The 72,089-nt window shown below is 41.3% G+C and overlaps 3 protein-coding genes and 1 pseudogene across 3 annotated transcripts; 2 read left to right on the forward strand and 2 right to left on the reverse strand.

The window, feature by feature from the left end:
• The first annotated feature begins 1,646 nt into the window (after positions 1-1,646).
• Positions 1,647-2,588, forward strand: LOC110139591 (olfactory receptor 2F1-like). Its single transcript, XM_020897563.2, has one exon. It carries the CDS (start codon positions 1,647-1,649, stop codon positions 2,586-2,588), a length of 942 nt encoding a protein of 313 aa, XP_020753222.2.
• Positions 2,589-12,587: 9,999 nt separating this feature from the next.
• On the forward strand, positions 12,588-13,278 carry LOC110139573 (olfactory receptor 2F1-like; annotated as a pseudogene).
• A 6,088-nt stretch (positions 13,279-19,366) lies between these two features.
• On the reverse strand, positions 19,367-25,452 carry TAS2R41 (taste 2 receptor member 41). Its single transcript, XM_020897537.2, is given in 4 exon segments — positions 19,367-20,099; positions 20,102-20,362; positions 20,365-20,586; positions 25,437-25,452. Coding segments are annotated over 4 exon segments (927 nt in total). The 3' UTR covers positions 19,367-19,671.
• Positions 25,453-42,743: 17,291 nt separating this feature from the next.
• Positions 42,744-47,852, reverse strand: TAS2R60 (taste 2 receptor member 60). The gene has a single exon (XM_020897538.2). The coding sequence runs from the start codon at positions 47,812-47,814 to the stop codon at positions 46,861-46,863; it is 954 nt and encodes a 317-aa protein (XP_020753197.2). The 5' UTR covers positions 47,815-47,852; the 3' UTR covers positions 42,744-46,860.
• Positions 47,853-72,089: the final 24,237 nt, after the last annotated feature.

Here is a 72,089-nt window from a genome sequence, read left to right on the forward strand (position 1 = left end):
GCCAACTACTGCACTCCGGACGCAGAACGGGGTTCCAATCCTAAGACCCTAAAGCCAGTTTCTACAGTGACACCTGCTGGCCGGGCAGGCCCAGGGCTGAACAGAAGGCAAGAGATGCCTGCTTCATCCAGGCTATTGGCTCTTGGCTCTCTCCTCCACCAGAGTCCAGGCCCTCTTCCCAGCCAGAAAGACTCTGAATTAGATTACTCTTCTCAGTTCTGTTATATTTGATTATGTGGCTCCACTCTGGTTTTCTTAACACTGATATATTGCCTTTGTCCTTTGTTACACTGTCTCATTTGATTCTTATAGACTTTACCAAGATCCAATTTTTAAGATTTCTTATTCGATTCTGTAGCACTGCTGATTTTCTAAAACAAACTCCTAACATAGAAAGGCAGTATTTCCCAGAGGTTTGTTGGCTGGTTGAAAGCATAGTGCCTCATATACTCAATAAATATTTTGAATTGAATTAATTAATTTACTAATTATTTTAAGAGCAAGAAATACACCTTATTGTTTCTATTAAGAAAAAACTGATGACATTTATTTATGTTTATAGAAGACTGGTCAATGTGCTGGAAGGAAAATAACCCAGTGCAATCTTAGCTGAGAAAGAATTCACTCACCCTAAAAAAATCAGTGGATGTCAGTCACTTCATACTCAGTACAAACATGTAAGTATCAATGGTTTATGAATGCTCTCATTACATTGTTTACCATTTATTTAGACACCTAAATAATGCCCACAACTTACTATATAAATTGCATATTATTGAGAAATAAGGCACAATTGCAGTCATAATTTAATTACAGCTGAAAATTTAATTAACTAGCTAGTAACCTTGTTCTTCTCCTTCCTGGCACTTAGCACAATTATACTTAATTAATTTTTGTAATTATTAATTTAGTCTGTGTCCATGATTAAATTATAAAAACCGAAGGAACAGAACTTGTGCTTTTGTATTTCTGTTTCAGACAGGTGTCTGATGTCTCGCACAGACCGTGGCACACAGCAGGGGCTTAGAGATACTGATTTAAACTTGACCCAGACTGTTGGGCACAAGAGCTACGTGAGAGGACTAGGCAGAGACCCAGATCTGAACCCCAGAGAAGACACAAGGAGCAAATGAGTTCAGACTTTTAGGCATCGACCCCTAGGCACTCCTCTTGGTCTCAAGTGTCTTCTTTGGCCACCCCACACTGGACACTTTCCTTTCTTCCTTGCTTTCCACTTGTCCTTCCCTCCTTTTTTGCTTTCCTACCTCCCTTACCTAGTTTTCCTTTCTCTTTTACTTCCTTTTTTCTTTCCTATCATCCTTCCTCCCTTCTCTCCACCACCTTTTCCTCTATCTTTCCTTTTACACTGATGGCTTACATCCTATGTAATTGTAACTGTGTTGGATCCTAGTAAAAGGACGACCAGCAGGGGACTTCATCCTTGAGTCCACCGTGAGAACTCAAATCTCCTTTTCCCTCTGGCCTCATGGCACTGTCCCCTCAGCACCTAGGTTAGGAACCTGAGGGGAGGTGCCCCACTCCCAGCTCCAGTCCTGGCCCATGGCTTAATCCCAGACTCCTAGAGAGACCTTTACGTGCCCTTCCCTGCCTCTGCTCCTGCCTTGGCAGCCTGACCCGCCTGCTCCATGGGGAGGGAAAACCTCACCTGGGTCAGTGAGTTTGTCCTACTGGGCCTCTCCGGGGACAGGCAGACCCAGGCTGGCCTGTTTGTCCTGTTTGGGGCCGCCTATCTGCTGACCTTGCTGGGCAACGGGCTCATCCTCGTCCTGATCCGGCTGGATCCCCGCCTCCAGCTGCCCATGTACTTCTTCCTCGGCAACCTCTCTGTAGTGGACATCTGCTACACCTCCAGCGGGGTTCCCCAGATGCTGGCGCACTTCCTCCTGGAGAAGAAGACCATCTCCTCCGCCCGATGTGGTACCCAGCACTTCTTCTCACTGGCCCTGGGGGGCACCGAGTTCTTGCTGCTGGCCGCCATGGCCTATGATCGCTATGTGGCCGTCTGCGATCCCCTGCGCTACGCGGCCGTCATGGGGCTGCAGCTCTGCGCAGGGCTGGCCGCCGTCTCCTGGCTCGTGGGCCTGGCGAATGCGGCGGTGGAGACCGCGGTCACCGTGCGTCTGCCCACCTGTGGGCGCCACGTGCTGAACCACGTGGCCTGTGAGACGCTGGCGCTCGTCAGGTTGGCCTGCGTGGACGTCACCCTCAACCAGGTGGTCATAGTGGCGTCCAGCGTGGTGGTGCTTTTGGCGCCCTGCTGCCTGGTTGCGCTGTCCTACGCCCGCATCGTGGCCGCCGTCCTGCGGATCCGCTCCAGCGGGGGGCGCCGCAAAGCCTTCGGGACCTGCGCCTCGCACCTCACCGTGGTCTCCATGTCTTACGGCATGGCCCTGGTTACCTACATGCAGCCCCGCTCCACCGCCTCCGCCGAGCAGGACAAGGTGGTGGTGCTCTTCTATGCGGTGGTGACCCCTATGTTGAATCCTCTCATCTACAGTCTGAGGAACAAGGAGATAAAGGCCGCTCTCACTCGGGTTCTGACGAGGAGCTCTCAATCAAAACGGTAGCCTGGGACCTTGTCATTCAAGGGCCTCGCTCTGAGTACGGTGGGCAGGGCAGCGTGCCCGCCACCTACTGTGTGCGCATGTACGTGTGTGGGCACGTGAGTGCATGTGTGTGTGTGTGTGTGTGTGTGTGTGTGTGTGTGTGCGGGAGCCGATGGGAGGGGCCACAATCCCGTACCATTGTTTGAAGTCACAGAGAAATGGAATTTTCTCTCTGGGCTCTGTTTTTGGTCCCTGACTTAGTCTTTTTAAAAATGTGAATTACAACCACTTACCTAAAGGAGATCAGTCCTGGGTGTTCATTGGAAGGACTGATGCTGAAGCTGAAACTCCAATACTTTGGCCACCTCATGCGAAGAGTTGACTCATTGGAAAAGATCCTGATGCTGGGAGGGACTGGGGGCAGGAGGAGAAGGGGACAACAGAGGATGAGATGGCTGAATGGCATCACAACTCAATGGACATGAGTTTGAGTAGACTCCGGGAGTTGGTGATGGACACTGGTGCTGCGATTCATGGGGTCACAAAGAGTCGGACACAACTGAGCAACTGAACTCAGAAATGCATACAGTTCACAGAAAATCATATGGGAAAAAAAGATATACTGGCATATACGAATTAGAAAGGAAGACTAAATCGAAATCTCGGGCAGTGCACAGAACTTTTGCCAAGAAAGTCTGTTTCCTAAATTCTACAGCCACAACTCTAAGCTTTTCTGAAATCAGTGGGAAAAAAAGAGAGGAAAAGCTGTGACTTACAAGATTCACCATGCCCATGGAATCAAACAGGCCTTGGGCCAGAGGTGAAAGGGTCATCATGTGGTCACCAGTGGTCCCGCTCAGCTCCGTAGGGTGGGGAGTTCACAAGGGGACCTGGAGCCAAAGTCCCAGTAATAATCCACACATCCATGAGGAGCAGGACTGGCTCTATATGAGTCAGTGGATATCACGCTGCTCATTTTCCTTTCAAACTTGCCATGGTGGCAAATGTCTGGCCAAAAAGTGAAAAGTTCATAACCGCAAACATCTTTCTACATAATCAGGTCTAAGGATATGCTCTTATGAAAACTGAAGGATGTATTCAGAACTCATGCTTGACTAAGAATCATGCCACATACCATCAGAGGTAAATCAGGCTACTTAAATAAGAAGGGATCACAGCTCCCTGTTAGTGATCCTTTTACTCTACTGACACAAAAATTAATGAGTGAGCTCTAAACATCCTAGAATATAAAGTGAGACCATGATATTTTATGGAGAAAAATGTTTAAAACTACTTTAAAAAATCAGAATGAAGCATCTCTGACCTAAATATTACAGCTCTCTGGTTTATCTTACCCACAAACAAACAAAATATAAATTGAGAATAATTCAAACTTAGTCTGTTAAGAAAATATCAAAAGAATGAGAAGGAGGAAATGAAGCACCTTTGAAAATTCCTAGTAAAACAATTTTTCAAAATTGAGGTAAAATTCACATCGCATACAATGCAAGATTTTGACCATTTAAAGTGTACAATTCAGTGGCATTTAGTATATTCACAATGTCATGGAACCTCATGCTTACACAGTTTCATAGCATCTTCATCACCCTCAAAAGACACCTCATACCCTTTAAGCAGGACATCATGGGAAATGCCGAACTGGATGAAGCACAAGCTGGAATCAGGGTTGCAGGGAGAAGTATCAATAACCTCAGATATGCAGATGACACCACCCTTATGGCAGAAAGTGAAGAAGAACTAAAGAGCCTTTTGATGAATAAGAAAGAGGAGAGTGAAAAAGCTGGCTTAAAATTCAACATTCTAAAAACTAAGATTGTGGCATCTGGTCCCATCACTTCCTGGCAAATAGATGGGGAAATAATGGAAACAGTGACAGACTTTATTTTGGGGGGCTACAAAATCACTGCAGATGGTGACTGCAGCCATGAAATTAAAAGACACTTGCTCCTTGGAAGAAAAACTGTGACCAACCTAGACAGCATATTAAAAAGCAGAGACATTACTTTGCCAACAAAGGTCTGTCTAGTCAAAGCTATGGTTTTTCCATTAGTCATGTATGGATGTGAGAGTTGGACCATAAAGAAGGCTGAGCGCCGAAGAATTGATGCTTTTGAACTGTGGTGTTGAAGACTCTTGAGAGTCCCCTGGACCGCAAGGAGATCAAACCAGTCAATCCTAACAGAAATCAGTCCTGAATATTCTTTGGAAGGACTGATGCTGAAGCTGAAGCTCCAACACTTTGGCCCCCTGATGAAGAACTGACTCACTGGAAAAGACCTTGATGCTGGGAAAGACTGAAGGCAAGAGGAGAAGGGGATGACAGAGGATGAGATGGTTGGATGGCATCACCAGCTCGATGGACATGGATTTGAGCAAGCTCCAGAAGTTTGTGATGGACAGGGAAGCCTGGCGTGCTGCAGTCCATGGGGTCGAAAAGAGTCAGACACAAATGAGCAACAACTGAGCGACTGAACTGAACTAACTCCTCCCTCCTCCCAGGCTCTTAAAGCCACAAATCTGTATTCGGTCTTTATGGATTTACCTGATCTGGACATTTCATATAAATGGAATCATATGATATGTGATCTTTTGTGTCTGGCTTCTTTCACTTAGCATATTATTTTTGAAACCTATCCATATTGTCAAATGTAGCAGGGCCTCATTCCTTTCCATGTCTGAATAATGTTCCCTTGTACGGAAATAGCCACATTTTTTTGACCTATCCATCAGTCGATGGACATTTGGGTTTTTTCTAACTTTGGGCTATTGTGAATAGTACTGCTGTAAACTTTCACGTGCAAGTTTTTGTTATTAATAGAAAAACCTGTTTTTAATTCTTTTGGGTACATACCCAGGAGTGGAACTGTTGGGTCATTTGGTAATCCTATATTTAACTTTCTGAGCAAATGCCAAACTGCTCTTCACCACAGCCGAACTGTTTTACATTCCCACCAGCAGTAAATGAGAGCTCCAATTTCTCTGCTTTCTTGGCAACGTTTATGTTCTGTTCGACTGTAGCCATCCCAGTGTCTGTGAGATGACATGTTATTGTGTTCTTAATTTGCATGTCCCTAATGACTAAAGATGCTGAACATCTTTTCATGTGTGTGTTGGCCATTTGTGTATCTTCTTTAGAGAAGTATCTAGCAAAACTTTCATTTTTAATTTTATTGAAGACCCCCCCTTCCCTTCTCTGCCTCTCACTCCTTGCCTTAGCCCCTCTCCACTGCCCTCTCCCCCTAAGACCATGACCACCAGCCTCTATCCTCCTCTTAATCCCCTCGCTGGTCCTTTCCCCTACCACATATGTGTGTGCTAAGTCACTTTTGTCATGTCCAACTCTTTGAGATCCTATGGATTGTAGCGCACCAGGCTCTTCTGTCCATGGGATTCTCCAGGCAAGAATACTGGAGTAGGTTGCCATGCCCTCCTCCAGAGGATCTTCCCAGCCCGGGGATTGAACCCATGCCTCCTGCTTTGGCAGGTGGGTTCTTTACCACTAATGCTAATGCCACCTAAGGAAGCCCCTTTCCCTACCACTCCTGCTCACATCTGAGGCACCCAGCCCTATCCCCTGGGGAAAATTTGTTCTCTTGTCTTCAGACTCTTCTCATTTTTATATTATCAATTTCTCCCCTCAGATCAACAGATTATCTTTTCCTTTCTCTATTCCTTCTCAGAGGTCTCTCCCCCAACCAAAGCCTTCACTCTTCGGCATCTGCCTGCCCTTCGCCTGCTGTCTGTGATTTCTACAGCAAGGAAACCTCAGGATTTTTTCCTCTTTAGTGATAGAGAACAAGCCGAAAGCACTTACACTTTGTTATATTTTCCTTTATCCTTATCACAGGTCTATGGAAGTAGCTTTGAGCAGTGTGATATTCTACTACACTTTCAAACATAACCTGCCTACAAAAATGCTCATCAAATAGTTGAATGAGCAAACTCTGTGGATGAGGTTTGATAAAAACCCATTAAGATCTGGAAAGGGTCAACTGATGTTGGTTCTATACTTGTTGAGCTGTAATTCTTCATCAAATTATGATATAGTTGGGACAATAATCTATTGATACCTTCTAATCCTAATAAGTAAAACATACCTTTTGTAAATAAAACTTAGTTTCTATTGTCCACAGTTGTAGTTCATTCATGTAGTTTGTCCAAAGAAGATACCAATTCATGAGCTTATAGGTTAGAAAAGCGGGGGAAAGTATACAAAATATTTTCCTATTTCCTGCTCCTATTCCATTATTTGAGCTTTAGGACTTTTTTTTCAGCCCTTTAAAGTCCTTTTGGCTCTTCTGAGTCTTTAAAGAGAAACTCAATGTCTTTAAAGGACACTTACTAACAGGAGGCAAAAACTCTATTATCCTTCAAGAGACCCTTCTGAGTAGAGTCATTCCTGAGCTGGATTCACAGAGTGAACGCCGTGAAAACATCAATAGTAAGGTTCTACACTGAGCTCCTAGATAAGACAATGAAATTTAAAGAAACCACTTCTCAATGAATAAGTGATGTTCAGTCAGTCCACCAGCTCTATACGCCAGTCTCCGTTCAAAGTGGAAAGGGCACAATAAAAAGAAGAAAATACTCTCTCTATCCTTTAAGCAGTTTGTTTGTTAGAAGTCAGAAAAGGAGAGTGAAAGAGCTGGGCTTAGTGGAGCCAGTTTTCCAATTCTCTCTCCTGGCTTCAGAGAAAGTTGAGAGTCCAGGTATGTGGGCACCATCCTGCTGTTTCACTCTGGAGTGGATGTTTCCCTTTTATAGATAAAATGGAAAGAGGTCAGTTGGTACTTGGCAAACTGGACCACCAGTCCACTGATCTGGGCAAACTACTCTTCAGTCTGCTTTCCTGCATTCAGTTCAGTCGTGTCCAACTCTTTGCGACCCCATGGACTGCAGCACGTCAGGCCTCCCTGTCCATTACAAACTCCCAGAGCTTGCTCAAACTCATGTCCATCGAGTCGGTGATGCCATCCAACCATCTTATCTTCTGTCATCCCCTTCTCCTACCTTCAATCTTTCCCAGGATCGGGGTCTTTTCCAAAGAGTCAGTTCTTCACATCAGGTAACCAAAGTATTGGAGCTTCAGCATCAGTCCATTCAATGAATATTCAGGACTGATTTCCTTTAGGGTGGACTGGTTTGATCTTGCTGCAGTCCAAGGGACTCTCAAGAGTCTTCTCTAACACCACAGTTCAAAAGCATCAATTCTTTGCCACTCAGCTTTCTTTATGGTCCAAGTCTCACATCCATACATGACTAATGGAAAAACCATAACCTTGATTAGATGGACCTTTGTTGACAAAGTAATGTCTCTGCTTTTTAATATGCTGTCTAGGTTGGTCATAGCTTTTCTTCCAAGGAGCAAGTGTCTTTTCATTTCATGGCTGCAGTCACCATCTGCAGTGATTTTGGAGCCCTTTATGGCGGTTCAGTTTCCATCTGACTCCTCAGGAGCAGCATCCAAACACCACATCTTTTCTGACACCCCCTTCCGTATAAATCAAACCTGTCCTACATTTCATTCTATGGTGATGCTGCTCCCCAGTAGTGGCTGTGATACACTCTTCATGCTCCAGATGGTGACATAATGTGATGTAACAGGAAGAACATGGGATTGTGGTCATCAGATTTCAGATTCAGTTCCAGTTTTGCTCCCAACTGGCAGAACAATCCTGAGCAAATCACTTCTGCTTTCTGAGCCTCAGCTTCCTCACTTGTAACCATCGAGGTTGAGATGGTGATCCTAAAATTTCCTCCCAGCTTTTATTTTTTTTTTTGTGACTCTCACTGTGCATTTTACTTTCTTCAGTGGTGAGAATTTCAGTTGCTGTTCTCGGCACTCATGAACCATATTTGGGGACCATAGCTTGGTTACTTATTGCACTGATGAAAGAAATAGGCTTTGTGGAAAGCCAGGGCTGGGTATTGTGCCAAAGACAGTTTCTATTTTTGGCATTTTCTACAATGACACCTTCCAGTCACAACAGGACTGAAAGAAGGAAGTGGGTAGGTTCCAACTTGATAGGAAAGACAGAGGATAGCATAAAGCTGCTCTGCCCTCTTCACCCCCATCCAGCCAGAGCCCTATCTTCAAACCCTGTTAGAAAGACTTGGGTTGAATTGTTTTCCTTTCCTTTTCATTAGATTCTATGGCCCATCTTGCATATCTTTAATACAAATCCTTTTTATTTAGATAATGCTCTGAACTTATGAGAATTATCTAAATGCTCCGGAGCACCACTGGAGCGAGGGTGAGGAGATACCCCATGTCTGCCACATGGCGCTGGAGAGGCACTTGTGCTGTGCCAGAGCAACTTGGCGGAGATATCCTAAGTCCAGAGGCAAAGGAGAAGTCCCAGCAAGATGGTAGGAGGGGCAAAACCGTATTTAGAATCAAAGCCCATACCCACCAGAGGTGCTCAGAGGGCTGAAACAAACCTGTGTGCACACCAGGACCCAGAGCCCCATAGAGACTGAGACAGAACTGTGTTTGGGTGTCTCCTGTGGCGGTACAGGTCAGAAGTGGACTGCCGCGGGGGCAGGGGCTCTGGATGCAGCAAACCTCAGTATGGCATAAGCCCTCTTGGAGGAGGTCGCCATTAACCCACCACAGAGCTGCCAGAACTTACACAGGACTGGGAAACAGACTCTGGGAAGGCACAAACAGAACCCTGTGTGCACCAGGACCCAGGAGAAAGGAGCAGTGACCCCACAAGAGACTGACCCAGACTAGCCCGTGAGTGTCCAGGAGTCTCTGGCAGAGGTGTGGGTCAGCGGTGGCCTGCTCAGGGCTGGAGGCACTGAATGCGGCAGTGCGTGCATGGATCTCTTGAGGGAGGTCGCCATTGTCTTCACCAGCTCCACCATAGTTTGGCCTCAGGCCAAATAACAGCGGATCACAATAAACTGGAAAATTCTCAAAGAGATGGGAATACCAGACCACCTGACCTGCCTCTTGAGAAACCTGTATGCAGGTCAGGAAGCAATAGTTAGAACTGGACATGGAACAACAGACTGGTTCCAAATAGGAAAAGGAGTACGTCAAGGCTGTATATTGTCACCCTGCTTATTTAACTTATATGCAGAGTACATTATGAGAAACGCTGGGCTGGAAGAAGCACAAGTTGGAATCAAGATTGCTGGGAGAAATATCAATAACCTCAGATATCCAGATGACACCACCCTTATGGCAGAAAGTGAAGAACAAAAGAGCCTCTTGATGAAAGTGAAAGAGGAGAGTGAAAAAGTTGGCTTAAAGTTCAACATTCAGAAAACAAAGATCATGGCATCCAGTCCCATCACCTCATGAGAAATAGATGGGGAAACAGTGGAAACAGTGGCTGACTTTATTTTGGGGGACTCCAAAATCACTGCAGATGGTGATTGCAGCCATCAAATTAAAAGACACTTATTCTTTGGGGAAAAAGTTATGACCAACCTAGAGAGCATATTAAAAAGCAGAGACATTATTTTGCCAACAAAGGTCTGCCTAGCCAAGGCTATGGTTTTTCCAGTAATCATGAGAGTTGGACTGTAAAGAAAGCTGAGCGTTGAAGAATTGATGCTTTTGAACTGTGGTGTTGGAGAAGACTCTTGAGAGTCCCTTGGACTGCAAGGAGATCAAACCAGCCCATCCTAAAGAAAATCAGTCCTCAATATTCATTGGAAGGATTTATGCTGAAGCTGAAGCTCCAATCAATACTTTGGCCACCTGATGTGAAGACCTGACTCCTTGGAAAAGACCCTGATGCTGGGAAAGATTGAAGGTGGGAGGAGAAGGGGATGACAGAGGATGAGATGTTGGATGGCATCTCTGACTCGATGGACATGAGTTTGAGTAAACTCTGGGAGTTGGTGATGGACGGGGAGGCATGGTGTGCTGCACTTCATAGAATCGCAAAGAGTTGGACACGGCTGAGCGACTGAACTGAACTGAAGTTATGAAGAGCTTTCTCACATATCATCTCATTTGACACTAACTAGTTCTTCCCTGGATCTAAGATATTCTAAAACATTTGTTTTGGGCCAGACTTTAGAAGGTTAAGGGCTTCCTGGTGCTCAGATAGTAAAGAATCCTCCTGCAATGCAAGAGATCCAGGTTCAATCCCTGTGTCAGGAAGATCCCCTGGGGAAGTGAATGGCTACCCACTCCAGTATTCTTGCCTGGAGAATCCCATGGACAGAGGAGTCCATGGGGTCACAAAGAGTCGGATATGACTGAGTAACACTTTCACTTTAGAAGGCTAAAGCTAAGGGGAGACCCAGCACACAAAAGGCAAGATATCCAGGATCACTTTTTTACTGATTCAGTGGGATTTGAGGCAAATCATTTTAACTTCCTTGGCCTCAACTTTTTCAAATAAAGAATGAGAAGTTTAGGTTAAAGATTTTTCGTCCTCAAAACCTCTTCTCGGTTTTTATCTCCAAAAACTACGTCTTGAGTTTTCAAAATAAGATTAAACGCTCCCACTAAAACAGTGGTTCTCAAACATGTCATTAAAGTTTTACACTTTAGCACCAGGAAGCAGTAAAGTTACTAACACATGAACGTCTGGGTTTCACCCTCCTGAGATTCTGTCTTAATTACTTCAGAGTGTGGTCTGGGCTTTTGGAGTTCTCAAAGCACCCCACTGATGCTAAGGTATAGTTGATGTGGAAAGCACTACTCTGGTTCCCACCATGGGTCCTGTGGGATTTTCATAGGCAAACCCTTTAATCTGGAGTTTTTTCTTTCCTTCTCAAACTTCCCCTGTTCAGTTCAGTCACTCAGTCATGTCCTACTCTTTGTGACCCCATGGACTGCAGCACACCAGGCCTCCCTGTCCATCACCAACATCCCAACTCCCAACTTACTCAAACTCATGTCCATCGAGTAGGTGATGCCATCCAACCATCTCACCCTCTGTTGTCCCCTTCTCCTCCCACCTTCAATCTTTCCCAGCATCAGGGTCTTTTCCAAGGAATCAGTTCTTCACATCAGGTGGCCAAAGTATTGGAGTTTCAGCTTCTGCATCAGTCCTTCCAATGAATATTCAGGACTTATTTTCTTTAGGATGGACTGGTTTGATCTCCTTGCAGTCCAAGGGACTCTCAAGAGTCTTCTCCAACACTACAGTCCAAAAGCATCAATTCCTTGGCACTAAGCTTTCTTTATAGTCCAGCTCTCACAACCATACATGACTACTGGAAAAACCATAGCTTTGACTAGACAGACCTTTGTCTTTTTAACTTTTTTGATAGAGGTTAAAGACCAGCAAATTAAACAGGGAGGTGTTCCAAGGGCAAACATGTCTTTGCTATGACAGAAGGATTTACACATAACAAAGCTCCAAGGGCTTTACAGGCACTCCCTTACTGACTTCATCAGTGGGCACCATCAGTTTCCAAATGTTGTTATTGCAAGTAAGTGGTGTGTACATTCATCTTTAATTAATCACTTAGTTTAACATTCAAATGAATGCCAGAGTTTCACCAAGGAAATAGCATAATCACAAAAAGTTGGGACATAATTATAGTTGGTATAATGTTCTACAGTGAGGCCTTGATCTTATCATCCTAGGACTAAGCCTGTTTAATCAGTACATTGAGAACCAAATGAGGTGTTTTTTTTTTTCTCTGTCACTGACCCAGCCTGGATTACAGGAGAAGCCGGAAAACCACCGGTTCCAGAATGAGTAATAAGGACAAGGGAGAGTTTCAGAACTCAAGTCTTGTGTTTTGGGATCAGATAGTAATCCTCAACACTAGAACCTGAAAACTGTTTCATTCACTTCCCCAACACAAAGTTTTTTATTGTGAAACATTCATTAGAAATCTTTGTATGCAAAGAAAAATCAGAAAATGTCCCTGACTTCAAGAAGCTTGGAGTCTAGTGGAGAAAAACATAACAAGTACTTGCAGTCTTACTTAAAGTCCTTTGTTCAGACTCAGACTGTGAATTCTGATTCTGAACTCTTTAACCCCCCACCTCATCAGGCAGCCTGACCCACCTGCTCCATGGGGAGGGACAACCTGACCTGGGTCAGTGAGTTTGTCCTACTGGGCCTCTCCGGGGACAGGCAGACCCAGGCTGGCCTGTTTGTCCTGTTTGGGGCCGCCTATCTGCTGACCTTGCTGGGCAACGGGCTCATCCTCGTCCTGATCCGGCTGGACCCCTGACTCCAGCTGCCCATGTACTTCTTCCTCAGCAACTTCTCCGTAGCGGACATCTGCTACACCTCCAGCAGGGTTCCCCAGATGCTGGCGCACTTCCTCCTGGAGAAGAAGACCATCTGCTCCACCCAATATGGTACCCAGCACTTCTTCTCCTTGGCCCTGGGGGTGGGGAGGGACTAAGTTCTCCCTGCTGACAGCAATGGTCTATGAACACTATGTGGTGACCCCCCTGCACTGAAGAGCAGCAATCAGTCCAAGGCTGACAGCAGTCTCTTGATTTGTGGGCATGGCTAATTTTGTAGTGGAGACGGCAGTCACCATGCACTTGCCCATCTGTGGGCACTGTGTGCTGAACCATGTGGCCTGTGTGGATGTCTCAGTGTTCCCTCCTAGTGTTGAGAACATCATGGGGCCCTGGACACCATGCAGGGCTCGGAAACAAATATCAATCAGTAAACAGATTTTTGTCAAGCTCCACTGTGTCCAGTACACCATGCCAGGTGCTGTAGGAGACACACCCAATCTAATATGAGGTCCTTCCCCATAACCTGGGGATTATATGAAAAGATAAGAGATAAATACTGAAAAGAAATTGCAACATAATCCAGTAATGGCAAAGTACAATTAGGCAATATTTGGTTAGCTGCCAAATATGAGATAGACATTAAAGCCCATGGAATTCACAAAATTCCCTTATGCAGGAAAAAAAAATCTAGGTGGTTTGCTAAAGAATTGATGGGGAAGGAAAAATTTAAATAGCCATAGAAAATGGTAGAACTTGGACAGATGAGAGAGTAGAGAGAGAGAGTTCATTCTTGGCTCACAGGGAAATGATGCAAGCCAGGTGAGGAGATAGAAAACACCGAGGTCTGTCTGGGAAAGAGTGAACAAACCAGTTTGGATAGAGCAAAGATTTCATTTTGAGGAGTCAGTGAAGAGGAGGTAAGGCTGGAAAGTGGGGGTGGTGTGCATAGTAGAGCTTTGAAAACCAGCCCATGGCATTTGCATTAGAGGCAATAGCAAGAGAGCACAGTTTTTGAAGTGGGAATAGCACACTTAATATATAATATTCTAAAAATTATCTTCTTCTCCACCAGGCCTGTTAGACTAATTGAGACAAACTATTTTCTTCTTTTAGTCCAGCAAACTCTCTATTTCATGCTTCACTAGTGGGAGTAAGTGAATCAACTGTTTATAATTCAACTTCCTCTATTTAGGGCAGACTATAACATAAGGTTGAAAGACCAAGAATTGAGAAGCTAGTGGACACAGACCAGAAGTTATTTACAATACGGAGAAATGTTAGAAATAAAAATGAATGATCAGGTCTTGAAGTTGATAATTGAACAGAAGTTATAATGACAGATAAAGCACCTTCTATTTTCCTTTTTTTAATGGAGAAGATACCATGCCATCTGAGTAACAGCTGAAGATCAAGCAAAAATAAACAGAGCTTACTTGGTGTTTTATTTAAGTGTTAACTCTGATGACAACCCTGTTTTTCTGTCTCGGTGTTAGACAACAACCCCCTGGTTAGGTAGGTCCTGCCCCAGTTTGGAGGGATTTGGAATTTGTTTTTCTAGTATCGGTTCACAAAATGAGTCTGACTTTCACCAAGGCACTAGCCCAGGAAAGCCTTCAATTTCTTTTTTCATGGAGAAATCATAAATGCATAAATCAGTGCATGAACCCCAGGAAAACAAAATTCAGGGTCCAAAATGGAAGCCAAATTAAGAGAGTATTTCTGGAATCACTTGGAGACAAAGCAGGGAGATAGTAAACAACTGTGACAACATAACATCTGTCTTAACCCACCTGGAAATTTCCAAGACAGAGGGTCCCCTGACTTCAGGACCTCTTGCTCCTTGGACACAAACCCAGTCTCTTCTACTCAGAACAAAATCTCCTCCATAGCATTCTCTGCTTTACACACTCGAGACCAGGAACACCACTAGAGAGCACGGCTTCTTAGTCTAGAACTCCTTGACAGGTTTGGGGGTCTATAAGCCCCCAGAATTGTGCACTAAAGTGGTATCTCATCCCATTTTTATCATTTCTTGAGGAAGTCCTGCTGGTACGTGCCTCTTCCCCACCCCCACCAGCTCTATGCCCGAGTCCTCCTGCTACACACACTCACAGGACACCATGGTTTCCCATCCTCACACTTGTCCCAATTTGTAATGACATGCTCACCTGAATGACTAGACACTATTCCCAACTCCCCACAGGACTGAAAATTCCATGGGGTAGAAGCTTAATCTATGATACTCACTACTTTATCCCCAGCTCAGGGCGTTGTCTACATGTAAGCACTCAAAAAATATTTGTTAACTGATACATTCTCAAAGAATCCGTGGCCACCACAAAAGGTTAACACACTCCGATTTATGTATTAGTGTTTAACATGCTTTTAAATTTTAGAAAATATGTTTCATAAAAGTTCTAGTAGTAAGCTGTGATATTTGCCACTGATTGATAAGATGGGGGTTTTAGACAAGCTTCCCTGACATTATAGAATTGGACTTGTGTGCATACTAAGTCACTTTAGTTGTGTCCAACTCTTTGCAACCCCATGCACTGTAGTCCACCAGGCACCTCTGTCCGTGGGATTCTCCAGGCAAGACTACTGGAGTGCGTTTCCATTACTTTCTCCAGGAGATCTTCCCTACCCAGGGATTGGACTCATGTCTCTTATGTCTCCTGCATTGGTAGGTGGGTTCTTAACCACTAGTGCCACCTGGGAAGCCCACAGAATCCAACTTACCATTAAAAAAAAAACATTACCCAAAAAGAGCATGTGATCAACGGTCCACCAGTCAATCTGATTTCCCATTGATCTAACATGATTTCTAACACTTTTTTGAGTCTTTTCAATTTTTAATATAATAGCGTAGCATAGCAACCTTACAAAATAAAATATAGAATAAAGTTTAGGGATAATAGCTATTGTATAGTAACACTCATTATTCCATTATAATTTCATCCTTTCTCCTCTATTTCTTCAAAGGAAAAAATAGAGAAAAAAATAACTTCTGGTTCTTTTCTTACTTCTTCAGCTAATGCCAAAATGCTACTTAAGTAAATTATTCTTAGTCACACCCTCTAGTGAACTTGCAGTGGCCTTCTTCAGCATCAGACTTCCTTCTCAGTGATTTCTTATCCACCAAAAGTGGTTTTTCTTTATCTCAGTCACACTTAGCATATTTGCACTGTTTGGCAATTAAAAAAATTTTTTTTAAAGCAAAAAGAAAACAAGAGTCAGAGAAAGAGAAAGAAAGACTGGTCTTTACTGGTGGCTAGAAAACTCCTTGCCACACTCTGTTTCCTCTATTATTTTCATACTGATGAAGATACAGAAAATAATTTTTTAAAATAACATTAACTATGCATTATTATAATACTACTAAAAAATTATGATGAGTACTGTTAACATGTCATACACATATATTACACATTAAATCTTCACAATTATTCTAAAATTAGTTGTTATTGCTCAGTCACTAAGTCATGTCCAATTCTTTGTGACCCCAGGTACTGCAGTACGCCAGGCCTCCCTGTCCATCACCAACTCCTGGAGTTTGCTCAAACTCATGTCCATTGAGTTGGTGATGCCATCCAACCATCTCATCCTCTGTTGTTCCCTTCTCCTGCCTTCAATCTTTTCCAGCATCAGGGTCTTTTCCAATGAGTGGGCTCTTCACATCAGGTAGCCAAAGTATTAGAACTTCAGTTTCAGCATCAGTCCTTCCAGTGAACATAGTATCACCTAATTTAACGTACAGGAAACTAAGGCATAAATGGTTAACTATACATAGGTATTCATATCACACAAAAAAATGCAGATCTATATTTTAAAAACTTAAAACACTACTGAAAATAATAAAAGAAATCTTGAACAAATGGAAAGGCAAACCATATTCTTGAACAAAAGACTCAATAACATGGATGTGTATGTCTTAAACATATACTTAACATATACTTGTGTTAAAGTATATGTTTAACAGGGTCAAGTTTAAACAATAAAAAAGAAATTTTGTTCGAGACCAGATACTACTATTTTAAAAATAATAACCAAGAAATTTCTGAAAAAGAATATTAGTGAAGAAAGACCAGTTTACTAGTTACTCGAACATAAATCTGAAGTAGTTGAAATGCCACGATAATGGCATATGATTACACCAAGGCAGTGAAACATAATAGAAAGTCTGGAAATAAACCAACATATACAGGAATTTATTAATGATAAAAAGTAGCATTTTAAATTAGTCAAGGAAAAGAGCAATAAATAGTGTTAGGGCAAAAAGCTAATAATTTGGAAAAAAGCAAATTTCACCTATACATGATAATGTCTATAAGAATAAATTCCATAGGGATCAAATATTTAAGTGTAAAAATAAAAGCATAAAAGTGCTAGAAGAACCCAAAAGGCAGTTATTTTTTATCAAATAATAGAGTTAATTTTGCTAAGATATAAAGAGTTCTTACAAACCAATAAGAAAAAAGCTAGGACTCCCCTGCTGGTCCTGTGGTTAACAGTCCACCTATAGTGCAGGGGACACGAGTTCAATCCCAGGTCTGGGAAGATTCCACATGCCATGGGGCAACTAAACCCATACAACTACTGAAGACTACATGCTCTAGAACCTGTGGTAAGCAACAAGAGAAGCCATTCCGATGAGAAGACCATACACAGCAATGAAATCCAGTCCAGCCAAAAAGAAAAAAGACGAAAAAAGCCAAAATCCAAATTCAAAATTAAGCAAAGATATAGGCTTTCCACAGAGAATAAAAACAAATGGCTCTACACATATAAAATAATGATAAACCTTATTCAAAATAAGTCTTGCAAATTACAACTATACTAATATGCCACCTTTCACTGATTGGCCAAAAAAATGAAAAGTGTAAAAATAAGCATGCTCATAAATTGCTAGTGAGAAAGCAAATAGATGTAAACCTATAGAGGGCAACACATCAAAATTAGAAATGCACATGCCACTCAACCCAGTAACTCCATTTCATGGACATTATCCTATAGTTAATTTGTACAGGTACAGGAGACATATGTACAAGAGACAGTCAACATTGCACCATTGCTATCAATATTAGCAAAAGACAGAAAGCAACTTTAACTGATCACAAACAGGTGACAAATTTTAAAATTGTGGTACATCTAAAAAAGTGAGGAAATGTATGTGTGTGCATATGTGTAGATCTCCAAGATTCATGTATTGTTAAACAAAAGCAGTAAGGTATAGAGAAGCATGAATCACGTACAACCATTTGTGTAAAGGCCACAGGTGACAGGTTAATAACTCAGTTGGCTAATTAGTTGCGAAGAGTTGGACATGATAGAGTGACTAAGCACAGAACCTGGAATACAGTAGTTTGTAAGTAACTTAGTTGAAAGGTTTGTTAGGTATTTGTGGCTTTCTGTCATAGAATAAAATATCTTTAGAAGGACAGACTTGAAACTGTTAAGAATATCTCAGAAGGGGAAAGTAGGAGAGAGATTTTTTTATATATACTCTTCAGTACTTTTTGAATTTTTAACAATGTAAACATATCACTTATTAAAAAATAGTTAAAGCTAAAGTGTAGAATAATTTTCCCAAAGATTTTAGTTTATGAGTGTATATCCACTCAGCAGCATATACCCTGATCAGTAAGGAAATTATTTTTACTCTCAGTGGAAATTAAAATTTCTATCAGGAATCCAGTTGCAGGTTAGTCTCTGAAATATGCACATTGATACTTTTAGCAAAAACTTTTTATATTTTGCCTTAGAGGCACCTAATGCTAATTAAAATTTTTTCCAAAATTATTTCTAAAAACTTCTGCACAGTAATTGGAACAAACTATTTTAAACAAATAGTTAAACATAAGATTTAATGCGGTAATTCTTAAAAAAATAAAGTTAAACAGTTTTGAACACAAACTTTTTTTTTTCAGAACAGAAAGTACATGTTTATTTAATTCACATGTGACTTTGAGACATCTGCTTTAGGAAAAAGTTTGAGATAATCCGAAAAAGAAGAAAAATCTTCCAAAGGAAGAATAAACATGGGACAAGTCTGGCTGCCACTTAGAGAAAATCAAAACCAGAACAACAGAAATATTAAGGAGAAAATGTGTTGTGAAGAAACCTAGTAGTTTTAATAAAATTAGAATCGAAGTATCCAAGTTTGGTAAGAGAAAAAGAATCTCCATGGAAAGAAGGACTATTAGATCTCATAGCCCAGGCCACTGTCCACCACAATTACTGTCCTTTGGGGCTCACATAGTGACCATTACATTATCCTCAGGAAGGTCACTGCTTCCCCAGCCACACACTAGCTCAGTAAGAGACACGATTTTTCTTAATTTCCCAGCAGACAACTGATGTAAGATAGTGCAGTTAAGGGGCTTCCCTGGTGGTAAAGAAGCCCAGTGGTAAGGGACTCAGTGGTAAAGAATCCACCTGCCAATGCAGGAGACACGGGTTTGGTTCCTGGTCCGGGAGGATCCCACATGAGAAGCCCACCTACTAGACTAGTGAAAAGCCCGTGCAGCAACAAAGATCCAGCACAGCCAAAAATACAGAAATAAATGAAATTACTTTTTTTAAAGATAGTGCAGTTAAGACTTTTTTAACCAAAGGCTTCCACATAACAGAGGGGATACAAAGAGAGAGAGAGTAACACAGAATTTTTATATTCTGTCCTTCTGGATGATGCTGGCTCTCTGGGACCTCTGGGGCCACATTTTAAAAGTGTGCCAGGAACAAATTATGCTCAAAGAGTTCCCAGATTTTACTCCCCTCCTCTCCTTCCCAAAGGAGAAAGCCCACAATATGATCCAACAGATATTGAGGACATTTTCATGTAAATGGACTGTGGCTCTGTCATCCTCACTTGAGCCTCTTCTGATGGAGTGGTTAAGGGGATCACACCACGTCGGCTGCCCAGAAGCCCCTGGCCAACAAAATCAGCTGCCCGAACACCCCCCGAAGCCTGAGGTTGCCAAGGATGAGGATAAAGGGATGGATGGATGTGCACGAGTAGATTAAAATTTGCCATGGCCGGTACCAGTCACTCTCTGAGGAGCAGAACCCTGCAGCATCGATGATCAGGGACATGAAAGACAGAGTATAAAGAACAAGGAAGGAGACTAGTGACTTCAGAGCTCTGGTGTGAGCCTGGCCGCTGGGATCCTGCAGGCTGTGAGCACTGTGCTGCATCCTCCATGTGCGTCTCCTCAGAGAGTCAATCAACAGAGCAATTGAGACCAGAAAAACAGAGCCAGGAATTGAAAGAGTGATCAGTTTCAGGGGCAGGAAATAGTACATTTTCAGAATCCTGCTCCACTGATGCAGGTCATGTTCCCAAAAGGTTTTCTAGTGAAGGACCCTTTATACAAAGTGCGGTTCCCCCCAAAAAGCAGTAGGGTGACAATGAAGGAGGGGAGGAGAGAGCCCAGCAGAAGCCAGGGCACCGACGTGGAGAACCTCCACTTTAGCCAGAGAAAGGAGGGGCGGGTGAAGTTAGCAATCTTCATGCAGAAGAGGAGGCTGAGCCAGGAGCCAAACCAGGAGGTGACGGAGTTGAGGAAGTCCCAGTGTAGACCGAAGAACTGCGGGCGGGACCGCTGCAGTAGTCGACCAGATGCAGGAAATAGTAGACGTTATTCCCCATTCCAACCCACTGCAGGCAGAAGCGGGAGAGTCCCAAGCTGAAGAGGATCAGGTCAGAGGGGGGCAGCCTCCCACGTCGCACCCATTCTCTGCTCAGCACCAGCACAATGAAGCCATTGGCCAGGAGGCCCAGGATACACAGCAGGACAAAGAGCAGCGTGAAGAGGACTGTGAATGCTGGCTGCGTCTTGGCCCGTCCTCCGGTCACCACCTGAGGCCTTGGTCCCTGGCCTCCTGCCTCCTCCATCCACAATCCCTGTTTCAGGGAATGTGAGAAGAGTCCCTCTTTTCTGGGGATGTGAGAAGAAAGCTCAGGCTCTGTATCTGAGCCAGAGCTCCCTCACAAGGACAATGCTCAGGCTGCAGAGGAAGGTGATCTCGGCTCAGTGAGGATGCAGATTTCTCCCAGGCTCAGTTACCATCAGGCCCAGTGACTGCCCCCCATTTGCCTTCTCTGGTTTTGCCTGCACGTGGCCGTGGTTAGTGTCAATGTGGAGGGCTGTTCAGGTGTCTGTGACTGAGTTCTGAAGGAGGGAATTTTCATGTACTGAGGTATGGGGGAGTCATTCTGGCTTATCCATGATTTGGCTTGAAATTTACACCACCTAGGACGGCCTATTGTAGGGCCTGTCAGACACGCATGGTACACCTACTTTAAGCATTGAAAAAAATAAAAGAGTGCATTTACCAGATCGTTTAGAACGTCCACTTTGAAGACAGGAATAAATGCCCTGCCCCCTTCCTAGGATGCCAATGTTAGTTACTTGTTAAAAAATGAGGGTCCCTTCCCAGGACAAAGGACATGCTGACTCGCTGTGAACGTGCTAATCTTCCTCTTCTGAAAGTTTGAAGGAATGTACACCTGTCATATTAGATGTTTGTTCTTTGTTCTGATGAGATAAAAAACTGTGTTTCAGGCATCTAAAATGGAGCTGGGTGGCCACCGTGGATGGGGTTTCAAACATGTTCTTGCTTTGCTGAGAACTTGAATTTTATGAACTATGTCAAATTCAAAGGACACCAACAATGGTTTTCTAAACAGTATCTGCTAACAACTGCCAACTGCAATCTTAACCGTCCCAAGGTTTCCCCTTGCAACCATTTCAGAGCCCAACCTATTTTTGCTTAACAAGCACTATTACTTGCCAGTTCCAATCTTAATTCTTGACAAACAATTTATGTAACTTAGTGGATTTTGCCTATATACAAGCCTCTCCCATATTCTAGTCCAGAGGAACACAATTCAAGTGCTTCTTGAATCTGTGTCTCCTGGGCTGTAGTCCTCAGTTTGGCTTGAATAAAATTCTTTTCAATTCCTATGATAGATTGTTTCTTGATTCTATTGACAACCCCATCCCTCTTATTCCACCTTTGGGACCCATAAACACACCTCTCCTCATCAGATCATTGTAAAGACGTTAAATATATGGGCAACAACTCGTATGGCCAAGACCTAGGAAAGTGGTGATGCTGGAGGAATATATCTCCAGTTGGGTTTTCCTGTTACAGGTCTATGCTCACCTATGAGCAGTCATCCCTTTCAAGGTCAGATTCTTTGATCCACCTTTCTACCAAACCTTTAATTAAATCCTTCATGGACCCTGAAGTGTTAATGACTGATAATGGTTTAAGTGGAGTTTATGTTTCCAATAAGAGAATTTCTTCCTTTGCTGTTGTGGAATTGAGGGTATCTGCTTCTTGCCGGGTGTCAGTTGAAGGCTGCCCTCAGATCCTGGTGGGCACCTTCAGTCTTTACCAAGTGAACTGTGTCAACATAGCAGTTCAAGCCAGCAAAGAGAGTCCCTAAGAGAAGAGCTGGCTAGAAAGATGTGGGTTAACTGCCATAACACAATCATGGAATGACATCCTATCACCTCTACCATATTCTGTTAGACAGAAGGAAGTTGCGGTCACCATGGACGCTCATAGGAGAGGGGTTCAACAAAGGTGCACTTTCCAGGGGTGAGAGTCCTGGGGGGCCAATTTAGAGCGTGTCCCCCACACTGAGATTCCTTAGCTTACTGGGCATATGTGAGTCCTGCCCTCCAGTACGAACCGTAAAGAGAGATGCCTGAGAGACCATGTTGAAAAATAAAAATATGTTATTGAGTAAAAATATATTCATCGATCTATAGTCAAATGTTTTTGGTTTAATATTTCAAATTGGTCCTTCCTCCATGTTTGTTTAAAACCTCCTTAATGTTTGTGTTTCCTTTTGTAATATGACATTTTCATGAAAGTGTCAACTAAAAAAGTTAGTCATACAAATAATGTGACCATTGTTACCACCACAGGATGAATGAGTAATTGTGTGAAAATAAAAACCCCACTGAAGTGGGATAAATGTGCATTTTTCTCACTCTTAGACCTATAATTTTTACTCATTCATTCACTCAAAAAATACTTAGTGAGCCCTTATATACACAGGGCACCTATTGTAGTCAGTGGGGGTATAGCAGTGAGCCAAAGAGAAAGGATTCCTGCTTTTATGGAACCAAGGGAAGACAACTGACAATAAGCAAACACCTGAACAAGATACTTTCACACCGTAGTCAGTGCTTGGAAGAAAAAAGAGGAGTAAAATCGCTGAAGAACAAGTGGAGAAAAAATGTTGCTCCTTTAAACCTATAGGCTGGGGAAGGCGTTCTCAGGGGATAATGTGAGGGATCAAACAAGGAGAGCCTTTGCCGTGTGGAGCTGGCTGTATCCATAATACTGTCACACCATAGTTTTAATCATTCTCTTCTACTATTTCTTCCAACTTTATTCAGCGAGGGAAACTTCTCCAGCCAGAAAGGAAGAACTCCAGCACTTCATATGAATTTACTTTTCACTCTTGTCTAACCAGTTGTCCCGAGATCGCTTCAAGTCACAAAACAGCCTCCAGTCAGAAATTGGACATTTCAGTGCAGTAGACGAAAACTAGATAACTATAGCTCGACCCCTCTGAGATTGGCTGATGCAGACGGAGACTGGCAAAGGTGCAGGAAGGGTCTTTTCTGGACTAGAACTTAGTAACCTGGCGCTGCGTTTCCCAGGCCTGGTGGAGGTCTAATGCCGACTCTCCCTCACGGGGACTTTCAGGACTCGAGGTTCCCTAGAGCCCTCTCTCTGCAGCTCCCTGCGCTGAGGCAAAAGCTCTCTATTTCGAGCGACCCCTCAGGACTCCTTCCTCAGTCCCTGGGCGTTCACCACCAAGAGCCGCAGCTGGAGCTTCCACACTCACTGGGCCCTCACACACCAGCTCTCTCTTGAGGCCCACAGCTGGCCATTAACCCTGCCCAGTCCTAGTGAAGCCATATTCTCCTGACTCTGTCCCCAAAATCACCCAGCTTTTTTCTCATTCTCTTAGTCCTACAGGCAGAAGCAAGACCCAGTCAGTTTCCCAAAAGAAGAAATAACCCAGTAAGTTTTGTGCATGGCCCCATGAAAGCTCTCGACCACCACCAGGTTTGAGGGGAGGAGGAGACATTCCTAGTCTTCCTTGGTAGAATATGGAGTTGGACTCATAGTGTAGGATTTTCTAAATATTTCTCACAAAATCTTCTCTCTTCTACTGTCTCTTTTATTTTATCAGAGTTTAAGACTTATGAAAGGTTTATGTCCATTTCCTTTGAACACCTGCATACTGTGAACTGGCAACTCGGTTTGAAATCTCCTTTCATTAAATTTTTGCACCTGGTAGAAATTTCAACCTTTAACATGCTGTTATTTAAAGGACAATATCAAGAAAGTCATGTGGGTAACAGTAAGAAATTTGGATATCATCCAAATGTAACTGAAACCATTAGAAGGTTTTCAACAGAGGAGCAGGATAACTTATGTTTTCAAACATCTTCTGGACTATTATGTAAACAATGGGGTTGAAAGAGGCTAGAATGGAAGACAGCAGTAAGAGGCTACTGTCTTAAACTGAGTACAAGCAGAGAGCTTGTCCTTAAGTGGAAGCTTTGGAGGTGGTAATCAGGCATAAGATGTTGGCATATTTGCAAGGCAGATCTGATAGGATTTGCTTGATATGGGGATGAAAAAAAAAAATCAGGGACAAATCCTAAACTTTTCATTTCAGCAACCAGGAGAATTTTATGTAGTCTTTTACCTAGAGAAGGAAATACAACCCACTCCAGCATTCTCGGGAAATTCCATGGACAGAGGAGGCTGGCAGGCTACAGTCCATGGGGTTACAAAAGAGTCAGACACAACTTAGCAACTAAACAGCAACAACAACAAGATGAGGAAGACTGAGAGAAGAAGTGAAGAAGCTCTTTTGTTTATGTTAAGTTTGAGATGCCTATTAGAGATCTGAGACGAGACGTGAAGAAGACAACTGAAATACAAGTCTGGATCTCAGTGAAGATTTACGGCTGGAATAACAAGTTTGGGAGTCATCACCACTTACGTGGTATTTAAAGCCATTAAACCAGATGAGATCATGTAGGTAAAGAATGTAGACAGAAATAGTTAAGGTGCTGGGAGTAAGCCTTGAACCCTTCAACTTTTAGAGGCTGAAAGCCAAAGGATCCAGCAGAGGAGGTTTGGCTGAAGCAAATATCAGGGAGGGATTGCATTCCCTGAGTTCATGCTCAGAGACAAGTGGAGGGCAAACAAACAAATGCGGAGGGCCATGTGGAAATGATAAATATGCCAGAGATTCTAGTTGTCACAGGCAATCTGCATCAAGGGGTTGTGTGCTATGCTCTCTGGGAAGATGCCCTAAGGCAGACACTGTTAGCATGTTCTAAGCTCGAGAAGCCCTCTGGTTAGGACCCACAATTCATAAAGAATGTGAGTGTTGAAACTAGCATCTGCCCTGTACTTTACCTACAGCCTCAGCAAAGGAGTCCTATCTATCATTTGTCCATTCAACAAAATCCATTTAGCATGTAGCATGTACTGTCTGTCAGGTGCTAAGCCAAGCCTGGAGGTACAAAGATTAAGGTAGTCTTGAGAGGGAAGGACGAGTAGACATATAATGATGATTTAGTATAATAAATGATAAAATAATAACCAGTATTTACTCAGTGCTGCTTGCATCCTATGTACTGTTCTAAGTGCTTTATAAAAATTAATTTTTTGAAACCCATTAAAACTTAGTGAGTTTCAAAAATGATGGTGGGACAACTAGGTTCCACATTGTTGCTGTTTAGTCACCAAGTCTTGTCTGACTCTTTTTCGACCCTGTGGACTGTAACCTGCCAGGCTCCTCCGTCCATGGGATTTCCCAGGCAAGAAAACTAAAGTGGGTTGCCATTTCCTTTTCTGGGGGGTCTTTCTGACCCAGGGATAGAATCCACATCTCCTGCATTAGCAGGTGGATTTTTTACCACTGAGCCAATGTAATATACAACATGATAAATATAAAGAACACTGCTACATTATATATGAAAGGCATTAAGAGAGTAACTTCTAAGAATTCTCATCACAAGGAAAAACTATTTTTTCCATTTAATTTTATATCTATATGAGATAATGGATATTTACTAAACTTATTATAGTCATCATTTCATGATGTATGTAAGTCAAATTGTTATGTGATACACCTTAAATGTATACAATGCTATATTCAACTATATTTAAATAAAACTGAAAGAAAAAAATGGATCAGGACTGAATAGTTATTTCCCCAAAGATAACATACTAACAATGGCATATGGCTAACAAGCACAAGAAAAGATGCTCAACATCACTAATCATTAGGAAAATGCAAATCAATACCACAAAGAAATGCCACCTCACACTCATTGAAATGGCTACTAGCAAAAAAAAAAAAAAAAAAAAAGGTAGAAAATAGAAAATAACAAGTTTGATGAGAATGGAGAGAAGTTAGAACCTGTAAGCTCTGCTGGGGAGAGTATAAAATGGTGCAACCACTAAGACAGTTCCTTAAAAAATTAAAAATAGAATTACCACATGATCCAACAATTCTACTTCTGAGCATACACTCAAAAGAATTGAAAGCAGGATCTCAAAAGATTTTTGTACTCCCTTGCTCATAGCAGCATCATTCATAAAAACTCAAAAGCAGAAATACCTAAGTATCAATGGACAGATTAATGGATTTAAAAAATGCTGCATTTACATACAATGAAATATTATTCAGCTTTTAAAAGGAAGAAAATTGTGACATAAAATGAAAGAACATTGAGAACAAGTTAAGTAAAATAAGCCCATCACAAGAAAACAAATAATGTGTAACTAACTTATATCAAGTACCTAAAGTAATTCAATTCATAAAGATAAAAAGTAGATGGTGGTTGCCAGGGGCTGGGGAATGGAAGTGCATGAAATGAGGATTTTTTTGTTCAGTGGTTATAGAGTTTCAATTTTGCAGAATGAAAGAGTTCTGGAGATTAGCTGCATGACAAGATCAAGATCAAGGATGAAGTGAAGTCACTCAGTTGGGTCCGATTCTTTGCGACCCCATGGACTGTAGCCTGCCAGGCTCTGTCTGTGGAATTTTCCAGGCAAGGATACTGGAGTGGGTTGCCATTTCCTTCTCCAGGAGATCTTCCCGACCCAGGGATCGAACCTGGGTCTTCCATACTGCAAGCAGACTCTTTACCCTCTGAGCCACCAGGGAAGGTTCAATGAAGCTGCATGACAACGTGAATATATTTGATACCACTTAACTGGACACTTAAAGATGGTTAAAATGACCAACTTGTTATGCATATCTTGCCAAAATTAATTTTTTTAAGTAAGTAAATTTTTAAAAAGAATTTACGTGACTACTTCAAGGTCACGAGAGGAAGATTTTCGAGTGAGATTTTCTCATTCTGAGTTCTATTCTCTATCCTCTTACACTGATCTCATCTACTCGGCACCTCTGCACATGCGGCTATGAGAGTGAAAGAGAGAGAACTAAGGTGACATCACCAAGATGACAGAAGAGGCTTCTGACTTTCCTTCCCCCCATGGGTATAACAAATATACAACTGTACTAGACCAATCCTTTGAAAGAAGCCCAGAAACTAGTTGAATGACTCCCATACATTGAGTGACTAAGAAGATAACTATGTGGAAATGGGTTCAAAAGGCTAAGACACTCTCTCACCAGAAACCCCATCCCTGGCATAGTGCCTTATAATAACAAGGGAGCCCGCAGCTACCAGCTTCCCCTGAAGGAACAGAGTTTGGAACACACATCTAGTGCTCCAACTTTTCAGGCTGTCCCCCGAGGCACAGGGCCCCCTCAAATCACCTCATTCTGAGGGCTAATGTGACTTGGGTTCACAAGTCCCACAGGACTGCAGCAAAGCGGTTGTTAAATGGTAACACAACCACTTCCCATAGCTATCTCTGGGCTCAGGGCAGAGGGAGCCTTCTCAATAAATTGTGCTATAAAAAACTGGATAGCTGCATGCAAACGAATTAAATTGGACCCCATCTTAAACCATAAAGAAAAGTCAACCCAAAATAGATTAAAACTTGAATGTAAGACCTGAAACCATAAAACTCCTAGAAGAAAGCTTTGGGAGTAAGCTGTTTGACACTAGTTACAGCAATAATTCTTTGGATTTGACAGCAAAAGCAACAAAAGCAAAAATGAACAAGTAGAACTACATTAAACTCAAAAGCTTCTGCACAGTAAAGAAACAGTCAACAAAATCAAAAGACAACCTATGGAATGGGAGAGAATATTTGTAAACCATATAACCCATAAGGGGTTTATCTAAAATATGCAAGGGACTCACACACCTCAGCAACATAAAAATAAATACTCCAACTTAAAAGTGGGTAAAACCCCCAAATAGACATTTTTTCCAAAGAAGACTTAAATGAAAAAGTACTCAATATCACTCGGCATCAGGGGGAAGTGCAAATCAAGTCTAAAGCAAGATATCACTTCATACCTATCAGTTAGTCGCTCAGTCATGTCTGATTCTGAGACCCCATGGACTGTAGCCTGCCAGGCTCCTCTGTCCATGGAATTCTCCAGGCAATAATACTAGAGTGGGTAGCTATTCACTTCTCCAGGGGATCGTCCTGACCCCGTGATCAAATCCAGGTCTCTTGCACTGTAGTCAGATTCTTTATTGTCTGAGCCACCTCAAAAAGTTAAGAGATAACAAATGCTGGCAAAGATATGGAGAAAAGGGAAACTTTGGACACTGTTGGTGAAAACTGATGTAGCCACTATGAAAAAAAGTATGTGGATTCCTCAAGAATATAAAAATAGCACTACCTTATGATCTGTCAATCCTATTTCTGGAATATATATCTGAAGTAAATTAAATCATTGACCTGAAGAGATAACTGTACTCTTACGTTCATTGCCAGCTATTCACAATATGGAATATAACTCCCATATGGAGTTATATGGAAAATAACCTGAGTGTCTGTTGATGAATGAATGAATTAAGAAAATATGATATGGATATAAAGATATATACATACATAAATATACAATGGAGTATTATTCCACCTTTTATTTAAAAAAAAAAAAGAAATCCTGCTATTTGCAACAACATGGATAAAACTGAAGGGCGTTTTCCTAGCTGAAATAAGCCAGAGAAAGACAAATACTGTGTGAACTCACTTGTGGAGTCTTTAAAAAAAAGTTGAATTTGCAGAAACAGAGAGTAGAATGGTAGTTTCCAAGGGTTGGGAGTGGGTTAAAAGCTAAAAGAGTACGAATTTTTCATTATAAGATTAATAAGATCTGAATGTATAATATATAGTCATATGGTGACTATAGTCAGTAATGCTGTATTGTATAATTGAAATTTGTTGACAATAGAACTTAAGTATTCTCAAGGGAAAAGGTAAATACATGAAGTGAGAGATGTGGTAATTAACTTGATTATGGAAATGCTTTCACAATGTTCGTTGCTGTTGTTCAGTCACCCTGTGGTGTCTGACTCTGTGATCCCATGGACTGCAGCACTCCAGGTCTCCCTGTCCCTCATCATCTCCCAGAGTTTGCCCAAATTCATGTCCACTGTATTGGTAATGTCCGTCCAGCCATCTCATCCTCTGATGCCCTCTTCTCTTTCTGTCCTCAATCTTTCCCAGCATCAGGGACTTTTCCAGTGAGTCATCTGTTCGTATCAGATGACCGAAATACCGGAGCTTCAGCTTCAGCTTCAGCATCAGTCCTTCCAGTGAATATTCAGGGTTGATCTCCCTTAAGATTGACTGGTTTGATCTCCTTGCTGTCCAAGGAACTTTCAGGAGTCTTCTCCAGCACCACAGTTTGAACACATCAGTTCTTTGGCATTCTGCCTTCTTTACGGTGCAGCTCTCACAGCTGTATGTGACCGCTGGGAAGATCATAGCCTTGACTATACAGGCCTTGGTCAGAAGAGTAATGTCTCTGTTTTTCAACACACTGTCTAGGTTTATCATTGTTTTCCTGCCAAGAAGCAATCTTCTTCTGATTTCACGGCTGCAGTCACCATCTGCAGTGATTTTGGAGCCCAAGAAGAGGAAATATGTCACTACTTCTACTTTCCCCCTTCTATTTGCCATGCAGTAGTGGGGGTGGATGCCATGATCTTAGTTTTTTTAGTATTTAGTCTTAAGCCTGCTCTTTCACTCTTCCCCCTCACCCTCATCAAGAGTCTTTTTAGTTCCTCTTCACTTTCTGCCATTAGAGTGGAATCATCCGCATATCTGAGGTTGTTGATGTTTCTCCCGCCTATCTTGGTTCCAGCTCGTAACTCATCCAGCCTGGCATTTCTCATGATGCGCTCAGCATACATGTTAAACAAACAGGATGACAGCAGACATCCCCGTCATACTCCTTTCTCCATCTTGAACCAGACAGTTGTTCCATACAGGATTCTAACTGTTGCTTCCTGACCGGCATACAGGTTTCTCAGGAGACAGGTAAGATGGTCTGGTATTCCCATCTCTCTTAAGAGCTTTCCACATGAGAGGCTTGTCATGATCCACATAGCCAAAGGCTTTAGTGTAGTCAATGAAATAGAGATAGATGTTTTTCTGAAATTCCCTTGCTTTCTCTATAATCCAGAGAATGTTGGCAATTTGATCTCTATTTCTTCTTTCTTTTCTAAACCCGTTTAGACATCTGGAAGTTCTTGGTTCATGTAATATCGAAGCCCAGAATCAAATCACCATGTTGTACACTATATATATAGTATAAATTTATTTTTTAATTATACCTCAGTAAAGCTGAAAAAAGACTGGAGCCAATCAAAAAATAATTAAATGTTAACTAAGAAGGGTAGAACAATATGATGTTTTTTAACTATTATATTACCATTTAAATATATGTGTCTATGACAGGATGAATAAAAACAAGGATAAATAAACACATAATTTGCAATTATAAGAAACAGAGAACCTATGATAACTTTTGATACAAAATAGAACAGTCATAATAAATATCCTCAAAGTGGTAAAGACAAAAAAAATGTGGTCTCTAGGACAGTCTTAGAGAATATAACATTGGTCTACAGTGGCTAAAAAGAGTAAATATTAAGTCAAGACACATGAAAGCATGCTCCTTTGACATAAAACTATAATATCAAAAAAACACGGGCTGAGATTCTAGGTAGGCCTGGCCCGTGATCCTCTCTTTGAAAGGAGGAAACAGAACATTTAAAATGACAGTCATCACAGTTTAGAGTGCAAAACAGCAAGCATAGATATAACAATATTTCCTGCAATAAAATACATAGAATCTGCCTTTTCAGAATGTTCTGCTGGGTGCTAGGAGGCGAGTACCACTGTGACTGAATAATTATGAAACAATATCATCAAGTTTATTGTGTCCTAGTTCCATTTAAAATCACTGTAAAAGATTTATAATAATAATAATTTATCTAATAGCTTGCTCATTCAGCTAAGTTTTTGAATAAAATATTTTTATTCCTAAGCTTTATGGTTTCTTCATATTCTAATATTCTAATTCTTCATATTTCCACAAAATATTTGTGTATCATAGAAAACTGCCATCTATGGAAAGAAATGATGATTCCTTATGAAAAATTAATGATTATTTTTCTCATTATTCATTATATTAATTCACTATATTTTGCATGCTTTTTCACTTATGAATTTCAAAGTCTCTTTCAATACTTATTTAAAGGCTATGTCTGTCATTATATAAAAGCAAAGTATTCATAATACACAAAAATATATAAATTTATTACCCAAATTTTACAAAAATTATTTAAATGTCTGAGATATTAGCATTACTTATATCTGTGGACACACACATATATAAATATAGCACCACATGAAAAAAAACTGTCTGAAAGGACACTGAGTGATATTTTTTTTAATTTAGGATTTTCTTTCAAGTGTCAGGTTTGAAGTCAAAGTACTTTTTTTATGTTTATTTGTTTATTTATTTATTTTTGGCTGTGCTGAGTCTTTGTTGCTGCACAGGCTTTTTTCTAGTTGCAGTGAGTAAGGGGTACTCTTCTGTTGCGGGTTTAGTTATCCTACAGTATGTGGGATCTTCCCAGATAAAGGATCAAAACTGTGTCTCCTGCATTAGCAGGCAGATTCTTTATCACTGAGCCACCTGGGAAGCCTAAGCGTGAGTGATTTTTAAACTTTTTTTGACTATAGTCTAGTTTCCTACAACAATCATATATTATCAAAAAAATACTAAAGTTTTAAAACTAATAAACCATTTGTAATATATTTAAGTAAAGGAGACTAAATAACTACTTTGTCTCCAACATTAACCTTGACCTGCAAAACCCTATGATTTAAAACTAGTAAGAGTTGACTGATCTGGCATAGTGTAGGACAAGGCAGGCTCAGTAGTATTCAAGGTATCACTATTATGCAGAGTTGTATATTAATCTAAAGACTAACTTCAAACCAGTCAGTCCTAAAGGAAATCAATCCTGAATATTCATTGGAAGGACTGCAGCTCCAATACTTTGGCCACCTGATGCAAAGAGCTGACTCACTGGAAAAGACCCTGATGCTGAGAAAGATCAAGGGCAAGAGGAGACAGGAGAGACAGAGGATGAGATGGATGGATGGCATCACTGACTCAATGGACATGGGCTGTAGCAAACTCTAGGAGCTAGGGAAGGACAGGGAAGCTAGGAGTGCTGCAGTTCACGGGGTTGAAAAGAGTCAGACATGGCTTAGTGACTGAACAACAAAGACTGACTTACAATAATTGCTATGTTCATAGAAGTATTATTCTTCTACAAACAATGGCCAAAAAGTAGAAACAACCCAAGTTTCCATCAACAAATAAATGGATAAACAAAATGTGATACATACAGACAATGGAATATTGCTCCACCATAATAAAGAACAAAATTCTGGGACTTCCCTGGTGGTTCAATGGCTAAAACTCGCCATTCCAAAAGCAGGTCAGAGAACTAGATCCCTGTGCCACAGCTAAGACCAAGTGCAGCCAAATAAATATATTTTTTAAAAAAAAGAATGAAAGAAAAGAAAATTCTGACACATGCTACAACATGGATAAACCTTATGACATTTGGCTAGGTGATATTAGCCAGTGACAAAAAGACTATATGACTCCACTTTTGGGAGGTTCCTAAAGTAGTCAGATTCATAGAAACAAAAGTTGAACAGTGTTGCCAGGGACTAGGAGAGAGAAGGAAATGGGAAGTTATTGTTTAATGCACACAGAGTTTCAGTTGGAGAGGGTGGGGAAACTTCTGGAAATGGGTGGTGACAGTGGCCGCATAACAATGTGAATGTACTTAATGCCACAGAACAGTAAACCTTTAAATGGCTGAAAGGGTAAATTCTATGTTATGTGTGTATTCTTATCACGGTAAAAATGTATTTCCTCAAAGAATATTTTCTGGACACAGCAAAGGTCTTAATCTTTTAAAAGCATGCTTGAATGTTAGACATTGCTTTTGGGCTAATAGGAAGTATGTTGTTCTTCTAAAGAACAAAGACAGTCATCTCCAACCCCCACATCTCCCACACAGTGGGCACTCAGGAAATAAATATTTGCTGAATGAGCTTGATTGCTTTTTCTTTTTAAAATAATCTTTGTGTCATCCTTGTACAAATTGCATTACTGGCATATTTGTTGTGTGCTTTAATATTTGGTTCTTTGAGGAGACTGAGTTAGCAAGATTTTATATAAATGCCATGATAATAGAAGTAGTAATGCTTATATCTAACTTAGAAATGCTGAGAAGAAACACATATGTTGTACAAACAAAAATGTTTTCAGCCTTACTTGTTAGAGCCCTGAAAGTCTGGTCTTGCTACTAAAGGTTGGTGATGATTTTTCCCCAAAATAACAGGTTAGTAAAAACTCAACTACAATAATACATGTAACATAAAATTGCAAACACAGATGAAGGAAAGTATACTGTTATTCACTCACATAAATACAGTCATTGGCTTTAACTTGAGAAATGCAGCTTTCGCCCCAGCTTCCTGGTGGATTTCTGTTACAGTACAAAGCAGTCAGAATGCAAATGCTTTCCAGTTCTAAATCTTTGAATATAGAATCTAAATCTCAAAGTCTAAATTTTCCTTCTCCATTTGAAACTGTCCAGCAATAAGATCAACAGTTTCCTTGAATCTGATCCCTATAGGATTGAATAGGTCCTACTTTCAGTGTTGACCCAAATCTCACTGCTCCCAATGAGTTTGTCAGCAGGGTAGGAAGCTGTCAACCTCAAAAAAGTAGTCCTAGTCCCTTATCTTATGAAAACTATAGTTCTCCCTGAAGGCAGAGTTTCCATGTTGCTTTCAAAATTTATTGCACTTTAGTTCTGATGTGATAGAATAATCTGATAACACAGGAGTATTTTCTCATTAAAAAAAACCATCTTGAGAAAAACAGAGAATGAATACGATTCTGTAAATAGTGTATCAAGTTCTTCTTTAAAACGGTTTAATTTTATTGAAAGGAAATTTTGTTTTTGTTGTTCAGTCACCAAGTCGCGTCCGACTCTTGGCAACCCCATGAACTGCCGCACATCAGGGCTCCCTGTCCTTCACTGTCTCCCTGAGTTTGCGCAAACTCATGTCCATTGAAAGGAAAATAAAAGTCCAGAAAAGGAAAAAAACTGCCAACCCCTCCCCCCCACCAAGCCTTGAGTTTTCATCACTATAGTCCAGGACAAGTATTATTTAAAGTTAAAAGATGTGTTAGTCAGCTTAGCCTACTAAAGTTCAAAATGCATTCAGCTGCCTGCTGCTAAAGCCCAGCTTCAAAAGCTTTTATCTGTTACCAAGGCCAGCCATCCAAACCACTGGAGCTTAGATTCATCACAAGCCTGTGACAGAGGCCAACCCCACGAAGCTACATCCTGGCTCACTCCCGCTTCACAACTCTCATCTGGTTTCACTGTTTCTCTCCCTTCACAACTCTCCTCCCACACGGGCCCTTGATCTTGTGACTATTTTTTTGGCTGTGCCATGGGTCATGTGGGATCTTAGTTCCCTGACTAGGGAGCGTATAAGGCCCCCTGCATTGGAAGTTTGGAGTCTTAACCATTGGGCCACCAGGGAAGCCCCATGATTTTTTTTAATATCAGGATTATTACCTTTCACCTGAGTGAATCACACAAGAGTGGCCAGTGATACAGGCTATAATTCTATAAAAATTCAGGAAAGGAGGCCATTGGTGATAGTAAGAAATGTCAAAATCAAACAGACTATTATCAAAGATAGATGGAAACTCCCCAATATCATGTAATCGAGACAAATAAAATTTGTGGCTAAACATTATAATGTTAGACAACTGTGTCTGATTAATTTCCATTTTAGAATTCTCTCTACTGAATACTCCCTCTCTCTTTACTATATGAATTACTAGTACTTGACAATGGTCATTTGAGTTCTCCAGTTCAGTTCAGTTCAGTCGCTCAATTGTGTCTGACTCTTTGCAACCCCATGGATTGCAGCACGCCAGGCCTCCCTGTCCATCACCAACTCCCGGAGTTTACTCAAACTCATGTCCATCGAGTCCGTGATACCATCCAGCCATCTCATCCTCTGTCATCCCCTTCTCCTCCTGCCCCCAATCTTTCCCAGCATCAGGGTCTCATCAAATGAGTCAGCTCTTCGCATCAAGTGGCCAAAGTATTGGAGTTTCAGCTTCAACATCAGTCCTTCCAATGAACATTCAGGACTGATCTCCTTTAGGATGGACTGGTTGGATCTCATTGCAGTCCAAGGGACTCTCAAAAGTCTTCTCCAACACCATAGTTCTTAACTGTTCTATATTCCTCTAACTGGTTTAGTATGTTACACAGTAGGTTTAAATCCTACTTTCATATCTCCATCTCGCTTAGCAGGGACATATGTACCTAGATCTACATGTCTAGATGGTCAATAAAATCTTGTTCAAATGTAAAAGAAATATGGCAGCAATTACCTCTAACGACTGTAGAAAAATGTGAAGACTAAATATTTCATTAGTGAACCAGCAAAAATCACTGAAGTGTCTGACTTTATAAGAGAATATCAGTTGGTGATCCAGTTTCTAGTAGCCATAGTTACTTCTATAGGCATAGAAATAATGAAATTTTACAATAGGGAAATCTAGGTAATTATGATAAAATAAGGCATTCGTGTGTTTGATAAATATTTATGGTTTACCATTTGCCAGTGGGAAAAAAAATAGATACAAATCCCTGTCCTTATGAAGTTCATGTTAGATTGAGGGAAAATAATGATTAAAACAAATACACAAAAAAGTAAAATAGATGATGATGACACTAAGGAGAGAAAGCAGAGCAGGGAATGGAGGATTGTAATTTGGACGACAATGACAATGCCAGAAAGAAGAGAGGGAGTGAACCATGCCAGTATCTGGGGAAGAGCATTCCAACCAGGGATCATCAAATACAGGGGCCATGGGGAGTCATAGGCCGAGCATACTCAAGAAGCATCAAAGGGAGACAAAGTGGCTAAAGCAGTGTGAGAGAAGAGCAGAATAGCAGGATATGACTTTAAAGGTATGAGGCAGAGGACAAAATCATAAAGGGCATGTTAGTTCATCGTGAAAACTTAGGCTTTTGCTCCAGGTTGAAAAGCAAGTGGAGAATTATGAAAGAGATGTGACATATTTTTAAAGGATCTTGTTAGCTGCTCTGTTGAAAATAGACCAAAAGCACACAAGAATAAAAGCTGCAAGACCCATTAGAAGGCTGTTGCAATAAAGCAAGCAAGAGATAATAGTGGCTTGCACTGGCTGGTAGCAACGAAGGCGATGGTAAATGGTACAAGTTCATTTGGAAAGTTGAATTAGGAACTCTAACCCTCAGTTTTTCAAACCCTTGTGTCAGGGTTGGCTTTCAACAGTATGCAGTGAAGGAGCTGCGTATTGCATGTGAACCCAACCCAAAAGCAGTTTATCTAAAAATGGTTTACCTCTAGGTTAAATGGCTTAGCATTAGAACTGCTGCATGACTGAAATGTAGAATGTTTTATCCAGAGCAGCTAGATGAATGGCCGCATCCTGAAACATGAAAAATAGTAACCAAAGCTCAAAGAGTGAGATACCAGAGTTCAGTTTTGCACATGTAAGTTTGATATACAAATGTAGATCAGAGAGATACAATCTGAAGATCAAACCACTTAGATCAAGCTCTCCAGAATCAGAGCCTGTAATGAAGGTCCCTGTGCAAGTGATTTTTAAGGAATTGCTTTTGGGAGAAACCTACAGAAAATTAAGAGATACAAGGTAGGGCAAGGGGAAGAAGCTAGATCCAAAAAAATACAGGGAGTTTGAAGGTTAATATCCTCTTTGTTGTTTGGTTGCTAAGTCATGTCCAACTCTTTGCAATCCCATGGACTCCAGCACACCAGGCTCCCCTGTTCTTCACTATCTCCTGGAGCTTGCTCAAACTCATGTCCACTGAGTCAGTGATGCCATCCAACCATCTCATCCTCTGTCACCCCCTTCTCCCTTCTTGCCCTCAATCTTTCCCAATATCAGGGTCTTTTCCAATGAGTCAGCTCTTTACAAGTTTCATCTTTGTCTGATACTTATAGGAAGATCTGGAGAGTAGTTTGCTAGAAACTTGAATCCCTAAATTCTGTCAAATCTTCTTTATCAATAGAGGCAACTCTTTCTCCCTAATCGGAGTAAGCTGGTCGCCCCGTCCCTGCAGAGCCCATCATGGATGCCTCTGTGGTAGTTCCTTGCAAGGTATTACTGAGTCTACTAGTAACACACTCTCTCTCCCCTCATTACCTTTAGAACTATAACCAGACTCAAGCCCCAGCATGCCCAAGAGGGTAAGACATTAATTGTGGTCCATGAGAAGGTAATATACACCAAAATCCTAAGGGGAGGTTGCCAATCAAAGGGTGCACACATAAGTAAATTTGGTTGTTCCTGTTTAGTCCCTAAGTCATGTCTAACTCTATGGACTGTAACCCACCAGGCTCCTCTGTCCATGGGATTTCCCAGGCAAGAATACGGGAGTGGGTTGCTATTTCCTTCTCCAGAGACCTTCCCAACCCAGGGGTTGAACTCATATATCCTGCATCTGCAGGCAGATTCTTTACCACTGAGCCACCAGGGAAGCCCAATACATTTGATAGATATTGCCAAATTGCCCTCCATAGAGATTTACTAATTTATATTTCCATCAGCAATGTGCAGAAAACATATTTCTCCAAAAACTTGACAAAAAGTACTTTCAAAGTTTAGGAGTTTTACCAAATGAATATTTAAAAATAGTATCTCAGTATAGTTTTAACTTGTGTGTCTCTTGTTACAAACTCACTTGACTACCTTTCCTGTTTTTAAGAACTATTTGTATTTCCTTCTCTGTAAATTATGTATTCATTATCACCTGGCTCTTCTCCTTTTCTTCTTCTTTTTAAAAAATATTTATTATTTATTTGATTACCTTGGGTCATAGCTGTGGCACGTGGGATCTTTGTTGCCTTGTGCAGGATCTTTCCTTGTGGCAGGTGAGCTCAAGACATGTGGGATTTTTCTCTGACTAGGGATTGAAGCCATGGCCCCAGCATTGCAGGGCAAAATCTTACCCATTCAGCTATCAGGGAAGTCCTGTTTTGGGATTGTTGATCTTTTTCCTATCATTTGTAAGAGCTCTTTATATATTAAAGAACCAAATTTTGGCTATGAATGCATATATTTTCAAAGATTTTTTTTTTTTTTTGCAAATCTCTAACAAATTTTTACCATGCAGAATTTAATTTTAATTAATCGATCTTTTAAGAGTTTAAAAGATATTTCACACCCTGAGGTTTTAAAAGAATCTTCATCCTCTCACTTTTTTCCAGCAACTTATTGTTTTTAACATTAAAATATTTGATCCACTTGTACTTTATCTTACTATATGGTAGTACCTTAATTTTTTTTCAGATGGCCATCCTGTTATCTCAGTATCAATTATTGAATAATCCATTTATTCCTGATCTGAAATATAATTTTTATCTACTGAATTTATACTAAATTCCTATATTATAAACATTTGCTTTCTGGACTATCTATTCTACTATTGTAGAGTCACACACCTGTTCTAAACTTTGAGGTTCATACGGCAAATTAAAGCATGCTTTTTAATGTACAATAGACCTTATCTACCCGTTTTTTGGTGGGGAGGGTTCTTCCAACTTCCATATTAACCTTAGAATGTTAGCACCTTCTTTTTTTTAGGTTTAGAAAGAGGGGGTAAAATTTGATTTTATAGTTCTTAAATTAAGAAAGTAATTTTAGAGTAGCTGACATCTTTACAGTGCTGATTCTTCTCATTCAAGCGCATGGTATTGTATTCCATTGATTCATATCTTTTTCCATGTCCTCTTGAGTAATTTGAAGTTTACATCTTACACATTTCTTGTAAAATTTATTTCTAAGTGTTTTACTTTTGTTGTTGTTGCAAACAGAATGTATTTTCTGAGTTTCGATTATTTGCTTGTATTAGAAATTTTTTTATTTCCATGCATTTGTTTTATACCCCACTATTCTTTGGCCACCTGATATGAAGAGTTGACTTATTGGAAAAGACCCTGATGCTGGGAAAGATTGAAGGCAGGAGGAGAAGGGGACAACAGAGGATGAGATGGTTGGATGGCATCACCGACTCAATGGACATGAGTTTGAGCAAGCTCTGGGAGATGGTGATGGATAGGGAAGCATGGCATGCTGCACTCCATGGGGTTGCAGAGAGTTGGACACGACTGGGCGACTGAACAGCTGCAACAATTTTACAAGATTCTTATTGTTCTATAGTAGCTTTTATTTTTGGATTTATGTTTGGATTTTTCAACTATGCAGACATATATTTTTACCTCCTATTTTCAGTGTCTATAACTAATTTCTCTTAATTATATTTGGTATTATAATGTTAAAATGAAAATAGTGGTGACAATATTCATTCTTTTAATATCTTGAATTTTGTAAGAATATCAAATACGCTGCAGGTTTGGGTTGACATAGATATATGTGTCATGTTATTGAATATATGTATTATTGAGTAGTTTATAAAAAATTTCTATTAAACTTTTTCAAGTGCCTTTTAACATTTTGGGAGTTGATTATATGAACTTTCCTTTAGATTTTTTAATGAGATAATTTATAGTAATGAATTTCCTAATAATGAATCATCCTTAAATTCTCAGGTTAAACTCTTATGTGCTTTGCTTTGTTTTTGGCCACACCAAGCAGCTTGCTGGATCTCAGTTCCCTGACCCAGGATTAAACCCGTGTCCTTGGCAGTGCAAGTGCAAAGTCCCAGCCCCTGGACAGCCAGGGAATTCCTGATTAAATTCTATTTGATAATGATTTAATGTACTGTTGGACATTGCTTTCTAATTTTTTTTTTTTAGGATTTTGTTTGCTTAAGTGAGATCATGTTGTAATTACTTTATGCAATTTTTGTTAGATTCATTTTCATGACTATTCCACTGGTATTTACAAAGAAGTTGTGTTTTCTGAATGTGTACAGTTTGACATTTATCAATAAAAGCTAACATTTGGTTATATTTTTTTCTATTTGACAAAGAATAAGTCTCTTAATAATTCTGCTTGTATTTCTTATAATTATGACTGTAGCCCGCCAGGTTCCTCTGTGCATGGAATTCTCCAGGCAAGAATACTGGAGGGAGTAGCCATTCCCTTCTCCAGGGGAATCTTCCTGACCCAGGGATCAAACCCAGGTCTCCATATTACAGGCAGATTCTTTACCGTCTGAGCCACGAAGGATGCCCCCATAAATAAGACTGCTAATGTTTATTGTCATATAGATATTTATACCATTTCTATCTTAATTTTGCATTTTACTTCTTAACATTAAAATTTTTTCTTGTTATCTCATTGATCATTTAGGTGTAAACTTCTTTTGCTGCCATTTACTTGACATATTATTTTTCATTCTTTTATTTTCAAACTTTCTCTTTTTCATGGATCTTAGAAATATCACAAAGTTGTGTTTTGCTCTTTAGATCATCCGAAGACCAGTGTTTTTAGATGTAAAGCACATTTTTATTTAATTATAGATTCAATATGTTTAGTCTTAGTTCTAGCACATTGTTTTATGTTTTATGTTCTGTTTTTGAAAGGGTTTTTTTTTAAGGATCTGTATTGTATTTATATTTATTGTATGTTTCTTCAGTTTTGTTTGTGGCTCTATTAGTTCTAAGTATGGCAGTGCTTACATTTATAAATATAATTTTATATAATTTTCTCTTCCTTATACTTTTTGACCAAATCTGTTGGTTATTACCTATGAACAATAATGAGAAAAATAATGAATTATGTTACAAAGTCTGTGACTTCCGTCTTGCTGGCACTCTCTCTCTTGCTGACACCTTCTGCCTTCCCATTTGCTCACTCTGGTCTAAGGAGAGGGTTTTGTGGCCAGGAACTTAAAGAGGCCTCCAGCCAACAGCTCATGAGGACCTTATGGCTCAGTCCGACAACTCATGAGTAACTGACTCCTGCCAACAGCTCTGTGAGTGAGTTGGAAAGTGGCTCCTTCCCAGTTGAACCTGAAGATGACTGTAGCCTGAGAGAGACCCAGAGCCAGAAAATACAGTTGAGATTCTCAACGGTATTATGATAGACCTGGATTTCTTATCTACAGGAGCCATGAGTTCGTAGTAAGGTTGTTTTAAACCAGTAACTGTTGGCGCAATTTGTTATGCATCAATAGATAGCTATCACATGAATACTAAGGGGCTTTTGCATTTCAAGTTGTCTCTTTTCTGAAGAGTGTGTTTTTGCTGGAATATCTCCTCTGTCCCGGCTGGGCCCTCTCATGTCTGTCTCTTCATACTTCTTTTCATTCTCTTTCTTGACTCTACCTGATCTCATCTGTGATACTGCATAATTTGAAATTTCTGGATTATCTGTCTGAAAATGTAGTTTTCAGAATCTTTTTCAACTTTTTTGTTGCTTTTATGTGCTTTCCAGGGAAAGGTGGGGGGAAAACATTGGCTTATGCAGTTGTGTTCATAGCAGAAGTCTTATTGTTTAGCTTGGTCTATAGTGATGATAAACTTCACATGTTTACTTGGCATTCTTTATCTATTTTTGTAATTTAATCAATATTCTATCAATTTGTCTGAGTTTTCTTACTGATTGGCAGAAGCTCTTTCTACACTAGAGATATTAGCTTTTATCTTTTTACTACTTGTCCTTTAAAACTGAAAATGATTTCAGTGATCCCTACATTTATAAAAATTTTTTATTAAAAGGTCTTAAATTTTTCTGTAGTCAAATTTACAATTATTTCCATTATGAGTCAGTATTTTGAGTCTGGCTTAAGAAGGCCTATGAAGACAGGGATTTTGAATTGTGGGAACTGAAGGATAATACATACATAGTCTACAATGACACCTAAAAAGGTAGGGAGAAAACAGTCAACATTTCTATAAAATATAAAGACAATGTTTATGGAGTAAAAATATTGGAAAATTAAATTATCCAAAATGGGGAGCTTTAAAAAAATTAAATAACATTTACATTAAAGATCATCTGTCTGGAATCTAAAATAAAATATTTGGTCTATATTTGCTGCCACACTATTAAATGACTATCTTTTCCCTCACTGATTTGAAATGCTTTACTTATTAAATATAACTTTTCATGTAACTATTATCAGGATTGTCTGCTGATGTACTTTCTTGTCCCTACACCAATATCACACTGGTTTACATATTACAGCACTAAAGTATCCCAATTCTTGGCTTCTCAGGTGGCTCAGACAATAAAGAATCTGCCTGAAATGCAGGAGACCCAGGTTCGTTCCCCGGGTTGGAACGATCTCCTGGAGAAGGGAATGGCTATCCACTGCAGTCTTTTTTGCCTGGGGAATTCCATGGACAGAGGAGCCGGGTAGGTACAGTCCATGAGGTCACAAAGAGTTGGACACAACTGAGTGACTAACACACATACACACACACACACACCCCAATTCTATTATATCACACAGTGACCAAGAGACCTCAGTGAATGCCTCTAAGCCTCAGCTTCTACTTGGCAGTGTTGTTTTAGGAATTCAATGTATAAAGCATATAAGTAAATAAATTTTCTGGCCCCATCACTCATACAAAATAAGCATTCATAAATGATTACCATTAATACCATCATAAAGCATAATGAAATTAGACTGTAGGTAAAAAATTAATGATAATACTATTACTCGGCATTTAAAAAATGCAACATACACTATCTCTCTTATATTTCCCTGTGTGTTCAAAGGACTGCTAGGGAGTTTGGGATGGACATACACACACGGCTATATTTAAAATGGATAACCAACAAGGACCTACTGTATAGCACATGGAACTCTGCTCTACGTTACGTGGCAGCCTGGATGGAAGAGGGGTTTGGGGGAGAATGGATACATGTATATGTAAGGCTGTGTCCCTTTGCTCTGCACCTGAAGCTATCTCAACATCGTTAGTCAGCTCTGGTGGTGGTTTAGTCGCCAAGTTGTGTCTGAATCTTGCAACCCCATGGTCAGTTAATGGCTAATGTGCTACACTCCAATGTAAAATAAAAAGTTAAAAGAAAAAGTTTCAAGGGAACTTCCTCCTGTAAGGAAGATCATTCTTCTCCTGTGGGGAGATCATTCAGACTGGGGTAGATACTTAATTCTCCTAGGCTGACAATACGAACAGTGGTAGGAACCAAGAGTAACGGATAGAGTGTGGTAGGAAAGGGTCCCTGGGTCAGTAACCAAGGGGAGCAATGGCACTTCATGCAAATTTCCAGAGGAAGGCAGTTCACAGTTGCTAGCAACATGTAAACACAGAAGAAAGAAGAGAAAGGCATCAAAAAAAATCAAGCAAATGTTACTCTCTCACCCATTTATTATTCCTACATTGTATATAACTCAAGAGAAACAGGATATATGTTTGATCTCCAAAAACAAGATAGCCAGACAGTGAAGTGCATACAGCTCAAATATAACCATAAAAATATAATTGGTAGTAGTAAGTAGCCCAGATTATATATATACAGACAAAACTGCATATGCTTACAGCGGGATTCCAGGTGCAACAGAACCATTCCATTCAATGCAGCAAGAATTTGTAAGCCTTCCAGGGACACATGGAAGAGAATGAGGCAGCCCACACCTCTAAGAACTTTAAAACCTGAGAATAAAATGGGCTTCTTCCATGACTCAGAGGGTAAAGAATCCACCTGCAATTCAGGAGACACAGGAGTTGCGGGTTCAATTCCTGGGTCAGGATGATTCTCTGGAGGAGGGCCTGGCAACACACTCCAGGATTCTTGTCCAGAGAATCCCATGGACAAAGGAGCCTGGTGGGCTACAGTCCAAAGGGTCACACAGAGTCGGACGCAACTGAGCAACTACACAGACACACAAACACACACAAACAAGGATAAAATGAATAAACAGATCATACTACAAGGCAGAATTCATGTCACAACTGAGCAACACCTCATTTACACCTCCAAGGTGAAAGAGATCAAAGTTTGAGGTGGGGGCACATTCAGAAAAGCTTCCCAGAAGAGAAGCCATTTGCATTAACCTTTAAAAATTAAACAGGGGAAAAATTAAATAGAATTTTGACAGGTAGATGTGGGATAAGAGACCACATTTAGTACATCATGGAGGAAACTCCAGGCATGTTCAGAATAATGATAACCCACATTTTGCTGCAAAATAGGGTTGGGTCTACTAGAATGGAAGCCGGGAGTTTTCTTAAATCTTAAGTATCATATACAGATGAATCTCTCCATGTCAAAGATAAAACTGTTGCCACGTTGTGGTGAGTGCCAATTTATGAACCTGTGTTTCAACTGATAGGCACTGGGCAGTGAAAAGGGTATGGTGAAATGGTCAAGAGATTAATCTGGTAATGGTACTTTTGACTTGGTGGTGGGTGGGGAGTCACTGTAATAAGGTAATTGGTGAAAAATAAATATAAGCAGTCCAGGTGGGAGAAGAGGACAGTCTAATCTAAGAAAGGATCTTCTAGAACAGGAAGACAGGAACAGATAATAGAGACAGTGACCAATTGTAGAGACCAATAGAGACCAATTGTAGACAAGTTGCTGATCAGATGGAAGGGTTCAGTGGAGAGTGAGGAGTGAAAACTAACTCAGAGTTGGTAAGTCTGACTTATTGGATATCAGTAATATAGAAAATAGATTCAACTCAGTAGTGGAGGGAAAGAAAGAGGAGGAGGAAAAAAAGGACAGCTGTTTCAAACTTGCTAAGTCTGAAGTGCTCATGGTACTATCACATAGAATGCTCAGCAAGCAGAAGAAAATATAGGCTTAGAGTCTTGGAGAAAGTCAAGACTTTGCTGATTATTCACACAAAAGTCATAAGTGAAGCTGTTGATAGGTAAATAGGTGTAAACATGAAGGAAAAGGGAGAAGATTCATGTCCAGGAAGGAAGAGAGCTGGCTAAGGAAGAAACCAAAGTCGGATGAATAGCAGATAGTGAAGAAGACATAAAAGGAGCCACAGAGCAGGGGACAAAACCTAGTGCCGCATCTCGGAGGCCAAGGAGAAAAAGATTTTTAGGAAGACGTGTGGGTGAGCAATTATGGGTGACATTGATTTTCCTGTTTTAAAACCTTCTTCCAAAATCAGGTGTTACCTTTTGTAAAATATTTTAATCAGATTTTTTGAAGAAATCTTTTTATTAAGAGGGGCAAATTTTACAGAAACATAAGAAAATGCGGGGGTGAGGATATCACATTTAGGGATCAGGAACTCATGGGTGTCCTTTAGAAACACATTTCAACAAAAAGAGCATCAGAAGATTGTGTCTGTGGAGGAGGGGTAGGGAGGAGCCAGGGGAGGGGACTCTTAGCAAGTGACTAATAAGCAGGTTGATCACTTGAGGCAATAAGAGCATGGAGGGGATTTACTTAATTTTTTTAGAGAAGAGAGTAAGGGGCACATTTAATGAAGAGGGGAGGAACAATAAAGAGGAAAAGGTTGAAGATGGGTAGAGTGGGAATTCTTGATTGAGCAGGAGATAGAAAGGAGGCTAGGAGAGTGTGAACATTAGCCTCGAAAAGTGAAAAACGGGGATATGTCTTCTCATACAGAGGGAAAAGGGAGGAGAAACAGGAAATGAGGCTGAGAGATTTTAAAGCAAACAGCGGGACATTGAGGGATCTCAGTCTGAATGGTTCAAGAGATCACTGATCTTAGGGGGAGTTTGAGAAGACCTGTGGAAAGCAGAAAAGCAGTCTACATGCTTCACCAAACCAAGCCAGGAGTTTCTTAAATCTGTATCAGATACAGATGAATCTCTCCACGTCAAAAGTTTTAGTAGGTCCCAAGAGCAACATAAAAGAAGTCACATCTGGCTCACGAGTCTTATCATTTATAGAGCAGCCTAACCGGTTGGACTATAGTAGAGAACATAAGCAATATATAAATAATAAACTCCTAACATTCAGGAGTCCTCAAAATGTAATCTGCAAATGCACAAATCCCAAGGAACACACACAGCTGCACACATGCACAAATTACACCACGCTCTGCAAAGGGAGTTCAGACACCAGGAACTCTTGCATGAAAGGAAAGAGAGCTTCATTGCAGTAGATGGTTGGAAATCAGTTAAGGTTGAAAAATGAAACGTGGTTTTACAGGATGAAGTCAGAGGAAAATTGACGTTCCAAAAATCTTCTCCAGTCTGATTTAACAGATAAAAAATGAATCATGTGTCAGGATCCTTGCATTCAGTTTCCAGGAGGATAATTTTACACACCAAGAGTTTAGTCACAGGGAAAGTTTCTTGCTTCTTTGTCCACATCAGGTCCCACAGGGAACATTAACTATATCAGCTACACCCTTGCTAGTGTTGATAGAAGTCAGCGATGCTGGGCCACTACTTCAGTACCTTCTATTTCATCTTTAATCCTACTTCACTGAAGTTATTCTTCTAATCATGAAACACAGCAAAGAGGGAAAGAATTAAATGTGATTAAACATGGCAAAGAAATGTAAAGAAGCAACATCCCATTCCATCCAGGCAGGCCTCCTGCAGTAGAATCTGAGGCTTTTCATCAATTGCAGTTCAAGATGCCCCATGTGCTGAGGAGCAGCCCCTCCCGAGCACAGCTCTCAGCCTGCGGTTACTCAAGAGAAGAATAATGGGGTGGATTGCTGTACCCAGATAAATCACAGTCTGCCACATCCAGTACCGGAATCCCCCAAAGGGAAACATCCCTGAGGCAGTGAGGACCAGTGACAGAAAAGAGGAAGTGAAGAGGATAGCAAAGGAGACAAGAGCCAGGAGAGCCTTGATGTGTGCCTGGGCACTGGAGCTGTGAAAGCCTGAAATGGAAAAGAAGACCTTCTTGGTGTGTCTCCCCAGAGATGTAATGAGCAAAACTGTGCCCACGATGAAGACAACAGTAGGAATGGTCCAGGTAACAATCCTCAAAGGGAAGAGGAAGAAACTCTTATACGTTCTCACAGCATTCCTAGTGACATTCCAAGATTGCAGACCCCTCTTTAAATAGTTTTGATACATTCTCTGGTTGCCTATGAAAAATAGAACGGAGGTAAAGGTAGAGAACCCCAGAGAGCTGAATAGCATCCAAGGAACCAACCCAGAGACATTCCGCTTTAGCCAGAGGAAACCGGGGTGGGTGAAGGTTGCGATCTTCACACAGTAGAAGACAGTGAGCCAGGTGGAGAAGCACAGCGTTGCAGAGTTCAAGAAGTCCCACTGAACGGCCAGGAGCTGGAACACGGGGTGGTACGGGAAGGCCGCTGGATTCAGGAAAATGTAAATGTTCCTACTAATCACCACCCACTGCAGACAGAAGCGAGAGGCCCCCAGGCTGACCAATAACTTATCGCAGGGCGACAGTGTTCTCCGCAGCAGCCACTCGCTGCCCAGTGCCGCAATGATCAAGCCATTACCTACCAATGCCACCAGGAACAAAAGGAATAAAATAATAATGAAGATGATGGCTGCCTTATCAACCAACTGAAGTCCTGGAACCACGTCCTCTCCACTCATCTCTCCTGCAGACTTCAAGGTCTCTTCCTGTAGGGCGGTTCGGGAAGGTCCTGGATAATATCGGTCCCTCCAGCTGCCCCAGTACAGAGGATAAAGTCGAGGATGTGGGCTATCTGAGGAGGGTGAGGAGGTATTTTCTTCTCAGAATAGATGCAAATATCATTAAGGCTCAGTTTCAGAAGTCCCCCTGCCTATCCATGAATTTGCCTGTCCTTCCTCTGCCTACTTTCTGCCCGTGTCAACACTGGTATGGATACTATATCAGGTCCTTGCATTTAGCATCCCTCATGTGGGAACTTATACCTCTCTAAGCTGACACCTAAGACATAATCACACACCTGCTGGCTGCTCCATGAGGAAATTTGGAGGGCACACCCCCATCAGACATCCAGAGCTCACATCCAAGATTGGTTGGTGTGTTCCGGGCACTGTTCTAAGTGATCTTTGTTGTCCTTAGTTCTCACAATGACTCTATGAAGCAGGTGACTTTAGAAAACTCCTTTGACAGGCATAAAACTGAGCAACACTTCTACTTAGGTTAACTCAAATCCTACTACTTGTGGGGACCATTATTATCAAATAGAGCACAAGAGACAACTATACATAATAAAGGATTTCCTAGGTGGTGCTAGTAGTATAGAATCTGCCTGCCAATGCAGGAGACACAAGAGATGCATGTTCAATTTCTGGGTCAGGAATATCCCCTGGAGTAGAAAACACACTCCAGTATTCTTGCTTGAAAAATTTCATGGACAGAGGACACTTGCAGGCTACAGTCCATGGGGTCACAAAGAGTCAGACATGACTGAGCACACAATGCACATGCAAGTGAATGCTTTAACTATATTTTACTAGTGATCTTTAAAGGGCATTTCTGGGCTTCCCTTGTGGCTCAGCTGGTAAAGAATTCTCCTGCAATGCAGGAGACCTGGCTTCAATCCCTGGGTTGGGAAGATCCCTTAGAGAAGGGAAAGATAACCCTCTCCAGTATTCTGGCCTAGAGAATTCCAGGGACTGTATAGTTCATGGGTTCGCAAAGAGTTGGACATGACTGAGCGACTTTCAATTTAGGAATTTCCTGGTGGCTCAGATGGTAAAAAGTCTAATTGCAAAGTGGGAGACCTGAGTTCAATCCCTGGGCTGGGAAGATGCCCTAGAGAAGGATATGGCAACCCACTCCAGTATTCTTGCCTGGAGAATCCCATGAACAGAGGAGCCTGGTGGGCTACAGTCCATAGGGTCACAAAGAATCGGACATGACTGAGCGACTTGACTTTCACTTTCAAAGGGCATTTCATGTAGGAAACCCTACTATGATAGCTGTAACACCAATGTGCTATGGCAAGAAGAACCCTGGGCTAGGAATCAAGGCAGGCGTCAGTCCTTGTTCCATCCATCACTGTGAGTTATTGGGTATGTCAGTAGGTCACACTGTGCCCCAGTTTCCTCATCTATAAATGTGAAAAGTATCATCTTTTCTAATTCACAGGGTAAGACTATATTCTAAAACTAGGACCTCAGTTTTCAGAGTGAAAGAAGAGATTAAATAATTTAATGATGAAATAAATGAAGCCTCAAGTTATAGATTAAAACTCTCTCCTAAAGTCACAGTTATATGGAGGAAAGACCAAGACCCAAGCTGATTCCAGGACCAGAAATCCTTGCATAGTTAGCAGAACATCTTGTACTCCTATCTTCTTCATCCCCAGATGAAGCCAGAAGACAAAGTTTTGAGTCTTGTCACAGTCACCATTTGGTGTAATTGTTCTGCAGTTTGTGAGTCGTCTGCTCGGTGGCTCTATTGGGGGGGGGGGGGGGGGGGGGGGTTAATGGCGACCTCCTCCAAGAGGGCTTATGCACAGGCTATGTGACCCAGGTCTGCTGCACCCAGAGCCCCTGCCCCTGTGGCAGGCCACTGTGCTACTGGAGAAGAGTGGAGAAATAACTCCAGAAAGAATGCAGAGGCACAGACAAAGCAAAAACAACACCCAGCTGTGGATGTAACTGGTGATGGAAGTAAAGTCCGACGCTGTAAAGAGCAATATTGCAAAGGAACAGGGAATGTTAGGTCCGTGAATCAGACAAATTGGAAGTGGTCAAACAGGAGAAGGCAAGAGTGAGCATCAACATTTTAGGAATCAGTGAACTAAAATGGACTTGAATGGGAGAATTTAATTCAGATGACCATTATATCTATTAATGTGGGCAAGAATCCCTTTTAAGAGATGGATGGAGTAGCCATTACAGTCAACAAAAGCCCAAAATGCCATACTTGGGTGCAATCTCAAAAATGATAGAATGATCTCTGTTCATTTCCAAGGCAAACCACTCAATATCACAGTAATCCAGTTCTATGCCCCGACCAATAACGCTGAAGAAGCTGAAGTTGAACGGTTCTATGAAAATCTACAAGACCTTCTAGAATTAACACCCAAAAAAGATGTCCTTCTCATCACAGGGGACTAGAATGCAAAAGTAGGAAGCCAAGAGATACCTGGAGTAACAGGCAAATTTGGCCTTGGAGTACAGAATGAAGCACAGCAAAGGCTAGCAGAGTTTTGCCAAGACAATGCACTGGTCATTGCAAAGACCTTCTTCCAACAACAAAGGAGAAGACTCTACACATGGACATCACCAGATGGTCAATACCACAATCAGGTTGATTATATTCTTTGCATCCAAAGATCAAGAAGCTCTATACAGTCAGTAAAAACAAGACCAGGAGCTAACTGTGGCTCAGATCATGAATTCCTTATTGCCAAATTCAGACTTAAATTGAAAAAAGTAGGGAAAAATCACTAGACCATTCAGGTATGACCTAAATCAAATCCCTTACTATTATACAGTGGAAGTGAGAAATAGATTCAAGAGATTAGATCTGATAGATAGAGTACCTGAAGAACTATGGATAGAGGTTCATGACATTGTACAGCAGGCAGTGATCAAGACCATCCTCAAAAAAAAGAAATGCAAGAAGACAAAATGGCTGTCTAAGGAGGCCTTACAAATAGCTGTGAAAAGAAGAGAAGCTCAAGGCAAAGGAGAAAAGGAAAGATATACCCATGTGAATGCAGAATTCCAAGGATAGCAAGGAGACATAAGAAAGCCTTCCTCAGTGATCAAAATGGAAAGAAATAGAGAAAAACAATAGAATGGGAAAGACTAGAGATCTCTTCAACAAAATTAAAGATACCAAGGGAACATTTCATGCAAAGATGAGCTCAATAAAGGACAGAAATGGTATGGACTTAACAGAAGCAGAAGATATTAAGAAGAGGTGGCAAGAATACACAGAAGAACTGTACAAAAAAGATCTTCATGACCCAGATAATCACAATGGTGTGATCACTCACCAAGAGCCAGATATCCTGGAATGTGAAGTCAAGTGGGCTTTAGGAAGTATCACTATGAACAAATCTAGTGGAGGTGATAGAATTCCAGCTGAGCTATTTCGAATCCTAAAAGATGATACTGTGAAAGTGCTTCACTCAATATGCCAGCAAATTTGGAAAACTTAACAGTGGTCACAGGACTGGAAAAAGTCAGCTTTCATTCCAATCCCAAAGAAAGGCAATGCCAAAGAATGCTCAAACTACCCCACAATTGCACTCCTCTCACACGCTAGCAAAGTAATGCTGAAAATTCTCCAAGCCAGGCCTCAACAGTACCTGAACCATGAACTTCCAGATGTTCAAGCTGGATTTAGAAAAGGCAGAGGAACCAGAGATCAAATTGCCAATATCCGCTGGATCATCAAAAAAGCAAGAGAGTTTCAGAAAAACATCTACTTCTGCTTTATTGACTACGCCAAAACCTTTGACTGTGTGGATCACAACAAACTGTGGGAGATTCTGAAAGAGATGGGAATACCAGGCACCTGACCTGTCTCCTGAGAAATCTGCATGCAGGTCAGGAAGCAACAGTTAGAACCGGATATGGAACAACAGACTGGTTCCAATTGGGAGTACGTCAAGCCTGTATATTGTCACCCTGCTTATTTAACTTATATGCAGAGTATATCATGAGAAATGCTGGGCTGGATGAAGCACAAGCTGGAATCAAGATTGCTGGGAGAAATATCAATAACCTCAGATATGCAGATGATACCACCCTTATGGCAGAAAGCAAAGAACTAAAGAACCTCTTGATGAAAGTGAAAGAGGAGAGTGAATAAGCTGTCTTAAAACTCAACATTCAAAAAACTAAGATCATCACACGTGGTCTTATCACTTCATGGCAAATAGATGGGGAAACAATGGAAATAGTAACAGACTTTATTTTCTTGGGCTCCAAAATCACTGCAGATGGTGACTGCAGCCATGAAATTAAAAGACGCTTGCTCCTTGGAAAAGCTATGACCAACCTAGACAGCATATAGAAAAGCAGAGATATTACTTTGTCAACAAAGGTCTGACTAGTCAAAGCTTTTTCCAGTAGTCATGTATGGATGTGAGAGTTGGACCATAAAGAAAGCTGAGCACCAAAGAATTGATGCTTTTGAACTGTGGTGTTGGAGAAGACTCTTGAGAGTCCCTTGGACTGCAAGGAGATCAAACCAGTCAATCCTAAAAGAAATCAGTCCTGAATATTCATTGGAATGACTGATGCTGAAGCTGAAACGCCAACACTTTGGCCACCTGATGCAAAGAACTGACTCCTTGGAAAAGACCCTGATGCTGGGAAAGATTGAAGGCAGGAGGAGAATGGGACAACAGAGGGTTAGATGGTTGGATGGCATCACCAACTCAATGGAAAAGGGTTTGAGCAAGCTCTGGGAGTTGTTGATGCACAGGGAAGCCTGGCATGCTGCAGTCCATGGAGTTGCAAAGAGTGGGATACGACTTAGGGACTGAACTGAGCTGAACTGAACAGTCACTATCTATGGATCTTAGGACTAGTCATTTAATCTCTCTGAACCCCTATTTCTTCACCTGTAAAATATGGATCACAAATAAACATGAATATATTATATGCACATATAGGGATGTGTATATGTAAACTATAAATCTCTACACATTCATAAGAAATAAGGTGATGATGACAATTGTTATTATAATGACCTCCATCCCGTGGTGTGACAAGTAGTCCTAGAAGAATTCAGGAAAGTATCAGGGACGCAATAGAGGTCAACGTACCAAATATTAGACGTCTACCTTAATTAGAGGAAGGTGGAGTAAGCAAAAGTCACATTTTCAATAAGAATGACATCCAAAGAATCACAAAAAAAAAAGCAAGCAGGTGAGCCCTTATGTACTCTGGTGAGTATAAGCAGGTTAATATGTCACAGGGAGTAAGGCGAGAAGAAATTCTTCTGGGTCAAACACAGCAATGGTGCAGGCTCAAGATCAAGTAACAGGAAAGAGAGAGGGGGTATTTGATAGTACACTCACCTCCTGACCAGCACCATATCCTACCAGTTCCAAGCACAGAACCCCACCAAGAGACAATAGACTGCAGATCACTAGCATCTCTTTCCGGTTCCCAGGTCACCTGGGACAAAGGTCCAGGTGAAATTGTTCTTCAAACACAGAATCCTTGCTGCAGTGAACATTGTCTTCCTGGGGAAAGCCAAGGTGAACTTAGGTAACTCATTCACTCTGCCTTTCTGAGAAGATGCAAAACTGCCTGGGATAGAGTTCCCAACTGCTCTCTACTCTGCCACCCACATTCATCTGGGTATTCGGCTGTTTCCTACTGAAACGTGGAGCAATAAAGCAAACTTTGAGCTTATGGCTCTGGAGTCTGACCAGCCACAAACCTCTCAATATGGAAAACTCATATATTTTCCCATCTGCTTCCTACATCTTTGATGGCTCATGTACTGAGAAACATGCACTGTTATTCTTCAATTCAACTAACAACAATTAGTAAGCATCTCCAATATATTGTAATGACCCTGTGAAAGGCACTAGGCTGTAACAATGAGCTATTAATAAATATCTGCCCTGAAAGTGTTTTCATACACTTATCATAAACCACAAACATTTACTAGGCATATATATACAAAGTGCAGGTTAAGTTAATCCAAAAGGGTGAATAATCATTTGCATTTTAATATACAGTTGTGTTTTATGGTGATTCTTCTATTGTTTGTGCTTTCCGTTTGTTACACTTTGCTTTCTCATATTCAGGCTTTCTTATCTGGTAGAAGTCAGGTCTGAGAGCATTGAAATTCTAACAGGCAGTCTTTATATGTATGATCATGAGGGTGGTAGAGGTAGGAATCCTGAGTAGATTCCCTGAGTGGGAAACAGCTCGGTTCTGTCTCTCAGAGGATAAAAAAGCAGGACACCCAGGCTGTGGTTCTAAATGTATGTGTCATCTTATTTCCATCCCAAGAATTCTGAGAGGGATTCAGTAGCGGCCACAGCCCCTTTGCTGTGGAAGAGCAAAGACGTGCCTTATATGTTGAAAGCTCAGAGAAATGACATCAGTGAAGGAGGCGGAAGTGTGAGTATGTCTAGCACAGAGATAAGTTTGGCTACAGCAGAGGATTTCCATAAGGGAACGGTGGCATATCAGGCTGAAAAGGTAGACTGGGGAGAGATCCCAGAAGGTCTTGAAAGTTAGGATGAGATATTAGCCAGTGTCTTTGGTCAAGATGGAGCCACCAAATGTTTATGGGCTCTTATGAGCTAGAACCTAGGAAAGGGAGGATAACAACATCAACCAATTAAAAACTCCTGAGATAAGCCCAGTAGACCTGGCATAACTCAAAAGACTGTGAAAATGCTGCAGAACATGGGAGTCACACGACCATCCCCTTTCCACCCAAGATATTTAAGTTCTGGAGCTCTGATCAAGGGAAAGCCAGTGTTCCAGGTGACATCGCTGATGCTTCTGTCTTCTGCCTCCACTCAGCCCTGTGTGGCTTAAGTTCCAAAGTTCAGTCCCTGCAATTTGTTATTGCTTTCCCAGCTCACTCATGTTGTTCCTTTTTTTAAAAAGGAAAAGATTTCTTGATGATAGTCCCAGCTTTCCAGTCTCCTGTGTCCGACTTTACCCTCTCTCTGGGAAACCCTTTCAGCTCCTCTCCTGCAATTTAGGGATCTTCTCTTTTAAAGTCTTAATCTTCTTTTAAGTGAAAACTCCTCACCCTCTTAACTCATCTCTGCTAGCTCCTCTTTCTCTCTCCTCTTGCCGTATTTCAGCCCCTAGCTAGTATTATAATGTCTTAAGGTCTCAGTTTCCCACGATTGTTGGGCAACTTACCATAAATGCAATGATTTCTGTTCTGTTATTATTCCTGTTTTGATTAGCTTGGACATATAAATCTGTTAACCATGTGGGGTGCTTTTCCCAATCTTTTCTTGTCTCTTGATCTCCAAACTTTTTTATAGGAAACTCCATCAGTTGAAAAAAACTATGAACATGAATTCCACCATATGTATATTTATTTATTTTAATTATATGCTTGTAATACTCTACTCATATGTTATGTATTAATACATCATAAAATATATATTAAAATTGCGATTAAAAAGATGAGAGTAAAAATATATTGAAGTTGTCACATTTTCCTTTCTCCATCCAGTGGATCATTTTGCACACACTCTGGGATGCAAACACCCTAATTGATAGACTACCGTCCTAGACATCAGCATCTGGGGCCAACGTCCTGGGTGAGTGGACAGTAAGAGTAAGATTCTCAAAATTAAGAACTATAGCAAATTCTCTTTGTTTTCCTTTTCTATCTTCTATTGGCCAAGACCTAAAGGCTTTGCCACATCAGACAATTTGCTTTAATTCAACATATAGCCAACACACAGAACCACAGGCAGGACCTATAGTGGCACAAAACTCATATATACCCTCAGACTTCAATGGTTCAAAAAAGTTCCATGGGCGGGACTGGTCTTAAGCAGGGCACAAAAGAAAGGAATGGCAAAGAGTGGCAGAGAAAGGAAAGAAGGAATTTCTAGATGGGCCAAGACCACAGGCTGCAGGGAAGAGCCTGTGGAGAGACAGAAAGAAGCTTCCTGGGCTGCAGTAGAGACACTGCGCTCTGACAGCAGAGAAAGGATGCAGAGGGCTGTTGATGTGTGTGGCACAACCTATGTCACCATTCAAGTGAAAGTGAAAGTCACTCAGTCGTGTCTGACTCTTTGCAACCCCATGGACTAGAGCCCACCAGGCTCCTCCATCCATGGAATTTTCCAGGCAAGAGTACTAGAGTGGGTTGTCATTTCCTTCGCCAGGGGATCTTCCTGACCCAGGGATCGAACCCAGGTCTTCCTCATTGCAGGCAGATGCTTTACAGTCTGAGCCACCAGGGAAGCCACCATTCAAAACAAAAACAAAACAAACCAACCCTTTAGGTTGACCACAGAGCAACTGACCACCATCACAGTTCTCTGTAAAGAGTACGGACTAGAGAATATAAGGGTTCTTTGCGTAGAGAGTGAGAGGTGCCTGTGTGGAAACGAGGCCACCATCCTAGTCCAAGGTGGTTCGGGACCCAGATGAGAGACGAGGAGCAGTGGAGGGAATGGTAGAAACAGAGAGGGATGCAAAAAGAATTAATGGGACATAGAAAGAGTGGGGAAGAAAGAGGAAAATTAAAAAAAGTGAAAGACCGCGCCCACCCTTATGCGTTCTTGCCACTCAGGGCTTGTTCGGTGATAGTAGCTATTGATACTGATAACTGGAGACAAACTGGCCCTTGTCCAGGGCTTGCCAAAGCCTCTTCTTCAGGGTCTTTCTCAGCGTGGGGCTGCTGTGCACCAAGATGCTGAGGGCAGACAGATGCCCGCGTAGGTCACCACCTCACAGGCCCGGCGCCAGTGTTTCCAGAGGGCTGGGCTGTACATAACGATAACCAGTGATGTACAAGGTGCAAAAGAGGAGGAGGAAGGCAAGTGACTTCAGGGCCACGGTGTGAGCCCGGGTACTGGGATCACGTGGGCTGGGTCTGCGGTCCCGCATCTGCCCGAGGTGCCGGCGCAGTGAGAACCAGAGCAAGATGGTGGGCACCAGGAACAGGAGGAATGGAACTGACCACACGAGAATTACATGAGGTAGAAAAAAGTGCAAATAGACAGCATGTATTCTACCAGCCAGGGTGTCATTTCCACGGGAACTCTGGGCAGCAGTCATCTGGGCATGAATTGTATCCCCAACAGCTGAGGAGATGACGGTCAGACCAGACAAGATCAGGGAAGCCAGCAGCAGCCGGGGAACTGACTGAAAAATCCTCCACTTCATGCAGAAGAAGACAGAGAGAAGAGGGAGATCTCGGCGCAGTAGGAGACATCAAGCCACGCAGTCAGCCAGAAACTGAGGGAGCTGATGAAACCCCAGGGGATGCTGAACCAGTAGATATTGGAACAAAAGCCAGAGGAGACCATGAGGTGTTCAGGAGGGCCATCCCGTGCAGACAGAACCGGGAGGCAGCCAGGCAGGCCACAATCATGTCACCAGTGGGCAGCGTCCAGCTTGGCGCCCGCTCCCCACTCAACACGGTAACTATGAAGCCATTCTCTAGCATGGCAGCCAATGACTCCGGGAAAAAGATGACCTTGAAGATCAACGTAGGCAAGGTGGGCATCTTCTCCAGGTAGACTCTGCTCAGACTCAGCTTCTACTTCAGGTACATCCACAGGAAAGCACAGTTTCTCTGGCCAAGCCACTCTGTTGAGATTAAATTCAGAGGCTCTCTCCTTGGATTCAGGCAAAAGCAGAGCTACCAGCAAACATCATCACCCCACCCCCCCCCCTCCTCCCATATACCCATCACACACCCATCTGTCCTCCAGGATTTGAAAAGAGGTTCCCTGCGATTGGCATGCAAATCACTCCTAGTTCAGTGACATCCTGTCTGTTTGCATAACCTGTATTTGCCTGTTTTTTATCACAGCCAGATGTAGGGAAATGGTAACAGAATAGAGGCTCCAAGGGTGATTCAGAATATTCATATTTTGTGCTTTATTTCTATCTATTTCTTTCCTAACTTTTCCTTAAAAGATGTCCTTATGCTTGTTTCCTTCCCATAACCACAAAACTTCCCTGACCCTCCCAAGACCCATCTATATGCACAAGTCTTGGAACACCAAGAAGAGGCTCTGCCTCCCCTCCAGTGACTGCTCTTGCGGCCTAGAATTTCAGTGGCAGGCTCCACATTGGAGTTCAAGAAGTCTCGACTCAAAACCTGTTCCCCTGATGTGTTAACATCAAATCTGTTAGCCATTAACACTTTAGCTTCAATGTGTTTGGAAAACCAAAATCAATCATTTCCTACGAAGCCTCTGAGGATATGTGAGGGAGTAGACACATCATAATGAGAAGAAGGGAAAGACAGAGGGGGTCAACAGGGAGATGAGATCCAGAGTGGACACCACAGTAAGAGCAGGGGATCAAGAGCTGGAAGGATGGTCAGGGGAGTTGAGAACAATGCTCAGAATGAGCCCTCAGGGAGAGACTGCTGTCTGTAGGATGAACCACATGCGATAACAATGCTGAAGATAATAACAACAAACTTGTTAGAACATCACCTTGCCATTTTTAAAGTGACTTCACACATGTTACATTTTGCCACCGCCAGCCACACAAAGGGACATTGGTTCAGATCAGCCAATCCAAGCTCATGTAGCCATTTAAAAAGATCCAGCTAAAGTGGGTTGTAAAAGGCAAGAATGCCTATGAACATGAAAAACAGACAAACAAAAAGGGTGGGGGGGGGATGAAAACAGAGAGGAGGGTACAGGAAAGCAGAGGTACAGGTGGAGAAGCAGGGAAGATTCTGGAGTCAGGGTCCTTCCCTGCCTCCCCGCCCCACCCTGAGACAACTCAATAGCCTTGCTTCCCACTTTACATAGTCTCACTCAAGATTCCACAGAGGAGTGATCTATGTGTAAAAGATTTAAAGTAAATAAAACCATGGTTAACTATTTACAGTGGAGACTTCAGGGGAAAAAAAGAGATTATGGCACTTGCTTGAAAAGCTGTTTCATTTTTCTCAGAAGCTAATCAAAGAGCAGATTGTCCAATGTGATCAATGGTTTTGCAGCACAGCTTCAGTGACTTGATTTAGTTCTTTGACAGTTTTTCTCAAAGACAGCAGCAATTAGTGGCTTCTGCATGTTTCACAACATTTTGGCTCTTCTCTGAGTCCTTTGGTGAAAGGCCAGCTTCATGATGTCATCAAGAAGCAAGTTGAGGCCATGGCACACACACCCTGTTGCGGTCACATGTAACCAAGTGTTCCCTGTGCTTTCTTTCACAGGCAACCTTCATGTGACTTGCACAGTCATCAAAGCTTATGCTTTGTCAAAAACAGTCCTTCCCAAGACGTCTCCTTTTCTACATTAAAGACTCTACATAAAGTGAATGTTTTCTCCCATCTTGATACTCTTCTATAAGAAGGTTGAAAGGATACCATTCTTCAGGGTCCTACTCATCCATCTCTCAATGTTCCACCAGACATGTCTTAGAGAGATCCCATGTTCCCATTAAATGGAATATTGCCTACCACATCAGTGAAAAAAGAATGTCACTGTCATCCACGATTACAGCCACCAACCAATAATGAGCTGGCGAGCCCTGAGAAACTCAGAAAGGAAAAGAATACCTGCCATCTAGCAGTAATCAGACTGCAGCCACTACCTAGAAGGAGTCCTGAGGAAACTTAGGGTATGAAAAACACAAAAGAGTGGCCCTAGACGGCTGAGATGCATATCAAAGGAATGATTTCAGTGAGCCCAGACTCTAGTATTTTCCCGTGTATAGAAAAGCGTTAAATTCCTTAGCTTGAGATATTTTATTTTCTTTAACAATAACCTTTCAGTGTTCAAACTACCTGCCCTTTGTTGCAAAACTCCTGCATATCCTGCCCCCACCCCTCTCCTCACAGCAGTTCTCTCAGGGTACTTGAGATGCTGCCTCCCACGCTTGAAGTCCTAAAAACTCCCACCTAATAAAGCCTAACTCTCAACTTTTAGGTTGCTGTTGTTGTTCAGTCACTCAGTTGTGTCCAACTCTTTGCGACCCCACGGACTGCAGCATGCCAGGCTTCCCTGTCCCTCACTAGGTTATGAATAATTTTGAACCGACATCCCATTCATGGTCTGCCTCCAAAAGAGGCCACAGGTAAAGCAACCCTTTAAGTTGTTTTTGAGAACCCTTCCAATACACAAAAGTAATCAAAATACCAAGTGCTTCTCACAAGTTTTGGTCATGTTTCTCCCTTCTGAAAGTGTCTCATGCTTGCAAATGAAACTTAAAAATCCTTTCTTGTAGCCCAGCTGTCAATACTTTTTTTAAGATGATGCCTGAGTCTTCTTGTGAAATGATGGTAGTGTCAAACCAGTAACATTGAAAGGTCAGATTCCAAATGGGTGATTCTGTAAAGATCTATTTGCACTTCTTTCATTTTGGTGGTGTACACTTGCAAAGGAGTTTTTCTGATTTCTGCTCATTAGCTTATATATTTTTATTTTTTCTTATTACATTCAAACAGTCACTGAGTCATCTTAGAGACATGGGAAAATACACATTTTATTTGGCAAGTTCTGTAAATCCTGGTGTCCTTTCCCCACTGGATCTTTGAATGACTCAGTGTGCAAAAACTCCCATATTCTTCCATAGTTTCATCAGGTAATTGATGGTCTATGCCACAGAAGGGTGGAAAAGGAAGGAAATAGCAGTGCTTTTAATGATGAGAATGCACATAAATATGAAGCTAAATCACACATGGTTTCAATGCTGTTCATACACAATAAGCTCTAATTTTCTGACCCTACAGCCTTCCTTTTACTCTTCTATTTAGGAAAATAATTTTGGATAAAACATTGGATCTGATAGCAATCCAGTATGAAATAGCACTTTAGCTCTCTGAATGTAATTTGGGGATTTCCAACATCCTTAGTTAACAAAAGGTATAAACAAATTGGGCTTTCCTGATAGCTCAGTTGGTAAAGAATCCACCTGCAATGCAGAAGATCCCGGTTCGATTCCTGGGTCAGGAAGATCCACTGGAGAAGGGACAGGCTACTCACTCCAGTATTCTTGGCCTTCCCTGGTGGCTCAGCTGGTAAAGAATCTGCCCGCAATGCGGGAGACCTGGGTTCAATTCCTAGATTGGAAAGATTGCCCTGGAAAAGGGAAAGGCTACCCACTCAAGTATTCTGGCCTGGAGAATTCCATGGACTGTATAGTCCATGGGGTCCCAAAGAGTTGGACATGAACTGAGGGACTTTCAATTTCACATTCATAAGCAAATTAAACATTGCTTAATATTTAGATAAATTTACACAGTTTCCTTTAAAATAAAAATAACATTTTAAAGTTGTTTTTATGATGATGAGTTTAGCTCACAAGGAAGTGCAGAGTCCAATTTTATTCCACGTCAAAAATTTTTGAATATTTCTTTCTGTCTTTCACCATTTGAACAAACTGGAATCAATACAACTAATCTCTTACGGAATAAATCAATGCTCCTTCCATACTGCCATAAACTTCACTCAAATGTCTACTGGAGAGAGAAATCAAGTTCAACAGCTTCTAATCTGTGGTTTACAAGCCATGCCTCCCATGGGCTCCAGATAGCAGTGAAAGGGGAAAGGAGAAGTGAGAAAGTAGAGGCACAGTTTCTCATTTTGGAGACAGAACTCCACTGGAAAAAACAAATTGGAAACTACAGTTCTAGATCAGAAGTTACTGAAAGGAAAAAGGCAGATGGAGTCAACACATCATCTTTCACTCCCTTCCAAAACTCTTCTAAATTGACTGTAAGAGAATTGTTAAAACAATTATTTTCAAGGCACCAACGCATAATGACAGCACAGACATTCGAGAGGCTGAAAAGAGTGTAGATGGAAGAGCGGTGACGCAGGGCAGAGCTGAGGAGACTGCGCTCTGTGTAGGCAGAGGGAAAAGTCCAGAAATAATCTTTCACTCAGGATGTTTAGTACCAGGAACGATCAAAGACAAGTGGCAAAAATTAGCAAAAAAAATCAATTTAAGATTCAGATTCTAAGATCACTTCTCCCCTTTGGTGTAATTGAGCAACCGCTCCTGCCTATCCCAGGAAAACACTGGAGGCATATTCTCTGGGGAGAGTAAAACAGGAGCTCTGAGCTGGGTGTATACCAAATACATACAAGGCAAAGGTATATCAAAAGTTGGAAAATTTGGTAGACAAATACTACTCACTTTACAGTGAAAATCAGCAAGTCCCATTCATGAGCTTGGTTCCCAACCAACCTCTCCATCCCTTACTCAACAGAGCAGACAATGAGGAGTTTGGGACATCTGGGAAAAGATGGAAGATAAAACCAAAACAAAGAAATAAAAGCTACTTGGAGGAAAAAAACAAAGTAAGATAACCCTCCCTCCACTCCCCAATATCAATATTCCCAGAGAATTAAAAAACAATGACAAAACCATATAAAATAATGCAATGTTGTTTAAAAGAACACAAAATTTTCAGAAATAGAGCTCTTTTTAATTAAAAGCACATCTGAAATTTAACTCAGTAGAAGAGTTGGAAAATAAAACCTATGAAGTATCTCAGAAAGAACAGCCAAAAAAATATGTAGCTGAAAAACAAGAGAACACCAGTCCGCAATATCCAATGCCCAAGTAATAGGAATTCTGAAAAAACAAGAGAGAGAGAGAGAGAAATAATCAATGGAGGGCAGAAAACCATCAACAAAATAAGTGAAGAGAAATTCCCAGAACTAAAGAATATGGATCTTCGTATTAAAGGATCCGCCAAGTATCTAGCATATCATGATAAAATTTCAGAACACTGAGACGATCCCACATGCTTCAGAGAGGGAGGAGAACACCAAATCCAGAATATTCGAAATTGAGCGATTTTAGTCTTCTTGAAAGGAATTTTTTCAGATAGAAAGCAATGTAAGAATTGTTTCTAACCTAGGTTCTCTATCTAGATATTCAAGTGAAAGGGCAAAATAAAGACTTTTCTGACAGGCCAAGCCCCAATAAAAATTTACTTTCTCTTGGAACTCCTCTTCCAGGGCAAGTGAGCACACTATGGTAAAAGACGACACGGGATACAGATAATACAAGACCTGAAATAAGAGACACATAAGGGAGTCACTAGGATGAATGAAGACAGATCTCAAAATGAATAGAGGCGCACCAGGCATGGGGACACATCCATTTAGAAGCAGGACATGAGGCTCCAGGAGAGACTTTCTCAGAGAAAAAAATTCTTGGAATATCTGATGAGTCCAAAATTGTTGAGAAGATTTAAACCACTGATAAAGAGTTTGGGAGCAAAAGTAAGCAAAGAAAGGCAATTACTAGCTGAACAGGAAGCCAGAGGAAAAAATATTGTTTAATACATGGTTCCATCATGAATAACATTTACATAAACATTAAAAGAAAACATGTTTCTCCACTCACCACACTTCTGACGTCAAATTGAGGCAGTGGGCTGGTGAGAGAGGGTCTCATACCAACCAGTTTTCCAGTCTCCAGTCATCATCTGGAGATTTCACAGTTGAATTCTGACAGGGACTACCTGAAGATAGTGCAGATCCACAGGTTGAATTTAGTCCCACAAGACTGCTCCTCCTCACTTGTCGTCCGTACTTCTGACCAACCAGCTATAAAGTAGGGGCTCCCACACCACCACTTTAGGTTTAATGTATGCTCAGTCACTCAATCGTGTCCAACTCTTTGTAACCCCATGGACTGTAGCCCACTAGACTCCCCTGTTCATGGAATTTTCCCAGCAAGAACACTGGAGTAGGTTGCCATTTCATCCTCCAGAGCATCTTTCCAACTGAGGGATTGAACCCACAACTCCTGCACTGCAGGTGTATTCTATACAGCTGAGCCACCAAGAAAGTTGCTTTAACAGCTCACAGAACTTAAGGGAACAGTTAACTTACATTTATGGGTTCATTATAAAGGATTTAGATGAACAGCTGGGTGAAAAGCTACACAGCTTTAAAAAAAAAAAACAAAATTCATCAGAGTAAAACTTAAGATCTAATTAAATAATTTTAAAGTTCTTTGGAAAAACTCAAAAAATCGAATTTTTTAATGAACAATGAATCAGACAGCATGCCATCTATTCCAGCAGTAGAAAAAAGTTCCACCCAGCTATAAAAAAGTAAAGGTTTCTAAAAGAGGAGAGGAGGAGGAAAAAAAGAAAAATTATTAACAAAAAGAATGCATTGTTTCAGGCAAAGGTGCCCTCCTAAAGGAAACACAAGTGTCCCATCCAGTATTATTGTTGACCAGGTGATTCCAGGTTGATTGGTTAGAGGTTACATTTCTGGGAGAGGTCGTAACTGTGGTTAGGTTAGGTATTTAAATCTTGGTTTGCTGATATAGGGCCTTAACACAGTGACTCCATTCGAGACCTGTTTCTTCTTAACAAGGCAAGATACAGACAGCTTCTGAGTGTAGTTCCCCATTGTTCCAGCACACGGATGTGTTCACCAACCAGGTAACCTCCAAATCCCCATTTAGGGTTTTTATGGAGGTTCTGTTATATGGGTTTATGTCCGACTCTGCAACCTCATGGACTGTAGCCCACCAGGCTCCTCTGTCCATGGAATTTTCCAGGCAAGAACACTGGAATGGGTTGCCATTTCCTTCTCCAGAGGATCTTCCCAACTCAGGGATCAAACCCTCGTCTCTTGCATCTCCTGCATTGGCAGATGGATTCTTTACCCTTCCTTGTGTCACCTCAGAGTGCTTTTATGTGGGCATGATGGATTAAATCCTTGACCACTGGTGTTTAACTCAATCTTCAGTCCCTCTCCCCTCCCCGAGGTTGGAGATGGAGCTGAAAAGTCCAGTCTTCTAATCAAGCCTGGGTCTTTCTGGTGACCACTCCCATCCTGAAGCTGGTGCACCTGGTCATTCTCATTAGCATACAGAGTCACTCTTATCACTCCAGAGATGCCAAGGATCTTAGAAACTCCTTTGTCAGGAATTGGGATCAAAGAGCATATATGAGAACAAAAGATGCTTCTAGCACCCTTAACACTCAGGAAATTACAAGGTTTAAGAACCTTGTACATGGTTTAGGAATCCTGTGTCAGGAACTGCAGGCAGGAACCAAATATGTATTTCTTATCATGTCACAGTCATAATATTTCAAACACTGAAAACTGATCTAGGCAACATCACAAATTATATTGAAAAGTGGGATGAAAGGGTCTACCAAGGAAATGAAGAAAAGAAGGCATTCCATAGTGGCATGAATGCCTGAGACTGAAAAATCAAAAGTGGCAATGCAAACATTTAGTTTAGAGACAAGGACAGAAACACACACATAAACACATATATGCACACATGTGAAAGGAAGTGAAAGTAGTTGCCTTGGGAAAGGGGGAAGGCAAGAAGATGGGAGCAATAACCACTATTTTTCAAAACAAATAGGTAGAAATCTGGCTCTTTAAATGAGACACACTATTTTGGTGAAATTTTAAGGAAAAGTGAGAAAGGCAATAAGTATAAGGCTATAATCTAAAACAGCCAGTGATTCTTCCTTGGTTTTTGTAAATGGCAGTGCCTCTTAGAAGCACAGATTCATTTTCCTTTTGCAATTAAGTATTGGACTGCTGTCCTCCATAAACAGGAATTAAAATGATCTAATATTACTCATAATTTTATTAAAATCTTCCAAGTATGTGTTTTTCATAATCTTTTGGAGGCAGAAAGGGTAGAAGTCAATATGAGTCATGTTTCTAAAATGGCTTAATTGTTTTGCCTGAAAAAAAAAATCTAAGATTTCCATTTTTCAAACGGTGATTTTTCTCCTATTTTTTTTCTTTCCAACCCCCTTCCATCTTGTGCCTCCTCATATCCTTGAACACCCCCACCTCCACCATTCAGCACCATTCAAATTCCTGGAGGTGTAGGGTGAAGGCAGTGTTGGTGGCAGAGACCATGAAACACTTCCTGGGATGAGGCCAAAATGTGCTGACCTATATACCACCATTAGTAGGAATTTGGGGATAAAATAAAGAGGCAAGAACACACTGTGTTCTTCCAATGTGCTCCTACATGATATGGAAGCTCACATATTCCCTCTTAAATTTAATGGAGAAGAGAAAGAGTTTTTTTAAAAACACAGTCAAGATATGGAAGCAACCAAAGTGCCCATCAAAAGAAAAATGTGATATACCTGGTGGAATATTATTTAGTCATTAAAAATAATGTTGCAGACTTCCCTGCTAGTTCAGTGGTTAAGAATCCATCTGCCAATGCAGGGGACATGGGTTCAATCCCTGGTCGGGGAAGATTCCACATGCCATGGGGCAGCTAAGCCTGTGAGCTCTAGAGCTCATGGTCTACAAGAGAAGCTACCACAGTGAGAAGCCCAAATACCGCAATGAAGACTAGCCCCACCTTGCCACAACTAGAGAAAGCTCAAGCAGAACAACAAAGATCCAGTGCAGCCAAAAATAAAAGAGAATGTCGCCATTTGTGACAACATGGATGGGCCTAGACAGTAATATGCTAAGTGAACTAACTCAGAGAAAGACAAATATTATATGATTTCACTTGTGCACAGAATCTAAAAAACCGAAACAAACAAACATAGCAAAGTGGAAACAAAAGTCATAAGTACAGAGAACAAACCTGTGACTGTTGGTGGAGATAGGGAAATAGGTGAGGGAGGTTAATAGGTATAAACTTCAATTACAAAATAAATGATTCACAGCTATGAAAAGTACAGTGTGGGGAATAAAGTCAATAATTATATAATATCTTTGTGTAGCGACACATGGTAACTGGACTTGTCATGGTGATCATTTTGAAATGTACAGAAATATTGAATCACTATGTTGTGTATCAGGAACTAACCTAGTGTCGTAAGTCAATTATACTTCAAAAACAAACTCATAGAAGAAGAGATCAGAAGTAGTTACCAGAAGTGGTTGAAAGCTACAGACTTCCAGTGATAAGCTAAATAAATGCTAGGGATATAAAGTACAACATAATAAATACAATTAACACCATAGTATGTTATATATGAAAGTTAGAGTAAATCTTAAGAGTTCTCACCACAAGGAAAAAAGTTTCTCTATTTCTTTAATTTTGTATCTATATGAGATGATGGATGGTCACTAAACTTAATGTGATAACGACTTCATGATGTTTGTATGTCAAAAAATTATGCTGTATTCCTTAAACAAATATTAATACACGGCTGTGCACAAATTATATCTCAATAAAACTGGAAGATAAAAGGCATTCCCAATTTTCCAGCTCCTCCTGACAATCCCCACAAAAAATTCCCATCACTTTGTCTGCATCTGCAGAAATGAAGGAAAACAAGGGATTTCAGCCGGCAGCTGTGATAGCTTCCAACTGGGTAAACACAGGGAAGGACTGCAGAATGGTGGCAGGAAGACTGGGTGAGTGCAGAACCAGCAGGGAATGGGCACTGGCCTCCCAGGCAGGTAGGTTACCGGATTGGATAGTTTTTCCCCATCAGACCAGTAATACAAGTAAGAGGAGAGGGAATTCCTTAGTGGTCCAGTAGTTAGACTCTGCTTTCACTGCCAAGGGCGAGGTTTCAGAACTAAGATCCTGCAAGCTGTGAGGCCAAAAAAAAAAAAAGAGAGAGAGAAATATTTTTCCAAATCACAGATTATTAAGTAGGGAGTTCTAGGAAAGCAATATAACCTCAGATTGAACCAACATTCATTGAAAACCTAATTTGTGGTGGCATTAAGCTAAGCACGTTTGCATACAGCGTTTTCTCATTTAATATTATTTAAGGATGCCATATGTGCTCCAGATTTTGCTCTTTATTATTAGATACACTGTCTATGCCTTTGTTGTTTCCCCCCCCCCCTCAGGAAAATATTATGACACTCCTATAACTCTGCCTTTACCCTGGATGGAAAATCAGAAAGCCACGTTGCTTGACAGTGTTTTCCATTGCCCAGTAGGGCCAAAAGAAACCAGCTCTATCTACTTGCCATTTTTCAGTGACTGAATCTCAAATTTTTGAACCAAGATTGCTGTTTGGAGTGACTAACAAGTGCTTTGTCATCTCCCTGTTTCTCCTCTTCCCCATAATATTTCTTATTTACCAACAGGTGGCACTGAATAAATATGCCCAAGCAGGCAAACATTAGAGAGAATCTAAGAAAATATCATGACATTCCAAAGAAAGTTATGAAAATAAATGCTCATCTTAACATTCTACAAGTTAAATTAACATAGAGCCAGTTTCTTGTAAAGGGCACATAATTAGGTTTCAGAAGACCTGGGCTTGATTTACTTCTGTCATTTTCTCAACATGTAACATTGGATTAAATCTCCTCCTCGTTTTCAACCTAAGTGTGTACATTTTAACAATAAATACTCAGCAAGTTTGAGAACGTTAGTTAGACCAGGCAACGTAAAGGAAAATATTTTGTCCATTGCTGAGGCCTGCATATTAGTTATGTAGGAAAACAAGCGCAAACCCCAAATGAGGAAACAGACAAAACAACAAAAACAAAATGCAAATTCAAGTTTTCTACTGTTGTCCTTTTCTGAAGGGAAACATCTTCACAACTTTCCAGTTCCGATGCCTTTCTTCATTAAAAAATAAATAAATAAATAAATAAAAAGCCTTTTATGCTTCTTACTAGAGAACAAATCTCAAATCTTGCACAATCTTCTTTGTAAGGTTCTGAAACTGCTGCTTTCCCTCAGAACACTCAGCAGCACCTGCTTCACCCGAGGCTTCCTAAGGGGTCTCTCTCGTGGAATGGGCATCAAAGACTCAGACAAACTGTCTTCAAAGTTCTCTGCCAGCCTGAGAGTCCCTGTTCCTGACTCTTCTCTCTCTTTCCCAGTCACTGTGGGAGAACTTTTTACCTCTTTCTTTTCCATCAGTCTCTCTGGGGAAATGTTCAACCTTGCCCTCTCTCCAAGAAACGCCTTTCAGCGACTCATCAGCACCAATATGCACAATGAAGATACCTCATTAATCCAAAAATCAATCTGATAATAACAAATTTTGTTCATATTCTGAATCTGATATGTGGGGAGAGTGGGGTGAACTTTTGGAAATCATGAAGGTGCCGCCTTTGTTAGGACAGGAAAGAGGAGTTCCCTGGTGCTACAGTAGATGGGAATCCACCTGCCAATGCAGAATACACGGGTTTGAACCCTGGTCTGGGAAGATCCCACGTGCCCAGGAGCAACTAAGCCTGAGAGCCGCAACTACTGAGCCTGCGTGCTGCAACTACTGAAGCCACGCATCCAAGAGCCTGTGCGCTGCAACAAGGGAAGCCACCGCAACGAGAAGGCTGCACGCTGCACCCAAGAGCACCCCCTCTTGCCACAACTAGAGAAAACCTGCATGCAGCAGCGAGGACCCAGCACAACCAAAAATAAACAAGTAAAATTATTTTTTTAAAAAAGAAGGACAGGTAAGAGCAGCTGATCCAGTAGAAGGCTGTCTTTCCAGAGATGGAGGGGAGGCCATGGCTCTGCATTTTCCCAGTGAATGAGAATCAGCTCTGACCCAGGGCTGGGAGTTCCCTGGGAAGGAGAAAAAGTGGAACACAAAGAGCCGTCCTGCAGAGAAGTCACACTTCCCACCCCAGACAACCTGTGAGGACACCTCAGTTGAAGTGACTTGGGATGTATCTTTCTGAGAGAACCTGTTCTGACATGTGCACAAGACTGAAGATATAAGGATGCTCTTTACTACTTTGCTTATAATAGCAAAAACCTAGAGGAAAAAATAAAAGCATAAATGTCTCCATTAAGTCACTGGTTCTCAATGCCAGCCCCCCCAGGAGATGTTTAGGGAATTTATGCAGGTGTTGACTGTCACGATCTTTGGGGTTACTACTGGTACGGATTGGTTGGGGGCCACAACGTATCTCATGCAATGAAGACTTTTCCCCATCCATCAAGGATTCTGGGTGTCCTGCCACAGTCTTGTTGCTGAAAAACATCTGAGCCAAAAACTTAACTCCACTACATATAAACACAAATCAATTTTTGCACAATTTTAATATATGATGATTTCTAAGAATGGAACCACCAAATAAACTGAGACACACTGGAACTTTGTTTAGTTTGAATCTTTACCATGAGTTGTTCATCATCTCAGAAAAATCATGAAGTCATTGGCAATGTCATCCAGGGTACTTAATTTAGCATCAAATCACACCCAAATCTGTCTGCACTGAGGACTGTAGCACTCACTTGAGTCTATAAAGAGCTACAGCATCTGTCTACTTGATGAAGTCATCTGCTTCAGTGTGCCCAAGTCATTTGTATACCAAAGTATATGTTAATTTATTATACATTGTTTTTTTTATCCTTTTATTACAGTTAGAACATTATATTGATTTTTAATCATATATTATATAACATTATTTATGAACTTCATTTCAGGACAGTATGGGAGTATTCTCCAATAATTTCATAAAAAGGGAGCACTGGTCCAGAGTATCCTTAATATGATATATTATGGAATAGTCTGCAATAGTTAAGAGAATTACCACTCTAATGGCAGACAGTGAAGAGGAACTAAAGAGTCTCTTGATGACGGTAAAAGATAGTGAAAAGGCTGGTTTGAAATTCAACATGCAAAAAACTAAGATCAAGTCATCTAGTCCCATCACTTCATGGTAAATAGAAGGGGAAAAAGTGGAAGCAAGGACAGCTTTTCTTTTCTTGGGTTCTAAAGTCACTGCAGACAGTAATTGCAGCCATGAAATCAAACGACGGCTGCTCCTTGGAAGGAAAGCTATGACAAAATTAGACAGCATATTAAAAAGAGGAGACATCACTTTGTCGACAAATGTCCGTACAGTTGAAGCTATGGTTTTTCCAGTTGTCATGTATGGATGTGTTGTTGTTATTGTTCAGTTGCTCAGTTGTGTCTGATTCTTTGCAACCCCATGGACTGCTGCATGCCAGGCTTCCCTGTCCTTCACCATCTCCTCCTGGACAATAAAGAAGGTTGAGCACCAAATAACTGATGCTTTCAAACTGTGGCGCTGGAGAAGACTCTTGAGAGTCCCTTGGACAGCAAGGAGATCAAACCAGTCAATCTTAAAGGAAATCAACCCCGAATATTCATTGGAACAATTGATGCTAAAGCTAAAGCTCCAATACTTTGGTCACTTGAGGCAAAGAGCCAACTCAATCAAAAAGACTCTGATGCTGGGAAAGATTCAAGGCAAAAGAAGAAGACAGCGGCAGAGGATGAGATGGTTAGCGACACTGACTCAGTGGACATGAATTTGAGCAAACTCTGGGAGACAGTGAAGGACAGGGAAGGCTGGCATGCTGCAGTCCACAGGATTGCAAAGAGTTGGACATGACTCAGCAACTAAACACACATACACTGATTGGAAAAACTGCTAAGAGAGTTGAGTGAAGAAAGTGTTTCAAAGAAGTTTATACAGCATGTACAGCTGATATCAATTACACAACCACACTGTGTGGGATGATATATGTATATATAGAGAAAAAAATGCATGGAGGAAACATCTGAAAGTCTATAAAATCAACTGATAATGAGGAGATGGAATCAGGAATGGCAGTCAAGGTAGATTTACACTTTGTAAAGCTTATAAGTGTACAGAGAGTGTATGCAGAGTCCATTACATAATTTAAAACTGCTAAAATTAAAATTTTGTAAGGAACTGCTGGGGAAAAAGCCACGCTTGAGCTCCCAGTGTTGTCAGCCCCATGTGCTTGGCCTGAACCTCAAGGAGGCCAACGGCAGGAGGAGCCTCAGCACAGCTGAGCCACCACCCCAGGAGCCAGCCTCTCGTGTGGAGGAACTTCACCTGTGCCAGGAAATCTGAAGGCTCTGTGGGTCCCTTGGCAACAGTTGGCCACATCTAGATACCTGCATCTTGCACGGAAGACTGGAAGAGAAGGCATGTGTCCTGGGTCCCACCCATAGCCCAGGAGAAGACCTCCACTGAGCCCAGCACCAGTGGGAAACGGGTGTTCCAATCAAAAGGCTTCCCCTCCAGGGAGCATCACTGCATGATCACATCGGCCACGGAAGAGGCCCTGACACAGGCCCCCTGGCTTCATGGCTTTCCACACCAGAGAGTAAGGCCAATTTCATGCAGTCATCAAGAAAGAACTGAGCCAATTTGGGTTCCCTCCCTCTGTTGCAGACCAAGACTCAATGTAGCATCAGAAGACCAGTCGCACTGCAGGAAGGGGACAAGAGCATCAGAGACTGGGACATGGGCCTTCTGCCATCACCATAGGGTCGAGGACTCAATGTCATCTAAGAAAGAAAGTGCGTACCTCATCCCGTTATTCAGTCATGTCCGACTCTGCGACCCCATGGACTG

This window comes from Odocoileus virginianus, chromosome 1 (genome assembly GCF_023699985.2).
Source record: "Odocoileus virginianus isolate 20LAN1187 ecotype Illinois chromosome 1, Ovbor_1.2, whole genome shotgun sequence".
In the NCBI taxonomy this organism is placed as follows: Eukaryota; Metazoa; Chordata; class Mammalia; order Artiodactyla; family Cervidae; genus Odocoileus; species Odocoileus virginianus.

What these genes read in the sequence shown, in the direction of transcription:
- LOC110139591 (XM_020897563.2), top strand. Translation starts at nt 1,647, where the DNA reads ATGGGGAGGGAAAACCTCACCTGGGTCAGTGAGTTTGTCCTACTGGGC.
- TAS2R60 (XM_020897538.2), bottom strand. Translation starts at nt 47,814, where the DNA reads ATGAGTGGAGAGGACGTGGTTCCAGGACTTCAGTTGGTTGATAAGGCA.